This window comes from Miscanthus floridulus, chromosome 14 (genome assembly GCF_019320115.1).
Source record: "Miscanthus floridulus cultivar M001 chromosome 14, ASM1932011v1, whole genome shotgun sequence".
NCBI classification, from domain to species: Eukaryota; Viridiplantae; Streptophyta; class Magnoliopsida; order Poales; family Poaceae; genus Miscanthus; species Miscanthus floridulus.
In genome coordinates, this window is record NC_089593.1 from 84,949,579 (window position 1) to 85,021,667 (window position 72,089).

The following is a 72,089-nucleotide window of genomic DNA, read 5'->3' on the forward strand; positions in this document are numbered from 1 at the left end:
GTGAATAAGTGGTAGTGATCATCATTGGTATCAATAGCAACATGTGCATCTTAGACATTAGTGGCCTCAGTCATGTGAATGATGGACACAAAGTATTGATTTGCTTTCGATGCCTTCATCTTGTTTGGAACCTATAGGATACGTGGACGCCTAAGAGGGGGGTGAATTAGGCAACTTAAAAATCTAACTATAAACTATGGCCTCTTTTTCTACCTCTAGCAAAACCTATGCAAAAGATAATCTATCTAGATGTGCAACTACGGTTTTGCTAGTGTGTTGCTATCTCTACCGCAAAAAGGAGTAATGTAATCAATGTAAATGCGGAAGCTAAAGAGCAAGGTAGAGATATGCAAACTCCCATCGATGACTCCGGTATTTTTACCGAGATATCGAGAAGCGTGCAAGCTTCCCCCTAGTCCTCGTTGGAGCCCCTCGCAAGGAATCCCTCGCAAGGGCCAAGCTCCCGGTCGGGTAACTCCGTGGATAGCCTCGAGCCTTCCCCACGCGCAAGTGGGTCTCTGATGTGCCTTCCGGCAAGCCTCTCCCAGATGCTTCCCGCCGTCTTCACTATCAAGCTTTCGTCCGAAACGCCACGGGCCTTGTTCCCTTCGGTACACGGTGGCGGCCGCACCACAAACGCGGTTGATGCAATCTCGCGAGACTTCAAGCCCCTCCGATGTACAACTCTTGTGCTCGCAAGCACGGGGTGGCAAGAGGTATGCAAACCTCACTAAACACTAGGCATACACCTAGAGCAAGTGCATAAGCGCTGGTCTAATCAACCGAAGCACTTCACAAAGCACCTACGCTAATCACCTAATGAAACACTAAGCACTATGCAAGTGTAGATCACTAAAATGGTGTATCAACACCCTTGGTATGTTTCCTCAGCACCACACTCCTCAAATGGCCGGTTGGGGGTTGTATTTATAAGCCCCACTGAGAAAGTAGCCATTGGGGTCGAACTCCCGCAATTCTGCTACTGACCGGACGCTGAATCGTCCTGACCGGACACGTCCGGTCGTCCCGACCGTTGCAGCCGTGAACCACCGATCGGACGCTTCCAGCGTCTGGTCATCTGCCATCGGACGCGTCTGGTCGTAGTTTCGTGCGCCTGGAACCTCTCTGTACTCGATCGGACGCTGCGTTTCTGCGTCCGATCGGTTGCCGCCAGCGTCCGGTCCTTGCGTCCGGTCGCTTGTCTGCCGAGCCACCAGTCTAGTGTCCGCTCGCGCTTCCAGCATCCAGTCCAGCGTCCGGTCGCCTCTGCGAGCTTGTTTCTTCGCGATCTTGCATACGGCTTGGTTCATATCTTCATACTTGGACTTTGCTTGATGTCTTGGGTCTTTTCTTGTGCTCCAAAGGTCTTTCTTAAGGTGTTGATCATCGGATCATCACGTCGCCTTCGTCCAAGTGATGTCTTGCACCCTATTGAACTACAAAATAAATACTTGCAAATTCATCAGTCCAATTTGGTTGTGTTGGTCATCAAACACCAAAATCCAGAGTAAATAGGCCAAGGGTCCATTTTCCTTACAATCTCCCCCTTTTTGGTGATTGATGACAACACGACCAAAGCAAGCAAATAATTATAACTTGAAATTTAAAAATTATCTACTTGCTTGGTTGCAATGCAAAAGGGCAAGGTTATATGATACTAATTGACAGATACCAATTAAAACTTTACTTAAAAGCATGTCTTGCCCTTACAAATGTCCCCATGTGATATTATGGATTAAAGTCTATCTTTCTAAAAAAATTCTCCCATTACTTAGACTAATCCATAATTCACTTTCTTAAAACTTTACTTAAAAGCATGTCTTGCCCTTACAAATGTCCCCATGTGATATTATGGATTAAAGCCTATCTTTCTAAAAAAATTCTCCCATTACTTAGACTAATCCATAATTCACTTTCCTCCCTTTCTCGGACCATTACCACTTGTAGACATCAACTTGATGCTTGCCTTTGGTCCTTCAAATTCTCCCCCTTTGGCATCAAACACCGAAAAGGAAGACATTAGTAGCACAAGGGAGGGTCAAATTTCGTGATCCTTTGTATAAAGAGTGAAATGGATCACAAAATTTGACTCTCACATTATATAGACTAAGCTCCCCCTAAAAGTATGCATACATATGGTGGAAAACAAAGCATATGCATAATTAGCAATTTATTGCACAAGAGAGTTTAACCTATATAATGCATGGAGAAAGCATATAAAAAAGAAATGTAATCAACATGATGATGCCAATTGAAGAATGATGCTTAACTCCGGGGACTCCAATTTCCTTACAATGAGACTACTACACAAGTGATAGGTTTGAAAAATTAAAACCATTTGTACAAGTGTTAGTCTCAAAGCATCCAACTCGGAGAATAAGCTCTCCCTAAATTTGTGTACACAAGTGTTGAATACTTTTAACATTTGTGCACATTGATTTAAGTACCAAAAATACTACTTGAAAGATGATATTTGGGAGAGCTTATCTACAATTTGGACTTTGGCACATATTAGATAGATAATTGTAAAACAAGCTATGTGCCGTGCTTCTAAACAATTTTTAAACCATGTAGGTTTGCTCCAAGGGTTGATAATGAAACCGAGCAAGCCTACCATATGATATACCTAGTGTATGCATGACAAAAGATATAAGAATTCAAATGCAAACATAGGCATGAAGAGTAACTAGATGCTAAAAGATACCAATTGTAAGAGAATTTAAATCAAATACCAATTGAAATAAATTGAATCTAGTTACCTAACATAGGAAGGGGAATTTGGGTCCATAGTATTCACTAACCCACTTGGCAATAATTCTGTCCATCATGATGCACCCTATGAAATGCACCCAAACTTTGCCAAGTCTCCAAATTCCCCCATGTCCATTGGACTTCTCACTTCCCTCTCGGGATCCAAACCTTCTTGGTGCTTTTCATGTTGGAAATGATTTCCTTTGGCACCCAAAAATGTTTGACCCCATTGTTGGCTTGCTTGTTCACCTTGATGGCCACCACCTTGTCATTTTTCTTCTTCTTCAAGAGATAAGGTGTGGAGGCTTTCTTGTCCACCTTGTTGGTGTAGGTGTTGGAGAGCTTGCTTGTTTGCTTTTTCTCTTTCTTCTTTTCTCCTCCCCCATTCTTCACCTTGCACTCATAGGACTTGTGGCCTTCCTTGTGGCACACGTAGCAAACCACGGTTTGTCCTTCATCAAGCTTCTTCACTCCCTTGACGGTGTTATCTTGATGAAGTTGGGTTTGCTTCGCCTTGCCTTTCACTTGAGTCAAGTCCTTGGTGAGGCGAGCTACTTCTTGCTTGAGTTGCTCATTCTCCTTTGCAACCTCTTGTGTGCATATATCTACAATCACTTTCTCAACACAAGCTTGGTTGCACAAGGGTGAGTCTAAACATAAATCTTTGCAAGAAGTAGAGACATCCTTTTTAATAATCTCATTTCTTTTAGATGCCTTGGAGGAGGTTTTATTAACGGCCTCAAGATTAGCAACTTTATTGGTTAGCTCATCACAATGTTTGCACATGATTTCCATTTTAGCAAGCAAACTTTGATAATCATTTTGTGAGCTAGCTAACTTTTCTTTTAATTTTTCATTTTTCTTTGCAAGTTGCTTATCACTAATTGTGCATTCACTTGTTGTTGCACTAGCTTCAAGTTGCTCAATTTTAGTAGATAGTTCAACATTTAGATTTGCAAAGTTCTCATATTGTTCAAGCAAATTCTTGTATGCTTCTTGTGAACTACCTAGCTCTTCTTTTAAATTTTTGAGCTTCTTTTGTTGACTAGTGCAAACTTTAGCATATTTAAGATTTTGTTGCACAATTTCATGATAAGAAGGCATATCATCATCACTATCACTCTCACTAGAGGAAGAGTTTTCATTACCTCGTGCCATAAGGCACATACGTGAAGAGCTAGATGATGAGTGCTTGCGCCCTCGCCTCTTGTGATGGTCTTCTTCACTTGTAAAATCATCCAATGACCTTATTGATGTGAGGGCTTTGTTCTTGCACGCCTTCTTCTTTGTCTTGGGTGTGGGCTTGTTTGGGCAAACTTCCACAAAGTGCCCCACCTCGCCACATCCATAGCATCCTCTCTTTCTTTGCTCGTTTCTTTGATTGGTGAAAATGAGGTCTTGGATTTGGATGGGCACACCCTTGACATTGAGCTTTTGGATCATCTTTTCCAACTTGTTGATAAGTTTCATTGATTCTTCATCAAGGTCGGAGGTGGAGGAGGAAGATTGATCATCATTACTTGATTCTTCTTCTTCTTCATCATCATCCTCATCATCTTCTTCTTCACTTGAGGAGCTTGAGCTTGAGCTTGACTCAACTTTCTTGCCCTTCATCTTCTTCTTCTTGCTACAAGCGAGAGCTTTGCCTTTGCTTGATGAAGAAGCTTCTTCTTGACCCATCTTTCGTGACATTTCAAATGCCACTAACTTGCCGATGACTATGCCCGGGGTCATGGTGCTCAAGTCCTCCATATTGTGAAGGATGGTGATGATGCTTGCATATTTCTTTTGTGGTAGCACGGAGATGATCTTCCTCATGATGTCCGCATCATCTAGCTTTAATAATCCTATTGAATGGAGCTCATTGATAATTAGATTTAAACGAGAATACATATCACGAACAAGCTCATCATCATTCATGGCAAAGGAATCATAATTTTGCTTAGCTAGACAATGTTTTTGCTCACGGACATTACTTGTGCCGTCATGGAGCTCTTGGAGTTTTAACCAAATCTCATGTGCCGTATTTAAAGTAAATACTTGGTTAAAAACATCCATGCTAAAGGATTCAAACAAGCAATTTTTTGCTCTAGCATTAAAATGCAATTCTTTTTCATCACTCTTCATGGTTTTTTTGGGATTCTTAATGGGTTTCATCCCATCACGAGTGACTCTCCATACACCTAAATCAACCGCCTCAAGATGACAAGCCATTCTTGCTTAATCCATAATTCACTTTCCTCCCTTTCTCGGACCATTACCACTTGTAGACATCAACTTGATGCTTGCCTTTGGTCCTTCAAATTCTCCCCCTTTGGCATCAAACACCGAAAAGGAAGACATTAGTAGCACAAGGGAGGGTCAAATTTCGTGATCCTTTGTATAAAGAGGGAAGTTAGTGCTATCAAATTGCGGAGGCCTAGCGGTATCCATCCCAACCACTCTAAATAGCGTCGGCTCAATGGCGGTTAAGCCAAAGGTCCAAAATGAGCCAACCGGCTCCGATACCACTTGTAGGACACATGGACGCCTAAGAGGGGGGTGAATTAGGCAACTTAAAAATCTAACTATAAACTATGGCCTCTTTTTCTACCTCTAGCAAAACCTATGCAAAAGATAATCTATCTAGATGTGCAACTACGGTTTTGCTAGTGTGTTGCTATCTCTACCGCAAAAAGGAGTAATGTAATCAATGTAAATGCGGAAGCTAAAGAGCAAGGTAGAGATATGCAAACTCCCATCGACGACTCCGGTATTTTTACCGAGGTATCGAGAAGCGCGCAAGCTTTCCCCTAGTCCTCGTTGGAGCCCCTCGCAAGGAATCCCTCGCAAGGGCCAAGCTCCTGGTCGGATAACTCCGTGGATAGCCTCGGGCCTTCCCCACGCGCAAGTGGGTCTCTGATGTGCCTTTTGGCAAGCCTCTCCCAGATGCTTCCTGCCGTCTTCACTATTAAGCTTTTGGCCGAAACGCCGCGGGCCTTGTTCCCTTCGGTACACGGTGGCGGCCGCACCACAAACGCGGTTGATGTGATCTCGCAAGACTTCAAGCCCCTCCGATGTACAACTCTTGTGCTCGTAAGCACGGGGTGGCAAGAGATATGCAAACCTCACTAAACACTAGGCATACACCTAGAGCAAGCGCATAAGCGGTGGTCTAATCAACCTAAGCACTTCATAAAGCACCTACGCTAATCACCTAATGAAACACTAAGCACTATGCAAGTGGAGATCACTAAAATGGTGTATCAACACCCTTGGTATGTTTCCTCAGCACCACACTCCTCAAATGGCCGGTTGGGGGTTGTATTTATAAGCCCCACTGAGAAAGTAGCCGTTGGGGTCGAACTCCCGCAATTCTGCTACTGACCGGACGCTGAATCATCCTAACCGGACGCGTCCGGTTGTCCCGACCATTGCAGCCGCGAACCACCGATCGGACGCTTCCAGTGTCCGGTCACATGCCACCGGACGCGTCTGGTCACAGTTTCGCGCGCCTGGAACCTCTCTGTACTCGATCGGACGCTGCATTTCTGCGTCCGATCGGTTGCCGCCAGCGTCTGGTCCTTGCGTCCGGTCGCCTGTCTGCCGAGCCACCGGTCTAGTGTCCGGTCACACTTCCAGCGTCCGGTCCAGCGTCCGGTCGCCTCTGCGAGCTCGTTTCTTCGCGATCTTGCGTACGACTTGGTTCATATCTTCATGCTTGGACTTTGCTTGATGTCTTGGGTTTTTTCTTGTGCTCCTAAGGTCTTTCTTAAGGTGTTGATCATTGGATCATCACGTCGCCTTCATCCAAGTGATGTCTTGCACCCTATTGAACTACAAAATAAATACTTGCAAATTCATCAGTCCAATTTGGTTGTGTTGGTCATCAAACACCAAAATCCAGAGTAAATAGGCCAAGGGTCCATTTCCTTACAGAACCAAATGGATAACTTGGTTGTCAACAAGGAGAAGACACAGAAAGCAAACATATGAGCTTCATCCTAATACATCCAACAGCCATGTAGACATCATTGGCATAGAAATATGGCCTTAGATATGTTACAAGTTCAAAATACCATAAGGACTCACTGATGACACTAGAGCATATAAAATAGAAATGTAGAATCAAGCAAGCATAGGATAGAAAAAATAGTTTAAGACAGAAGCGAAGGGTCTGTTTGTTTGCCTAGACAGATCTGCAAGTGACACGCGCTGGCAGAAAACAAACCAGTGCCACCTCCTAGTTCTTTTCAACATCATTTGCCTAACCAGATCTAAAACGTTGAATGTTTCTTATATACCTCATGTTCAGGCAAGGACCAAAATAGTGAAGCTAACAGGAAAAGGCAAGAAAGGAGACCTACGGATCGGATCTGTCACCTCTACCGTGGCACACGACGGACACGGACGCCAATGCCACTGCGCTCCACCAAGAAGACCCGCCGCCCAGCCTCCAAAAGGACGCTTGAGCCACCACAGCACACTGGGGATCCTCTATTGGCGTTGCCGCCGCAAGTCCAACGGGCACAAATTTGTTTCCACTTGCAAGTGATATATCTAATATATAAGTCAACCTATCCACATAGAGAACATATACTACTCCAAAGACATGCCAAGACAACAAAGCGTCTAGCGCAATGGTGAAGATGAACTATTCCTTGCTCTGGGTCCTGGGTTCGACTCCCAGCTCTCATGGGTTTTTTTGAGTTTAAATTTATTAAACCCCGGCGGCAACAAGTGACACGCAAACCGTCGGGTCCCACAGGTCGGATGGAGATAGAGAAAGGTGCCATCGGATCCCACAAGTCGGACACATGACACGCAAGCCGTTGGGTCCCACAAGTCGGATGGAGATGGAGAAAGATGCCGTCGAGTCCCACAAGTCGGATAGAGAAGGGTCCACAAGCACAAGTGACACACAAGCTGTCGGGTCCCACAGGTCGGATGGAGATGGAGAAAGGCCCCATAGGTACACATGACACGTAAGCTATCAGGTCCCACAGGTCGGATGGAGAAGGGTCCCACAGGTACACATCGCATGGAGAAATGATCGAGCGGAGACTTTTATGACAAATTGTAAGTGGCACAGATGAGTAACTGCAGGTCGCACAGGTACACGTCGGATGGAGAAAGTACCGTATGGAGATCTATGATGAAGCACCGTCATTACAGATCGAATATTATTTGTCACAGATTAGTAATTAGTTCAATGACAAAGCCCTGTTCATCACAGTTCTGAATAAGATCGTCATAGATGAGTAGGAACAGTCACGTGAGTGATCTGTGATGAAATCCTGTGGTGTTATGTGACGTTTTTTTATAACGATACCCGATTTCATCATAGATAAAGGGGTTCGAGGATCGTCATCGATGATCTACGATGAAACTGAAATTTTTATCATAGAAAATGATTTTTATGATGGTTTTGGATTCGTTATTAAGATTTTCATCATAGAAGTGGATATTTTAGTAGTGTTGGCCACAAAGCAAGGTGGCCTACCACCAAGCCAAAAGGAGAGGGCGCCGGCCAAGGACGCTAGGCCGCCGGCCGCCAGCACGGTAGTACATGCCATCCGCCGGCCACCAGCCTAGGCCGAAAAAAGGTTAAAAAAAACTCCGTCGATTGCTCACTTCTCCCGGACGCCGCATATTCTCCTCCCACACACGCGCCGCGCCGCTCCATCGCTCGCCCATGCCGCCGCCGCTGCCGCTTTTCCTCTAGACGCGCACCGCATCTGCATTGCTCTGGTCTTCCCTCCTCACCCATGTCAGCTGCTCATTCCTCGGGGTCCTTTGGATCCGGTCGTCCTAGGGTTCCCGGCGGCGCCGCCAGCGCTGGCTTGCCTCCCTCCCTCTCAATCTACTCCTCACGAAGAAGGTCCGCTCCTCGGGGCCCTTTGGATCCGGTTGTCCTAGGTTCCTGACTCAATCTGATTATCGTTGATGTTTACTGTTTTTCTTGTCCATTCTAAGAACGGTGTTTGACTATCCGTGTTTTGATGACGTGGTTCTGTTGATCTCAGTACGCAGGGTAAAGTTTTTGAATATGTGCATTCCTGGATCAGTAACTGATGCTTTGGACCCAGATAATCATCATGTTATTCACAATGTTTGTCCCTGCTGAAACCAAGAGGTCCATTCAAGCTCTTCTGTTATCTGCCACTTTTAAATACTTGTCACTGGGCTTTGTTTCCCCTATGTTAGCTGTGAGAACATCGTATATGGGTGGCAGTTTCATTTCGAGATGCCCCAGCTGGAACACTACAGGAAACTGGAATTACCTTGAGTGCTAGGAATTTCCTTGAGGGCTAAAATCAAACCGCCAAGGAATATATAGTTTCCTTGGTGGTGCTACTGAACTCTCAAGGAAACATATATTCCTTGGAGGTTGAAGTAAACCGCCAAGGAATATGGGTGTTTCCTTGGTGGTTTCCAATCACCTCCAAGGAAATAATTCCTTGAGTGTAATTGTAAACAGTCAAGGAAACTACTATTTCTTTGAGTGTTGTTCTTAACCGCCAAGAAAAATACCTATTTCCTTGGGTATTATTCTAAACCGTCAAGTAAATTATCATTTTCTTGGGGGTTATTGAATTTTCTTGGAGGTTGGCGACCAAGGAAATGCTTATAAGTATTTTGGTGACTCTGACATAAAAATCAATAATATATTTATGGTGTCCAAAAATCCTAAAATTTGGCATGAGATCATATTGTACTATCTTGGCATAAAATTTTAAATCATATTAACAAAGTTAGACTATACATTATTCACAAATGGAGATATCTCTCACATAGTTATAATTATTTGAGAGATATATCCACTTGTGAACAATGTATAGTACCACTTTGTTTAAATCATTCAATTTTTTTATGTAAAGATTATACACCAAAGCCATGTTGTCATGCAAGTTTATAGAATTTTCTAACAAAGTTTAGATATTAGACAAAAACAATTAACTACATATAATTGACAATCTCACAATATTCAACCTATGTTTGTGTTACTCAGTTTATTTTCAGTTTTGGGTCATTTAGTGTCAGCATATGTTCTGTTATTGGTGCTTCACCTTCTATACTGGCTCCTATGTTTGTGTTACTCAGTTTATTTGGTAATGCTGCTGGAGCTATATTTGGTTCATGTGGCTTTTGGGATACAGATTATTATAAGCTCATCCATAATACAGATTACCATAATCCAATTGGGATCCAAACAGGCTATTACTTTAAAGTCTGTCATGTACAATTTTTCTTTATTTGTTGTATATACAAAACAATGATCAGAATACTGCTTTTTATGTGTTACAAAACTTTTGGAGTTTAATTTTCATTCCTAACTTCACTCTTTGATGTTATCAAGATCTCCTTAAGGGCATATTCTTTGAGGTAAAGATGTTTGAAACAGCTCTTGCTGTACTTAAAAAGGAAAAGATCATTGTTGATTCAGATGACCCAGCAGCAGTTTCTTGTTATGCCCAAGTCATGAAGACTGTAAGGGAAAAGTAAGACACTGTGTTTTTCATGCTACAATCTGCAACTAGTTTTTCATGCTACTACCCAGTACCTTGTTAGTAACATGTTTCCTATTGCCTTGTTAGTAACATGTTTCCTATTAGAGATCTTTTACAGTGGTTGGGGGTAGTTCTTGGTTCCTAAGCACGTTATTAGCTCTAATTAACTTTTTGCGTCGAAGGATAGTATGGTAATTGCGCCTCCCCTCCCCCCGGCATCCCTCGCATGTTCTAGTGTAAGCTCCATGTTTCAGTCACATGGTTTCACTCATTTCATTTTCCGCATGTGACAGGAATTGTAGTCTTTCAGTTCTTCTCCTTGTGATAATATTTTTTCTTCACATCTCTATTGTAGCATGAATATTTTTTTCTCTGAATTCCGGATATGCATTCTGATATGAGCACCTTGATGACAGAGGAATTTAGCTACACTCCTGTATTGGCACCTAGTAACAGACTACTGTCTTGTTTTACTGAATTTGATGAAGGTTCATGAAACCTTGTAGCCCAGCCCCATTCATCAACCTGCTTAGCCTTCCTCTTTACTTTCTCTGAGCCCAGTCCACTGTTTTAGCCATGTTGATGAGTAATTTTGGCTGGGTTTTGATCTGTTCCTGGTACTCCATTTGCTAATACTAGTAACTCTTAAAATCTCGCTCATGTGCTAATAGTAGTCCACAGCCTCGTCAATTATAATTCGTCAATTATAATTCTGTACTAATTGAATATATTGTTTAACTATTGTTTTTTTCTGAAGCTTATTTGATTGATCACGACACACTGATTGTATTGCAGATATCAGCTCGCTGGATTGCAGATATGTATCAAGCTATCTACCTAGAAGTGTATGAACACATGCTCCTTCATCCTGGATTACTGCAGAATGGTCAGTAAAGATTTTTCTTATATCGCCATTAGTTTAACCGCATCTCTGCTCTGTGCCCCTCATACAAGCAAGAATACTATATTTCTGTACTTATGGTCTCATGGCTCTCTTAATAAAATTGTATGCTGTGTGTGTTCAAATGCCAATGTGTATACCTTGCAAAAAAATGCCAATGTGTATTGTCCCGGTCTAATCTAAAGTACAAGTGATTGCAAGAAATATGTTATAATGAAATACTCCTAACACTCAGTTGTGTCCAAAGATGCAAACTTTCTCAACTCACCACAGCTTGTTTCTTCTGTCATGTTAAATGACTGTTGTTGCCTGTTATTATTTACTGAATTCTTGTAGTACTAATTAATCATTACATGTTAAGTAAAGCAGAGATGACATTACTCCCTCCATCCAGGAAAGAATGCAATTCTCGCTTTTCTGAGGAGTCAAACCGTTTAAAATTTGACTAAATTTATATTAAAACCTACTATCATTCATGATATAAAATAAGTATAGTTAGATTAGTTATTGAATATATTTTCATAATAAATTTTGTTTGGAGACAAATGCTAATATCATTTACTATAAACTCGGTCAAACTTGAGTCACTTTGACTGACACGGATCCCATAATTGCATTCTTTCCTGGATGGAGGGAGTACTTTGCTAGTATGCCGTTGTAATGCAATTCCTCTGCATTAACATAATAAAATGTAACCAGCAAAAAAACTGGAAGTAGTGACTAGAGACTCACTGAAAGTTCTCATTCAAGATCCATAGATCTTAGTAATTGATTCTTTGTTCTATTTTCTTATGTAGGTATGCAACCAGCAAAACTACAACTTAGACCAAAAGATTGTGTGGTGGAGGGCTTGATAAGGAGTTAGTAATACCCCTACCACCTTGACTATTAATGACTCATGTGTTATGATGTATGGACTTCATGTAAGGATGAATCGTAAATGCACTTGTAATATCCGCATGGATATTTTACGTCAATATAATGATTGTGGGCCAGAATAAATGTCTCTATGCATGTTATCATGTGTCAATTGAATATAGTGACTAGAATATATTGATTACTGTAATTATTTTTTTATTGCCGGTGTAGATTTCCTTGGGGGCCGGCCCTCAAGGAAATCAGAGCTAACTTGGCGGTTAATTTCCTTGGAGGTTGTAGCACCCGGTTTTAAGAACAAAACCAGATACACACCATATGTGAGCCCAGGAAGTCAAATCTCACATATAGCTACAAATAAGGGTAATATCAACAGACAATGCTCAATATATAACGTACTTAGTATAAAGAATATAACATCAGAGTATAGACCGTGAAAAGATAACTCCGATCTTGAGGCGAAGACTCCAATCCACAGGGACAACTGACTGGTTGATCACAAGCCTAATTCCTTCAAACTCTAGCAATCTGGTAATCGTCCGGGATTTTCATCCAAATATTTGAAAAGTAAAGCAAGCGTAAGTACATGTCGTACTCAACAAATATAACATGGGGTTCATGAGGCTCAAAAGGCTGACATTGGTTCACTGCGATTAGCTTTTAATGAGTCATTATTTTAGCAATTGAGTAGCAACAAGTTCACCTCAAGCCCATAAACACATGATCAGGTAAACATGAATAATGAATAGCATAAACAATTAACCATTAGTGAGCATCTTCATCATCCATGTCATTAGTGTTCATCATCTATTCCGTAAGGGTTCCAAGGCCGCTCATGACCGTGAGCACGGCTGATATACCAGTTTTACACTCTGCAGAGGTTGTACACTTTCACTGTGAGTCGTGATTTACCCTTTCGCCCGAGGCGGCCAACCTCTTGACCCACTACCAAGGAAGGTCGGCAAGGTTCACTATGAAGCCTTTCAAAGGTTCGTCTAACAAGTTAGGGCCGCTAGGTCTCTGTGGCCTGCGAATGTAGGGCTCCCCTTCCGGTAGGCACAATGACGTGCAGCCTATACACTGACGGACATAGGCCGCACTATATCCAACCCGGAACACACCCCTCTTGCGCCATAAAGGTAACCACTAACAAGCTAGAAAAGGTCCTCATACTGAGCTAAAGCCAGAGCCATATAACCCTCACAGCTGTACTGTAAGTCCCGGATGATCACTTATAGATAAGTCCTTAAGGAGAGCAATCTAGAGCACCATAAAATAGCCCAATGCTCTAGCCCCCTTGTTCCATGTTGCTAAAAAGCATCTTTTAAATGTTTATTGCATATACCATTAGTCAAGTTATAAGATCATGGTCTTTAATTGAGCACTAGCATCATACTACCCAATGCAATACCACATAGGTATCAAGGCACAAGATAACAAAGTACTAGGAAATCCTTAGTGGTAATCAAGGTAGACACATGTAGTATGAATTAAATGATTAAAGGTGTATAGGACAACAAGGAAGATCCCATGCTATACTTGCCTTAAACTTAGATCCTTCTAAGTCCAAAACTTTAAAGATCTGCTTCTTGATTCACCACATATAACTCACCGACTGGACAAGATCATAAAGCACCACACAAGCATCCATGCAATCATACACGAAGCAAATAATAGAACTAAATCAGAACAGTACACCAATCATAGAAAAATAAGTGAAAGAGTTTGAAATACGATTCTACGCATCGCTACGAACACACAGACGCGAGAGGCACGCTAACTGTAGTTACGATGAGAAAGAAACGATTACCAAAAGATTATTCTTAAAGGAGAAAAAGAAAACTGCAAGCTTCATTTATTTTAATTATATAAAAGTATGTATAGAATATTCTAGAGAAATATCATATTAAGTCAATTTGTATTTTGAATTAGAAAACCAAGGTAACTAATTATATTTTATTTATAAATCTCATTGCATAAACATTAATTATATTAATATTTAACTTATAGAATTCATAATATTTGCCATGTTAACCGTCGCTAAGATCGTAGGAACGCAAGAATCATGCAGAAAAGCATTGTACTATTTGAACAGAGATTTATTTGTAAAGAAAACTGAACTGCAGCCTAATTACTCATATTCTATTAAAGCACTGTGAACACCCGACATGATATTTGAAGAGCTTCAGAATTAGACCCAGAAACGACTTGATGAAATTTTATTTATACAAGATTAAATGTTGAATTACTATGCAAGGATGATATAGGCGTCACGTCAGCAAAGTATTTAGCCGATTAAAAATGTGGCATACCGTTATCATTGCTAGATGCATCTGACATGATCACGTGGTCCTGCATGAACTGCAGACGTCCTAGCATGCTCGACTTCAGCAGCAAGAGCAGGGAACAACGTAGCTGTTTGCTCGCGTGTGCTGGCAACGGCACGTTTTTAGAGCCGATTTCACGGAGGCGACGAGGCATGGAACTATGAGTAAGTCAAAGAGCAATTTCGTAGATCTGCTCACCATCAGTCCATCAGCCAGCGAAGAACAGCACGCTGACGTGCTTGATTTGGTCAAGATGATGGTGCTTCACGTAGAAGGATTCCTTCGCCCTCCTGGCCATGGATTGGTAACTGGTGTCCCCTCCTGTGCACCTGCTTGCGGAAGCAGCTGCCAGAATCTCGACGGCAGACAAGGAAGACGTCACGGCGGCAGGCAGGACGACAAGTGATGAAGAACTCGGTGGCGGCGTGAGCAACGCTGAGAATGAGAAAGAACAAGTGAAGCGGCTCTGAGCTCGATGGATGAACGACGGCTTCCTACAAGAGCTCGGCAATACCGTGTGTTGTGTGAGCTACAGGGCAAAAAGAGGAAGGAAGGGAAACGTCGACAGATTCATCACCTCGATTCAAACCTCGGCAACGGTGTGGCTAAAGATGGCAATGGGGACCCGCGACCCGATACCCGACGGGTATTTACTCCATTAGGGTCTAAATATGGACTAAACACACTACCCACGGGTACGTAAATGGACCAAACCCTTCACCCATCGGGTACGCGGGTATGGGTATGTTCCAGCAATCCCCGTACCCGTTTACTCATGGGTGAAAAATACCCGGCCCAAAACTAAATAAGCCCACCAGCCCATGTAAAATCCTAGGTTCACCCACCGGTCCCGCCTGGCAACTTGGCCGCTGGAGCCCTCGACCGCTCGAGGGAGGCTCGACGCTTGGCCTCCCGCCGCCGAAAAAAATAGGCGCGTGAGTAAAGCGCGTCGTTACCTCATCTCGGCGCTGGCAGCCTGGCACCGCAATCACCACTCGCCAAAAAAAATGCCGTCGCCGCCGAAAAAAAAACTACGCCACTCGCCCGCCCCTCGTGACCTCGTCTCGCGTATTCGCATCGCATCGAAGCGTCAGGAACTCACCACGCCATGCCGGCGATGGAGCAACTCGAGCAAGAACGGTGATATGCTATTATTTGTCTAATTTTATGTGCTCTGGTTAGTGGTGGTTGCTGTTGAATTGTTGATTTTCATGTGCGTGAATAAATTATTGGCGGGTACGGGTGACCCGCCGGGTATGATTTACCCGGCCGGGTATGGGTCTGGGGAAAATTCCCCACCCATGACGGGTATGGGTATTCTGGCGGTACCAAATTTTTATGGCGGGGATGGGTCTGGGGTGGCCATACCCGATGGGGATTTACCCATTGCCATCCTTAGGTGTGGCTAACGGCGGCGACGGCGGCGGCCACGGCGACGGCAACGGCGACGATGACGGCGAGAGAAAAAGGAGAAAAATATAATTTACTACACGAGGGATTTCTCAAACTAGGGGCTCCCCATACGGTAGTTTTGGTGTGCTTTGCCCAAGGGGTTGGTTGATATATATAGGAAGAAAAACTCCCCACATCCACGTCAACTAGCGATATGGTACTAATTGATGTTACCCCCTCCACATTTACTAATGGGCCTAAATAAACATTAAAGTCCATTAGTAAATAAATGCATGGACCTTTAGGATTTATTAGGATTATTGCACATGGGCTTTGAGCGTTGGGATAAATGAGAGATTTATTATTTTCGGAATTAATTAATTTCATGAATAAAATAATTCTAGAAAGGTCCAGAATTGATATTTAAGCCACATAAAATACTCCGAGACCTCCGAAAATTTGGGGAAAATTCCCGGAGACACTTTGGAACCTGATGAACCCAAATAAACTATTTGGAGCTCATAAAAAGATTGTTGGGAACTTGGAACATAAAGATTAAGGTGAAGGAGGCAGGAATTAAATTCCAGAAAGAAGCTGAAAAATTCCTAGAGATAGATATTCATCTCCTAAACGTATAAAAAAACACACATTTTGCACATAGAAACACGAGGTGCGACCGGCATGAATGCAACAAACACGTTTCTACCTTATGATAAATTCTAAATTAATGAAAATTTTTATTTTCCTATGTTTTCATGCACACAAAAATTCAAAATTAAATCTTTTTAACTCTATTTCCAAAGTTGCAAAATTTAGGGTGTTACAGAGGTGAAGAGCAGCCAAGGAAACAACAATTACCTTGTCGGTCTAGCGTGTTTCCTTGGAGGTTGTCGACCCTCAAGAAAATTAATTTACTTGACGGCTGTTGACCCCCAAGAAAACTTCTTTCCTTGGCGGTTGCAACATTTCCTTGACTCTTCGGCAAATTAAGTCTGGTTGTAGTTTCCTTGGCGGCCAGCCTCCAAGGAAATCATCCTTGAGTGTCAAAGCCATCAAGGAAACTAATTTCCCTTGTCTTCTATTCTTGAGTGCATTTGCTTGATAGTTTGTGGACAAGGATCATTTCCTTGGTGGTTAAGCCCTTTCCTTGGAGGCTTTTGACACTCAAGGCAATTCGGGATTGTGGTAGTGGAAGGGGCCATGAATCTTCATGCCCAGGGAGGTAAGTGACAATCACTGATTCATGTTTGGGCTGTTTGTTTCTTGATTTAGCATTTGCCTAAAAATGGTGTTTGTTTCTTGATGGAATCCATATCTACTTTTCAGATAAACTCGATAAATATGAGTTGAACATGACCCTACCATTTATTTTGTTTGTTGAAAAATCAATGAGACACATTCTGTGAAGTTCTCGACCACAATAGGGTGGATTTCTACTAATTTGAAAACTAGCTTAGATTATTGAGTCCTTACAGCTGCCATGAAAACCAGGAAGGCTGAGATGGTTAAGTTACTTCAATTGTGGGTTAATAACCAGGGAGGCATGCATTATGTTAAAAAGATGTTAGTTCTGCCTACCGGGTTTATGTGATTTATTTAAATAGTTATCTAGAACTTAAGGAATTTTGCTGCTATATTTCAAATGGATCCTCATGTGGCAAGCAGCTCACTGCATGGTGGGATTAAAGATGGGGAGGTTCTTTCTATTGGCACCACCTGATTTTATAATAAAATGGGATACACATGTTATTGTACTTGCACTGGTGTACTGCTTTTTCTCTTAGATGATGCTAAATGGTAGCCCTTTTTAGTTTTAGCACTGACAGGAACCAGAAGATTTCCCCTCATGATTTGAGTTGGCATATCGGTCTTCTCATGCTTGCTGCAGATAAGATCGCACTACTTGAAAGGATCTAAACAATGCCTAGAGGGAGGTGAATAGATGTATCTAAAAAATTCTACACAAACTCAAAGTCAAATGTCAGCGACTGTCGGAAGTCTCTGACAGTTTGAGCCGGAACTTCTGGCAGCCAAAAGTTTCGACGCAAACGGCCAGGAGTTCCGACTCCTACGTGATTTTTACTACAAGTGCTAAAATGAACTTTTAGTGTGAGATTTCTTACAACCCAACTTCCAAGTGGTTTCGTAGATACGTAGAGTCACTCCCTTGACGTTGAAATGCTTCAACTCCGTAGATCGAGTCCAGACCCTAAGAAGTGCTTGGAGAGAAGAGAAACAACCAAGAACAAATATGATAGCACAAATCACAACAACAACAAGCTCGCGGGACACAAGGATTTATCCCGAGGTTCGGTAACCCCACAAAGGAACTCCTATGTCCTTGTTATTGAGGTGACCACAAATGTTGGAGTCTCTTCCACCTCATTGCCTCTTAAAGCAACCACAAAGGTTACTTGAGCTTCCCACTAAGAAATCGAGGGTAATACAAACTTCCCAAGGCTCTTCCATAAGATGGAAGCTCTTGGGCGACGCCTAGCCGGCTAGGAGCAAAGCTCCAAGAGTAATAGACGCAAATCCAACAGGCTTGACAAAAAAAAATCAAGTGCTCAAGCTTGCCAAAGTGATTCTCTCATTGAATCTACTCTCCTTTCACTCAAATTCTTAGGGGAATCAAAGTTAGGAGCAAAGGGGAGAGGATAGGGGAGCTTTGAATGCTTGGAAGCTCTTTTGGACAGAGTTAGGTCACAATGAATGAGTGCATGATGGTTAGAAGAGAGGAGAGAGCTATCTATACTCATAGGCAAAATCCAACCCTTCAGATTTGCGTTGGAAGTTCCGACATAGATCGCCAGAACTTCCGACGGCTAAAGAAAATATTGTTCATACATGCAGACAGTTGGGCTAGCTCAGCTGGAGTTAGAACTCCCAGCGGCCGTCAGGACTTCCGATGGCTAGCCGAGCAAGGCGACTAAGTCCCAAGAACTTGGGACTTCCGGCGGGAGCCAGGACTTCCGACGGGCAAAGTCCCAAAAACTATATCTAAGTGTTTGTGAGGTGCTTGAGTGTCTCTATTTTGATTTTATTTTTATGCTTGAGCACTCTATCTTCCTCAGACCACCTAAACTTGCATCCCTCTTTTAAACCTAAACCCAAAACAAAAGATAAAAACTTTGAAGTCCATTTTGAGTTCATCCGCCTTTTATACTTCAAGAATTGAGGGACACAATTTCATAAAACAACTCTTTGATTCTTTCATGGGACTAAAGCTGCGATAAATCTTATTAAGATCTCATTAGTCCCTAATTTGGATGTCATCAATACACTAAAACCCACATAGGGGGCAAATGCACTTTTAATCCCCCCCCTTTTTGGTAATTGATGACAATCAACTTAGGCTTTTATAAGAATGAAAGAATTTAAAGCTTTTGAACCCCAAAATTTATGGAGGCCTGACACTTGCTCAATGATATGCATTATATAGGGAGCATAAGGGAAGTGCTTCACCACATCCTCACTAGCATGGAAGATCTTGTCCCAAAGCTAACACTCATGGAGAACTTGGTGAACTCATCGCTGAAGTAGTCAAGCACAACCTGTGAGTCATCATGTGGATGAGTAGAGTCACCACTTTTGGGATACAATATTTGACGAAGGATGTTGTTCAACACATAGTAGTATGGCTTCAACCAAACTATCTGACCATCAGCCCGATGACACTTCAAGTACATATACTGATACTCGTCCATAGCAAGAGCCGGAATCTCAGTAATGGTGGTAGACAGGTGATCCTTGTGGTCCAAACCAAGAAGGTGAGCAAAAGTAGGAAAATCAACCTTGTAGTGCTTCCCTTCAATGGTCCAATCAATGACCTAAGTGTCTCCGATAGTGTCCAGGTCATAGGGTGCATAGAACTAACAAATCCACTCATTGTTCCATGGCTTGCAAAACTCCATCAATGGCTCAAGCCCCATCCTCTTCAAGTCACAGACCATCTGCTTAAGCTCTAATTTAGGCAACTAACCAAGGCAATAAGTGTCAATGTACTTAATTTGAATCACTGGAGGCTCTCGCTTTCTGAGGTAACGAAGGTAGACCAAGTGATAATAGAAATCAAAGTGAAAGGGTTGCCAGAACCTATACTCGATCCTCAAATCCTTGGGCTCAATATTGAGAGATTGGGCACGCTGACAATGAATCTCAAACACCTTGTGATGATAGTCAACCATCAAGTGTGGAATGTAACCACCTGCTAGATTTGGTGTGCGCTGAAGGGGGCCTTGAAAGGGAACTAGACGGCTAACCCCAAAGTAACCTAGACCAGTAGGTGGGGTCATAGTACACACATCAAAAGCGATGGTCCTACCAGCTTGATTGAGGGCTTCTTCAGCAGGATCCACGACAGGCACATCTCCAAGTCTTGGTACAAACTGTTGAGCCATGGCACCAACACGCAGAGGAGGATCGGCTGGAGCTTGAGTGGAAGCTTGAGCGCCACGAGCACGAGCCCCCCTGCCATGACCATGAGCACTAGCGACATCATAAAGACAAGCTGCCTTGGTATGTCCTGATGGCTTGGAGGAGCCGATGGGGTCATTGTTCTTCTTCGACCTCTTCTCTTGACGGCGGGGAGGGCTGTCGTCACTACCAGAAGCCATGTCTGTGAGGAAAAAGGGAAGCGAAACTAAGAATCAAGGCAAAGCAGGTTGAACGAATGCCTAGAGATGGAGAGACGTGGATGGAGTAACAACCAAGGGGTCAAAAGTATCGGCTCGAGTTGAGACTTCCAGCGATCGGGAGTTCCGACGCAGAGCCGGTACTTCTAGCACACTTGGTGGCCAATCCATCCATGGGGCCCCAAATCCTTGCAATCATTCACACAAGGAAGGTAGAGGAGGAGAGAGAAGAAAGAGAATAGAAGCAAAAACCAAGGTACATTGGAAGTTAGGTATAGGGTTAGCCATGGAGATTGTACCTTGAGAGAGGGAGGGAGAGGAAGAAGACTGCGTAGTCCACGGCGAGCATGACTTCCATGAACGATTCCATGGCCTCCATGAATGGACCCACGAGCAGATGGACAAACTCCACACCACACCATGACCTTCAACCATCGATGGGGAGAGGATGAGGTCGACTTTGGGAAGATGGAGGAGGGGCAAAGCCAGAGCTCCCGGGAAAGCTAGAGCTCCCGGGAAAGCCAGGGCGGCGACAGCGGTGTGAGGGTGGTGTGGGGGCAATGCAGGGGCGAGCGAGGAGCTAGCGGGTGGGAGGGGAAAGAGTGGAGCAAGTTAAGTTACTGGTCCCGCCGTAGTCAAAAGGAATTTTAACCCTAAGTCAAGGCGACACAGACGGTCAAAACATGGCTAACCTAGATCTACGTTGGGAGTTCTAGCCTAAACCAGGACTTCTAGTAGTTGGGAGTTCTGACGCGGGGCTAGGAATTCTAGCTATCAGAACTTCTGGTGGACGCTTGTACTTCTGATGGTGCTTCATAGCGTAAGCAGAAAAGTCCGCAAGTGCATGGAAGTACCATTGTAGCACTTCACCCGGTAGTATTTAGGGTATCATATTTCCATGAGGAACAGATGTGTAAGAAGTCTCTTGGCTAGTCTACCCAGGAGAACAAAGGATCACTCGGGTAGTGAGGTTCTCCTAAAGATTAGAGAACCTAAGAAAAGGTAACTTTGCCACTACAGACTTGCTTTAGGCACCGGCTTACGCTTGGTCTACTAGGTGATATCGGCCTATGGCTCTACGCCGTATTCGAATGTGGGGGATTACAAAGGACAGACAGGGCTGTCATCACCTGCCGCCTACCCCTCAACCGAGGGATATGAGGCAAACAAAGGTGACTTCTAGCTTAGACACCGCATCTACGCAATCGGTCACTACTCTAGAATTGTCCTAGAACTTCCATATTTATAAGGAGTCCTCTACTAGAGTATTCATCTAGGGGACGAGCGATGAACCTGCAAGCTTGTAATGAACAAAGATAACTTTCTAAAGAAATCGATATCAAAAGATGAACATGAACTTCTTACTCCAAGTAGTAAGATGATCGTAGAGGTACAAGTGTAGTGGGGGTGACAAGTTTGGCACTACGTCCACCCGATGTACAAGGCTAGCCGAGTATGAGAAGTAGAGGGAGCCACTACTCCGCTATTCCTCTAACTCTTCCTCACTCACTCCCTACTCTAGTCTAGCTAGAAGCTAATGGAAAAAGTGGGTGCTCTTGCTCTTCTTCTCCAAGTGTATGATGATGTTGAATGTGAAGAGGGGGGCCTCCTTTTATAGTTTGAGGAGGTCGGTTTAGTGAGGTATTTTAGGAAAGCACCCATGCAACCGACCTCCCTGTGCATTGAATCCACCACCTAAGGAAGGTGGGGCTAGGCTGAGCTAGGGGCCGTGCGGGCGCACCATGGGTGCAAGCCATACCCGACCAGCCCACTCGCCACCGCCTTGCTCTGGTGGGTTGCTGGCTAGGCCTGGATGGCTCCCACGCCGGTGCTTGGTCCAAATTCAGAGATTGGATGGGCTTTGCTTGTGTTTTGCTTGAATGCGCCTTCTTGGTTGCGCATTTTAGTGTGTTTTCACATGTTGCCCTACAAAACATCTTTGTACCAAAACTCGTGGAGAATGTTAGTTAAAAACCCTATTTCTAAGTTTTGGTTTCTCATATTTGTTAATTTTGTTTAACTGTTGGTGGTATAAATTTTGTTTAATTTTGTTAATTTTGCTCATCCTCGAGTAAAGTTTTTAAGGACTAAGCGGGTTCATCTCCTTGATCTAAAAATCTGCATACAAATTATTCCTAGATTCACCTTAACTTGTGAACTTCCAAGTGTCTACCAAAATATCTTGGGTAGTTGAAAAATGGAATAGCTTGGATTCAAATCTTCTCACTCTATTCCTGCTCAGAAAACTTGGGTTTTTGTATGGTTTTGAAAACAATAAGATAACTTTTGTTCCTTGAATGATTCTCTCAAATCACTCAATTTTGTAAGTAGTTCCTCACCGAGGCATATTTTGAAAATTTTCCTTCTCTTTGATCGTCCTACTCCTAAAGCTTATGTGCAGCTTTTGGGTAGGGATGAAAATTTTGAGGCACACTTACCTTGCATATGTTGTAAAGTCAAATCCTGGACCTCACCAGAGGGAAGCGTCATACTCTTAGATCAAAACTATGCAAGTGTGTGGAATTTGGTGGAAATATACTCCTTGATTTGATTTGATCTCTAGCCTTTTCGAGACATGGCAAGCTTATTTTTTTCTTATGAGCCTTCATGTGCTCATTTATTTTTTTTCAATGCTTCTAGGACCTTCATGTGTCCCTATTTTTTCTATACTTTGGGACCTTCATGTGTCCTACTCTTTTTAATACTTTTTGCATAACCTTTTTGTCTCTTAATATGCTAGGGAGATCATAATTTTAGAGCATGGAGTATTTATTTGCTAGTGATGGAGAACATGTTTCAACGTATTCCTAGTGTAGGAATAGTTGTTTGTTTGTGGCGTGTACGTGAGTTTTGATCTTGGGAGCATGAAACATCTCTCAATAGGGGTCACAAAACTTGATCAAACTCAATACAAAGTAAGAGTCATATGTGGAAGGTTTCGTCATGTATGATCATATATGGCCTTGGTAGGTATGTGAATGTCATTCAAGGAACATGCTATTTTGGATTTTTGTTTTGTAAAAATAAATCCCAAGTACTTTGCAAGAATGAGCAAGAGTCATATCATCCTACTATATCTCATTCGTCAATTACTTAGATAAAATGGGTTCCTTATGATAAGTGTTCACAAGTTTTTTAGGAATATTAGCAAGGAATAAAAGGTATGCGAACTTTCTTAATCAAAGGTAGATATGGAGATGGAGCATTTCTTTTTAGTTTATTTTAAAATGTATTTAGTCTTAAAGCTTATATTAAATATGGAGTGAGAGAGTGAGTTGCACAGACCGAGTTCTGAATTTGGCCATCATTTGTGCAACTGAGTCAGAGGTGAGTGTGTGCCTCCCCCACACTTGTTTTCCTGCCTGTTTTATTTTGACAAAACAAAGAAAACAAGTGCGAAAAATATTTCTAATAATAATATCTTTATTCAATTATCAAAATGATAGGCGCATTACAAGATTGATACTAAAAAATGGTTGGAATGAAAAACTTGAAAGATAAATATGTGCCTAATTATTTTGGCGGGAGTGGCCTAGAAAAGCTGATTTAGAGCATGCTCTACTCCCACCGCCTTTGCCACCCTAGCAACCTTTTCTCCAAAGCCGTGGCGAAGCTCATTGATCTCATCACCGAGGTCTTTGATTTTCATAAGACTCGGCGAGATGATCATTGGCCTTTCTAATGCTTTCGCGCAAGCTTTTGTTGCAAGTGTAGGACCTTTGGGTGGCTGCTCATCATCACTATTGCTAAAAAATCCAGTGGGCTACCCTCTAATACGAGGTTTTACCATCCTTTTGAACCTAAGAGGTGCACCCGAAGATTCCGCTGACTCTTTTCCTGATGGAGCCAGCTTGCGCACCGGTTCCTTAGCGAGCTTACACATGAGCGCCTTTCCATACCCTCCATCGGGTTTGTGCATGCCTACAATAGTGTTACAAAAGAGTGCTTACGCATGAGGACTAGGTCTAGCGGTGGGTAGGGATGAGCTAGCGTGAGAGACCGATTTGCCTAAAGGTGTTACAAAAGAGTGTTTGCTTTGTCTGCTAGCTTCGGGCGCCTTCCTCTTGAGGCCGATGGAGCTGGTGGTTGGCCTTGTCAGGGGCTCCTTCTTCTCCTTGGCACATCCAAAGAATGCCTTGGAATGCGCCATGGTCTTGAAGCTAGTGCCACCACTCATAGCATAGCTTGTTGGTGGCATGATAGCAAGGGGTGCCTCCAAGATCATCCTCGCTTCTTCCCTCATAAAAGTGCTCTCAGGTACTAAGTCTATAGAAGTCGGCATTCCTTCAAGGTTGTAGGTGGAACTGGAGGCCATGTACAAGGCGAGAGCTGGCTAGCCACACTAAGCTTAGAGTGCTTCCGGGGCGGAAGAGAAGTTATTGCTTGGTGTGAAGAGAGGGAGAGGTTTGGGGTGGTTTATATAGGAGCTTGGGCCTCTACCGCGAAGGAAACAATCAGAGCACCACCGTAGCCATGATACATAGAAGATCAGTGAGATGTACATGAAGATTGGGGGCCAATGGAGCAGAGGGTGGTGTGGCCACACCATCGGTGCGCCCACACCCCTACTCCTCCCCCTGGACTGAGTTTGCCTCCAGATGCACATGCATGCATGTGGATTCGAGGGATGCTGGTGCACATATTTGATTTACTAGGATTAGAGAGTAATAGAGCAAGATGCACATGATCAAGTTGTATTAAGGGAATATTCAAGTTGCAAGTTTCACATGATTTTGTAATTAAGAGTGAATATTCATGTTATCAGCAAAAATCAAGCAAGAATAAGCAAGAATCATGGTTTGTCTAGTGAGGGCAAAAAGGTCATTTAGTCATGATAGCTTGGTTAGAAAGAAAAGCAAAGTTTTTTACTTTTTAAGTAAATGAAAGAACTGTTAGCATTATTATTTTTAAAATTTCATAAGTTTTGAATGAATTTATCAAAAGAAATTAAATCTATCCTATCTATTTCTAAGTTAGTGTTATAAGAAGGCTCTAGGAAAACTTTTAAACATTGACCTTTAACTTTGAAAATGTTACCATCATCGTCTTGGATAGTGATCGTGCCATGTGGCGAAGTGTTGATGACGGTGTACGGTCCTTGCCATTTGCTTCTTAGTTTTCCTTCACCGAAGAGCTTGACTCGGGAGTTGAATAGTAGAACTTTGTCTCCCTCCTTGAACTCTTTCTATTGCATTCGGTGATCGTGCCATCTCTTAGTTCTCTCTTTGTAGAGCTTGGCGCTGTGGTATGCCTTCTCTCACCACTCTTCTAGCTTGGCTATTTGTTTCTATCTATTTTTACCAGCTAGCTTGAAATCCATGTTCTAGCTTTTTATGACCAGTGAGCTCGGCGTTCAAGCTCAACTGGTAAATGGCAACTTTTTCCATACACTAGCTAGAACAACGACATGCCAATGGGAGTTTTGTAAGCTATCTTGTAGGCCTAGAGTGCACCAGGTAGCTTATCTTTCCATCCCTTTCCCATTGCATTGACCGTCTTCTATAGGATATTTTTTATTTGTTTATTTGAAGTTTCTGCCTGACCGCTGGTTTGAGGATGGTGCAGGGTGTCAATGTTGTGCTTGGCCCCAAGCTCTTTCAGGAAGGCTCTAAAGGTCTTTTCAATGAAGTGGGATCCCCCATCGCTTATCACCATTCTTGGTGTTCCGAAGTGAGGGAGGATCACTTCATGGAACATCTTCCTTGTGTGCTTGGTGTCGGCAGCTCTGCATGGTAATGCTTCCACCCATTTTGATATGTAGTCCATGGCGATAAGGATGCACTCGCTGTCATGGGACTTTTGAAATGGTCCCATGAAGTCAATGCCCTAGGCATCAAAGATCTCCACTTGTAGGTTGTAGTGGAGGGGCATTGCATTGCGAGCCATGATGCGACCTTGTAGCTAGCATTTCTAACACCTTCGCATGAATTCTTTGGTGTCTTTGTACATCATCGGCCAGAAGAATCCACACTATCAGATTTTGGCTTGTGTGCTGAATACTCCATAGTGGCCTTCGTACGGTGCTGCATGGCATTTCTCAATGATTTGCAACCCTTCCGCCGTTGGTACACATCTCCTCAACAGGCCATCAGAGCATACCCTATACAGGTATGAGTCATCCCAAAGGTGACGTTTGCTTTTGGCTTGCAACTTTCTTTTGTTTTCTCCCGGTGGTACGTATCCTGAAACCATGAAGTTCACGATGTTTGCATACCATGAGTTTGAATCTATCACCTTTAGTAGCATGTCATCATGTAGGAAGTCATTTATTAGAGTTCCTGCATGTTAGTGACATGCATATGCGATAAATGATCTGCAACAGTGTTCTCTATTCCCTTTTTATCTTTTATTTCAAGGTCAAATTCTTGGAGTAAGAGAACCCATCTTATTAATCTAGGTTTAGCATCTTTGTTAGTGAGCAAGTATTTAAGTGTAGCATGATCAGTATAAACGATAACTTTTGCACCCACTAAGTAAGACCTAAATTTGTCGATAGCAAAAACAACTGCTAAGAGCTCTTTTTCTGTGGTAGCGTAGTTAAGTTGAGCTCCTATCAGCGTTTTGCTAGCATATGCGATTGCATGATGCTTCTTATCTTTGATTTGGCCAAGGACCGCACCAACAACATAGTCACTAGCATCACACATGATCTCAATCGGCAGCGACCAATCAGGTGGTTGGATGATTGGTGCTGAGATGAGTGCTTTCTTGAGAGTGTGGGAAGCATCTAAGCACTCGTCTGTGAACTCAAAAGGTGCATCCTTAGCTAACATGTTCATGAGGGGTCTTGCGATTTGTGAAAAATCTTTGATAAACCGCCTATAGAACCCTACACGACCAAGGAAGCTGCGAATTCCTTTCACGTTCATGGGGGGTGGTAGTTGCTCGATAACCTCAATTTTTGCCTTGTCTACCTCAATCCCCCTCTCGTACACAAGGTGCCCGAGAATGATGCCCTCACAGACCATGAAGTGGCACTTTTCATGGTTAAGTACTAGGTCCTTCTCTTGGAATCATTGCAAGACCTTGTCTAGATTCTCCAGACAGTGGTCAAAGGTTTTGCCATAGACTAAAAAGTCATCCATGAACACCTCCATGATTTCTTCTATCATGTCTGAGAAAATGGACATCATGCACCATTGGAATGAAGCGGGTGCATTACACAACCCGAACGACATTTTGCGATAAGCGTATGTTCCATACGGGCATGTGAAAGTTGTCTTGCTTCGATCATCGAGGTGGATGGGAATCTGATGGTACCCAAATACCCATCGAGGAAACAGAAGAAACAATGCTTCGCCAATCACTCTAACATTTCATCAATGAAGGGTAGTGGGAAGTGGTCTTTCTTTGTTGACACATTGAGTTTCCAGTAATCAATACACATTCTCCACCCTGTGACCGTCATTCCTCCTTTCTTTGGAACCACTTCGACGGGGCTAACCCAGTCGCTATGTGGTATGGGATAGATTATCTCGGTGTGAAGAAGTTTGAGGACTTCCTTCTTCATGACTTCCCACATCGCATTATTGAGCCTACGTTGAGGCTCTCGAGATGACGCACTCGAAGGATCAATCAGAATGCGATGGGTACAAAGAGTTGGGCTAGTCCCCTTGAGATCTTGTAGGGAATACCCGAAAACTGACCTATGTTTCTCTAAAATGGCAATGAGTTTAGATGTCTCCTCATCAGATAGCTTGTCGCTAATGATAATAGGAGTTTCTTTATCGCCATTCAAGAAAGCATAACGTAGGCCAGCAGGTAGGGGTTTTAGCTCAACCGGAGATCATGCCGGTGCTTCCTCTTGGGGAAGGTCAATGGTTTATCCAAAGTCATCCTCTTCTTCTATGAAGAGTTTCATATCCTTTTCTAAGGACAATTCAGGAGAATCAAAGGGCAAGACCGACATGACTTCCTTGGGTGGTTTTGGATCAAGGAGAGATTCTGCCATCGAGTTTTTAGCTCAAGTGATAGGAATGGAAAAAGTGTCTCTCCCCAACTTTACACTCAGATCCCCTGATGATGGTGGTTCTATAAAGAGCTATTCTAGGGGATGCCCTATCATGATGTCAAAATCCTAAATGTTAAAGACATGGAAGTTGAGAGCCATTACAGTATCATCGTGATGAATTGTGGTATTGTGCAGAATTCCATGTCCTTTCAGGATAGACCATGGGTTATCTCTAAAAGTTTTGTTTGTTAGACCAAGGGGTTCATTGCCAAAATAGGCAGATGTAAAAGATGCAGACATCAAATTTGCTCTTACAGTGGGTGAGTAAAGCACATCCACCATTGTTCCAAGAACCTTGCATTGGATGGTTGAAGGAGGGACGTGAATCTAAATTTCTTCAAAAGAATGCTCTACCTCTTCCACCCATTCACTGCTCATGATAGCAGTCAACTCCTTGATTGATTCTCTAAGGGATTCTTCATCTAAAGGTTCATGAGGAGTGACAAGAACTGGTGGCTTCTTTTTACATGAGTATTTCGAGGTGTTTCCAAAATCATCAAAAAAGTCACCCTCGAAGTACGAAAGGTTTGATGGTTGGAAACCTTCCTTCGAATCTTTTGATTCGGGCAAGGGTTTCTCTAAAGGTGCGGGTTTAGCCTCAACCGAAGAGACTTCCTCGTGAAATTGCTCGGTTCTATTCGGAGGGGTTCTAGCAAGGGAGTGTTCTCTATAATGCGGTCTAGGAGAGCTCCTGCCGTGGTTTTGTGGGTGAAAGAACCTCCGACAGCTATATCAAGCTATAGGGCAGACTCCTTGCTAAGACCTAGCCAAAAATATTGTAATAGCACATGGCTTGGTATAGACAAGTCTGGGCTGGACCTTGTTAGGATTGAAAAATGGTCCCAAGCTACACCTATGGTTTCCTTCTCTTTTTGTTGGAAGTTGAGGATCTCTTGTCATAGGACAGCGATTCAGGATATAGGGAAGAACGCAAGACAGAATCTATTCCTTAGTTCTTCCCAATCGCCAGTTACCTTCCCTAAGTTATGAGCGTACCATTGTTTCGCCCTCTCATCAAGTGAGAAAGAAAACAACTTCCACCAAAGAGTTTCTTATGACATGCCCAAGATGGTCAGGCAAGCATAGAGCTGCTCAAACTCCATTAGGTGATGGTAGGGGTTTTCATAATCTAACCCCAAGAAGGTCTATTCCTGAAACCATGGCTATGAATCTAGGGCGGAGTTCATAACTAGAAGCTATGATTGGCTTTGATGGTTGTGGTGGTTCAACAAACTCACCCTTGGGAGCAGAAAGGTTTTGAATGGTAGGTTGTTCCATTGGAAAAGAGTAAAAAGAAAAGAAAGGTAAAAATAAAGGATACACATGCAAACTAGGTTCAGAGACTAAAACAACAACCGTTCCCTAGCAACGGCGCCAGAAATGCTTGTTGGTGCTTCTTAGCGTAAGTAGAAAAATCTACAAGCGCATGAAAAGTACCATTGTAGCAGTTCACCTGGTGGCATTCAGGGTATCGTATTTCCACGAGGAATGGAGGTGTAAGAAGTCTCTTGGCCAGTCTACCTAGGAGAACAAGAGGAAGGATCACTCAGGTAGTGAGGTTCTTCTAAAGATTAGAGAACCTAAGAAAAGGTAACTTTGCCACTATAGACTTGCTTCGAGCACCAGCTTACGCTTGGTCTGCCATGTGATAGTGGCCTATGGCTCTATGGTGTATCCAAACGTGGGGGATTACGAAGGATGGACAGGGCTATCACCACCTGCCACCTACCCCTCACCGGGGGATACAAGGCAAACGAAGGTTACTTGTAGCTTAGACACAACGTCTATGCTATCGGTCTCTAGCGTTGGCCAGGAACTTCCATATTTATCTGGAGTCCTCTACTAGGGTATTCATCTAGGGAACGAATGACGAACCTGCAAGCTTGTAATGAACAAAGATAACTTTCTTAAGAACTTGATATCAAAAGATGAACTCGAACTTCTTACTTCAAGTAGTAAGATGATCATAGAGGTACAAGTGTAGAGGGGGCTGATAAGTCTGGCACTTCATCCACCCGATTGACAAGGCTTGCCGAGTACGAGAAGTAGACGGAGCTGCTACTCTGCTATTCCTCTAACTCTTCCTCACTCACTCCCTACTCTAGTCTAGATAGATACTAATGGAAAAAGTAGGTGCTCTTGCTCTTCTTCTCCAAGTGTATGATGATGTTGAATGTGAAGAGGGGGGCCTCCTTTTATAGCTTGAGGAGGTCAGTTTAGTGAGGCATTTTAGGAAACCACCCATGCAACTAACCTCCCCATGCATTGAATGCACCGCCTGAGGAAGGTAGGGCCAGGCTAAGCTAGGGGTGGTACAGGCGCACCATGGGTGCGGCTACACCCTAGGCCTACCCACTCGACACTGTCTTGCTCTGGTGGGTTGCTGGCTGGGTCTAGATGTCTCCCACACCGGTGCTTGGCCCAAATTCAGAGATTGGATGGGCTTTGCTTGTGTTTTGCTTGAATGCGCCTTCTTGGTTGTGCATTTTAGTGTGTTTTCACGTGTTGCCCTGCAAAACATCTTTGTACCGAAACTCATGGAGAATGTTAGTTGAAAACCCTATTTCTAAGTTTTGGTTCTCATATTTGTTTATTTCGTTTAACTATTGGTGGTATAAATATGAGTTAAGCATCACCAACAACTTCTAACGCAGGAAAGTTAGAAACTCCCTAGCTCAAACTCACCATGACAAGTGGGGCAAAAATATGATGGACACTAACATTTTTACATGTGACTAGATTTCAATCAAGCATTACAAGACAATAGCCACATATGAAAACAAGAGAGTAGATTTTGAAAGTAACACACAACATTTTCACAAGTGTTTTCTCCTATCTAGATCAAACAAAGTATGTGCAAGACATCAAGCAACGTTACGAGAATCAATGATATTTAGCTCACTCCTCAAAGCACAAAATCTTGACTCATCTAGGGGCTTTGTGAAGATATCAGCTAGTTGCTTTTCGGTGCTCACATGATGAATTGCGATATCTCCTTTGGCTTCATGGTCTCTCAAAAAGTGATGCCGAATGTCTATGTGCTTTGTTCAAGAGTGGTTTACAGGATTGTTTACCAACTTAATGGCACTCTCATTGTCATGCAAAAGGGGAATCTTGGTTAGCTCATAACCAAAGTCTTTGAGAGTTTGCTTTATCCAGAGTAGTTGGGCACAGCATGCACCGACTGCCACATACTTGGCTTCAGTGGTGGACAAAGCAATGGAGTTTTGCTTCTTAGAGCTCCAAGACACCAAAGACCTACCAATAAATTGGCAAGTCCCGGTAGTACTCTTTTGATTTACTTTGCAACTGGCATAATCCAAATCAGAATAGCCAAGTAACTCAAAAGTGGAGCCCTTAGGATACTACAAGCCAAGATTAGGAGTGTGCACTAAATACCAAAAAATTCTCTTAACAGCCACAAGGTGACATTCTTTTGGATTAGCTTGAAATCTTGCACACATGCACACACTAAGCATAATATCAGTCCTAGATGCATAAAGGTAAAGGAGGGATCCAATCATGGAGCGATATACCTTTTGATTGACATCCTTTCCACTTTGATCAAGATCAAGATGTCCATTGGTTGGCATAGGTGTCTTGATGGGCTTGGCTTTGTCCATGTTAAACTTCCTCAACATGTCATTGGTGTACTTGGTTTGACTTATGAACGTGCCATCCTTGAGTTGCTTGATTTGAAATCAAAGAAAGAACTTCAACTCTCCAATCATGGACATATTGAACCTATTCATCATAATCCTACTAAATTCCTCACAAAAAGCCACAGTAGTACAACCAAATATTATGTCATCGACATATATTTGGCAAACAAAGATATCTTTATTGACTTTGCGAAATAAAGTAGCATCAACCCTTCCTATCTTAAATCCTTGTTTGAGTAGGAAATCCTTCAAGCAATCATACCAAGCTCTAGGGGCTTGTTTGAGCCCATAGAGCACCTTGTCGAGCTTGTAGACATGGTTGGGATACTTGGGGTCTTCAAAGCCCGGTGGTCGCTCCATATACTCCAACTTGGATAGGGGCCATTGAGAAATGCACTTTTCACATCCATTTGATATAGCTTGAAATCATGATGAGCGACATAGGCAAGTAGAATGTGAATTGATTCTAGCCTTGCCACCGGTGCATAGGTCTTCCCAAAATCCAAGGCTTCAATTTGAGTGAACCCTTGAGCCACCAACCGTGCCTTGTTCCTTATCACCACGCCATGCTCATCTTGCTTGTTGCGGAAGACCCACTTGGTTCCAATCACATTTTGCTTGGGTCTTTCCACCAAGGACCAGACTTTATTCCAAGTGAAGTTGTTCAACTCCTCTTGTATGGCTATCATCCAATCTAGATCATCAAGTGCATCTTCCACTCTATGAGGTTCCAAAGGAGAGACAAACGAGTAATGTTCACAAAAACTTGCTAAACAAGAATGTGTGGTTACCCCTCGTCGAATGCTCCCCAATATGTTATCAACAGGATGGTCCCGTTGAATGGAATGATCAACTCTCAGATGTGGCACTTGAGTTGATCTTTGGATGGGGCCATCATCTTCATCATTATGGTCTTGATCAATTGGAGGATCAAAACCATTGTCTTGTGGAGGATTGTCTTCACTTCTTTCTTGATTGTTGAGTTGAGGTCAAACTTGCTCATCACCATTGATAGCACCATCTTCATGTGAATGACCTTGTGCATCATTTGATTTTCCATCATGATTGTTTCTTGTCGCAGAAGCTTCACCATGATCATTTGATGATACATAAGGAATGGTTGGATCATGATCAACATGCACAATGGTGTCTTCATTGTCATCTTGTACTTTGATGGGCTTCACTTCACCAATAGCAAGCTTCTTGATAGCTTTATGTGGAGCTTCTTCATTACCTACAATCTCAACATTGACTTGCTCCTTTTGAGAGCTGTTGGTTTCATCAAAAGTCACATCTACCGCGATTTCAATCAAACCGGTGGTTTTATTAAAAACACGATATCCATGTTCATTAGTACCATAACCAAGCAAGAAACCTTCATCCACCTTTGGTGCAAACTTTGAGCTTTTGGATTTCTTATTAAGTATAAAACACTTAGATCCAAAAACTCTAAAGTAATGCACCTTAGGATTTTTACCGGTTAGAAGTTCGTAGGTGGTTTTTCTCTTTTCTTGTGAAGATATAAGCGGTTGATAGCATGACATGTCGTGTTGACCACTTCTGCCCAATAGTTGGTTGGAGTCTTGTACTCATCCAACATTGCTCATGTGGCTTCTATGAGAGTTGGGTCCTTCCTCTCCAAAACTCCATTTTGTTGTGGAGTGTAGGGAACCAAAAACTCATGCTTGATTCCTTCTTCATCAAGGAACTCCTCAATGTTGGTGTTCTTGAACTTTGTTCTATTGTCACTTCTAACTTTCTTGATCTTGACATCAAACTCATTTTGGGCTCTTCTTGCAAACTTCTTGAAGATGCCTTTTACTTCACTCTTGTCACGCAAAAAGAATACCCAAGTGAAACGAGAAAAATCATCAACAATTATAAAACCATATTTGTTACCACCAATGCTTATATAAGCGACAGGTCTAAATATGTCCAAATGAAGCGATTCCAATGGCCTTTCAGTTGTCACAACATTCTTGACGGGATGTTTAGCTCCAACTTGCTTTCCCGCTTGGCATGCACTGCAAATTCTATCTTTCTCAAAAGAAACATTTTTTAGTCCAAGGATGTGTTCACCTTTTTGAAGTTTGGCCAAGTTTCTCATCCCAACATGGGCAAGACGGTGATACCTTAGCCAACCCATGCTAGATTTTGCCATTAAACAAGTCTCGAGATTTACTCTATTTGATGTGAAATTAACTCGATAGATTTTTCCCTTTAAATAACCCATAAATGCAATAGAGGAATCATCCTTTCTATAAACTTCCAAACCCTTATTCATAAAGAGACAATTGTAACCCATCTCACAAAGTTGTGAAACAGACAACAAATTGTATCTCAACGAATTTACAAGTAAAACATTGGAAATAGAGTTATCATTTGAGATAGCAATTTTACCCAAACCGAGCACTTATCCTTTTCCATTGTCACCAAATACAATGTTTCCACTTTGATCATGACTAGGTTGGAATGATGTGAACATGTCCTTCTCTCCGGTCATATGATTGGTGCATCCACTATCCAACACCCACCTTGTTCCACCAAAGGAATATTCCTACAAAGACAAATCAAGCTTTTGTTTTAGGTACCCAAAAAGATTTGGGTCCTAGGGGGTTAGTCACATAAAACTTGGGCACCTAAATACTCCTCATAACCTCCTTCCTCTTATGGGCACCAACATACTTCACCACGATCTTGCCATCCTTGCCCCAAGAACACATGTAGTCACTAGCATAGCATCGTGGGATTGGTGCTTGAGGCTTAGGGGCCTCCGCTTGCTTCATCTTATTTGTCTTGTCACTTGTAGGTGCAACCTTGGGAATGTAGACCTTGTTGTTTGCCTTGCATATGAGCTCATCAAGAGCAACACCCTTGTTGAACTTCACATAAGGCACACCATTGATCATGTTCCTTCCATTTGCCTTTCCATCATACCTACTGTAGCCAATGTCTTCCTTGATTCATGGGTGCCTTGATGACTTGTATACCGTCTTGTTGGATTGCTCTTGACACTTGCACCCATTCTTCAAGATCATCTTCAACCTATGAATCTCCTTGTCTTTCTTCTCTATCTCAACAAGGTTGGTTGCATATGCATTTACATCAATTTTATAGCATCTTTTACAACCATTACTAGTGGAGACATTAGAGTCTTTGGTTGCCTTAGAAGAAGTTGAAGTGCTAGCCCAAAGAGTGTTGTAGTTTAGCACAAGATTTTGGTATTTTTCTTCCAAGCTTGTGAGGCTTTCTTGAGCTATACTTTTCTCATTCTTGAGGCTAGCTATTGTGTCATTAACCAAGGAATGTTTTTTAGTCAATTTCCCAATAGTGTCATTGGCTAAAGACAATTCTACGGTTAACTTCTCAACCTTCATTCTTTCATCGGTGATAGATGGTTCAAGTGCAAGGTTTTTGTCTCTCTTGAGTGATTATTTCTCCATGCAACTCCAAGCATCTATCCTTCTTCTCTAATTTCTTCATTAGCATTTTTATTTTAGTGTAGGCCTTTTTACCAAATTTCCTTATCATGCTTTCTTCAATTTCTTCCATGTTCTCATCACAACTATTATACTCATCACTACAAGAAGTGGGTGAGATATGTACCTTTCCCCCTTAGCCATGAGGCAAGTTGGAGTGTAGTAGTCATTGTCGATGAGGTTAGAGAAGAGCCTTGGTGATGAAACTAGGTCGGGGAAGAGTTTTGGTGGTGAAGCCGAGTCAGGGAAGATCATGGTTGGTGATGAAGAGTGATGGATGGCAATGTTGATGACTCCTTTCTTCTTCTCATCATCACTTGAGTCACTATCATTTGACTCTGATTCTTCACCAAGATGAGCTTCACCTCTCTTCTTGCCTTTGTTCTTCTTGTCTTCATCCTTATTGTACTTATTCTTCTTCTTCTCTTTAGGACAATCGGCTATGAAGTGACCAGTCTCACCATACCCATAGCAAAACCCCTTCTTGTACCTCTTCTTTCCATCACCATAAGTCTTGAAGTTGCTCTTCTTCTTCATAAATTTTCTAAGGTTTCTAATTACAAATGCAACCTCTTCATCGGACTCTTCTTCACTTGAGGAGTCATCCTTCACTTTCTTCTTCTTCTCTTGACTTGAACTTTTGCCTTCATGAGCTTGAGTTGCCTTTAGGGCTACATTCTTGTTGTATCCCATTGCACTAGGATTTTGATTATGAGAATTGATTGCATCTTCATCTAGACACTCATGATGCTTGAGCTTTGAAAGAACTTCTTGTGGTGTCATCTCATCATAACCGGGTCTTTCCATGATCACAGATGCAAGCATGTTGTTCTTGGATCTATAAGTTCTCAATATCTTTCTAGCTCTCTTGTTGTCATCCCATTCATTGCTACCAAGAGCTCTTATGAGGTTGACCAATGCCATGAGCCTATCAAACATAGCTTGAGTTGTCTCACCTTGCATGAACACGAACCTTTCCAATTCACCATGAAGTAGCTCAATGTTGCCTTTCCTCACACTCTTATCTCCTTCGAAGGATACTCTCAAAGCCTCCCAAACTTGCTTAGCACTTTCCATTCCATTCACTTTGTTGAGCTCATCCAGACTCAAACTTGAGACAAGCAAAGATACGGCTTGTGCATTTTGGTGGAGGTTGAAAGCTTCTTCCGGAGTTATCTCTCTATCTTCATCGATGGAAATGATCACACCAACTTCCACAACTTCCCAAAGTCCTGCGGCAATGAGGTGCATCTTCATCTTGTAGGCCCAATCAGTGTATCTTGTTCCATCAAAGTGAGGTGGCTTGCCATGGTTGACGGTAGGGAAATGCATGGGTGGACCTTTGATGAGTTACCCATAGTCAAAACCGGTGTTGGAGTAGATTCCTCTACCATGACTATTTTCTTTATCACCTCCAATGTCACTTGCGTTGTCTTTGGTTGCATCATTCTTGCCACTTATAGCATCTTCACCTTCTTGCTCAACTCTTCCTTCATCTTGCATCTTGTTCATTTCATTTTGGAAAAACTTTGCTTGCTCAGCCATCAACTCTTTTGCAATTTGCTTGGCCATCTTGGTGGCATCGGCTTTCATCTTTTCAGTGTCCGACATTGTTTCTTCTCACGCGGTTAAGCGCTAAAAGAAGACCTTGCCCCAAAACCAATTGAAAGGATATAAACAATGCCTAGAGGGGGGGTGAATAGGCATATCTAAAAATTTCTACACAAACTCAAAGTCAAATGTTAGCAACTGTCAGAAGTCCCGACAGCTTGAGCTGGAACTTTCGGTAGCTGGAAGTTTCGACGCAAGCAGCCGGGAGTTCTGACTCCTACATGAATTTTACTACAAGTGCTAAAATGAACTTTGAGTGTGAAATTTCTTACAACCCCACTTCCAAGTGGTTACGTAGAGTCACTCCCTTGATGCCAAAATGCTTCCACTCCATAGATCAAGTCCAAACCCTAAGAAGTGCTTCGAGAGATGAGAAACAACCAAGAACAAATATGATAGCACAAATCACAACAACAACAAGCACGTGGGATACAAGGATTTATCCCAAGGTTCAACAACCCCACAAAGGAGCTCCTACGTCCTTGTTGTTGAGGTGACCACAAAGGTCATAGTCTCTTCCACCTCCTTGCCTCTCTCAAAGCAACCACAAAGGTCACTTGAGCTTTCCACTAAGAAATCGAGGGTAATACAAACTTCCCAAGGCACTTCCATAAGATGAAAGCTCTTGGGCGACACCTAGCCGGCTAGGAGCAAAGCTCCAAGAGTAATATACACAAATCCAACTGGCTTGATGAAGAAATCAAGTGCTCAAGCTTGCCAAAGTGATTCTCTCACTCAATCCACTCTCCTTTCACTCAAATATTTAGGGGAATCGAAGTTAGGAGCAAAGGAAAGAGGAGAGGGGAGCCTTGAATGCTTGTAAGCTCTTTTGGATAGAGTTAGGGAACAATGAATGAGTGCATGATGGTTAGAAGAGAGGAGAGAGCTATTTATACTCATAGGCAAAATCTAACCGTTCAGATCGCTAGAACTTTCGGTGTCTAAAGAAAATACTACTCATAAGCGCAGATAGCTGGGCCAGCTCGGCTGGAGTCAGAACTCTCGGTGACTACCAGGACTTTCGGCTCCTGTTGGGACTTCCGACGGCCAACCGAGCAGGTCAACTAAGTCCCAAGAACTCGAGACTTCTAGTGGGAGCCGGGACTTCCGACAGTCGGGACTTTTGACTCCCGTCGAGACTTTCGATGGCCAAAGTCCCAAAACCTATATCTAAGTGTTCGTGAGGTGCTTGAGTGTCTCTCTTTTGATTTTATTTTTATGCTTGAGCACTCTATCTTCCTCAGACCACCTAAACTTGCATCCCTCTTTATAGTACGGCAAACCTAAACCCAAAACAAAAGATAAAAACTTTGAAGTCCTTTTTGAGTTCGTTCGCCTTTTATACTTCAAGAATTGAGGTACACCATTTCATCTAAAACAACTCTTTGATTCTTTCATGGGACTAAAGCTACAATAAATCTCATTAGTCCCTAATTTATATGTCATCAATACACCAAAACCCACATAGGGGGCAAATGCACTTTCACTACTATAGATTGATATACCACTGTCGCCACTTTCACTGCCGTAGTGATAGAAGCGATGGTGTGATACTTCCACCGTTGGTTGGACTGATTGTGAGGCCTCCTGAGGAAGGAAACCAGTAGTTGAAACTTCTACCACCGATGGGCTTTGTCGTATGAAAAACCGAGCTGACTGGGATATGTGTTATGGCCGCCAGTCCTACACGACTATTTGGTGTACCGGTGGTAAAATCAGTGTGAGTTATTTCCCAACTACCCACAACATAGTTGCATCACCATTACTTGCACTTCTCCATCTTTGGTTGGCCTATTTAACCCGGGTCTGGATGCACCTCTTGGGCTAATCCACACACTCTTGAATCCACGCACTCGTGAGCCAATCATCTTTCTTCATCGCCTAGAGGTGCTTTGCCTTCCTCCTTGTACCTCTCACGGCCAGGAGGTCATTAGAGGTACAAGATGGAGATAAAGCACCTCACAGGGATGCTAGTGTTTGGAGAAGCCCTTCAAGATTGGGTGCTTTAGCTTCCATAATCTTGGTACCTCAGAGGATTGAGATGCAGATCTGCATCACTCGACCCTCAGAGGTAGCAAGATTATGGAATATAAAGCAGCTCACTGAGATGTCGGTGCAAGTTTTGTGAGGTGCTCCTTGCTGCTGCTATCCAGCTGCTATCTTCATTACGGTTGTGAATACGAAGCCCAATAAGAAGCAGCCCATTTAGGCCTATCTAGCTACTATCTTCATTATGGTTGTGAATACGAAGCGTCTGAGCCTTCTGTTTCCTCGCGTAGACGACCGCTGGTTGTATATTGTTCTAGTCTGTTCGGCTTCTCTTGCCAGTTCGCCGAAAGCCGGTACTACCGGATTGGGAGGCTGGATGTAAGATGCCACACCACGCCACCTCCGGCGTCCCAAATTGACACCATCGGTTCTTGTACAAATTATCTATAGGCCACTAGAAGTAGCAAGTAATCCCTAAGCACGATTTGTGTAAGGTGAATATTCTAGCCAATTTGGACTACTGATTAAATGATTAGATAAGAGAATACAACAAAATGATTAGGGATTACCTGCTGCTGCTAGTGGCCTATAGACAATTTGGACGAGAACCGATAGTGTCAACTTGGGACGCCGGTGGTGGTGCGGCGTGGCTTCTTATATCCAGCCTCCCAGTCCGACAGTACCGGCTTTTGGCGAACTAGCAAGAGAAGATGAACAGACTAGAACAATATACAGCTAGCGGCCATCTACGCGAGGAAAAGGAAGGCTTGGAGGCTTCGTATTCACAACCGTAATGAAGATAACAGCTGGATAGGCTAAAATGGGCTGCTTCTTATTGGGCCTCTAGGACACTTCATGTTTGTGCTGAAGGGGCTAAATAGCTAGTATTACATACATGTATACTAACTATATACTACTACGAGATCTCAAAAAAACTATATACTACTACATATATACTAAGGGATTAGTAGCACGTTAGGGGGTGCCGGTGTGGCAGAACCGACCAATTTATAAGAGCACAAGTACAATGGCAACCACCGAAGCGATAGCACTATCATACTTGAGCCCATATAAACCCGGTAGTCCATCGAGTATCATGAAGGATCTCGAATAATCCAACATACAACCAAGATCGTACATGATTCAACATACAAGCCACATATGACATAAAGTTCACAAATACATCACCATACATCGGAGTACAATTAAAGTTATTACAAACCAAGTTCAAATAAAGTAGTAGCGGAAGCAAAAAAAAGTTTTTAAACTAACATCTCACACCATTGTTCAAATACTTGCTAGTTCGTGATCAAATCCAACAAAAGCAGTATAGATCAGATAACTTAGAAGAGCCTTGCCCATGGCCTTACTCCTCGTCCACGGCTGAAGAGAAGCAATTCTTACAATACCCATGATAGACTGTGCCATCTGCAACAAGTGGGAACTAAACCCTGAGTACGAGAAGGTACTCAGCTAGACTTACTCGTCATAAACTGAAAATAAAATGACACCAAGGATCATGCAAGGCTTTATAAGTGGAGTAGGCTTGACAACATTTTGCGTAAAAGCAGAAGTAATATATATTTTGATCTGTCCAGTTATTCTAGCAACAAGTTATACCTATTAAAATTAAGCATGTCTAGGTTGGCACCTGTACTAGATCAATCACTTGATTTAAGATGAAGCACACAATAGTAACCATATCCGGTATAATATTTGCACGTTCCTCATAACCATCACATTCCATCAAGTTACTATGGTGAAGGGGCTCCGTCAAGTTTCTCACTATCTAGGAGAGATGGCGATTCGAATCGATTGCAACCAGCTGGGCAGTTATTACTAACACAAACCCAGACATACCTATGCCAAGGTAGTCTTAGGTCACCTTTGGTATAACTTAGGTACACATTTCGCGGGTTCCATCAGCGCCGCTCAATCAGAGACTCTATCGGTTGCCAGGACAATTAGGACTACCCTGCCCTTGGGCTCATGTCCGGCTCCCCGCACATCCTTACTACCTCTATTGTGCGCACTCTAACAGAATGAGGCCCGGCCTGAGTTGAGCTACTCGGATCGCGGTTGGAACGAGTTATCCAACCAGCTAAGTGAGAGGCATGTGTTCAAAATGACAAGAGGGCCTCCAACGATGCGGTCCTTAATTGGCACAGACGAAATCACATGAGTCAACCTGCACATAGACTCCGCCTGGCCTCCAGTTACATTATCCCATGGTTCTTTTCCACGATAGCAAATATAGCCAACCATTCTCCGGTATCCACCTATATCTCGTAGGTGACAGGAAATCACCTAACTTCTAATGGACTAAGCATTGCTAAGCATATGTTCAATCCCGGATCTACACAGGGTTTAAGGTATATTTCTGGACAAGGAAATTATATGCATCATGTGTTTCCAATCAACTTCTATAACCTAATGCATCAAACATAAAAGGACTCAAGTTGATATTTGTAAAACATAGGAGGCTTAGAATGCTCCGGGGCTTGCCTTTCAGGAAAGAGGTAGGCTTGTGATCAGGGCACTCTGGTAGTTCTTCTGGAGCCTGCTCCTCACTTTTAGGAGCTACTTGCTGTGGTGCCCCTGATTCTCCTCCTCTTCGGCCTCGTATTCCAAGAGGGTGATTCCTTCGGGCGATCCTGGATGCATAGGTAATGACATGGATGATATGATGAAATGCATAATCATAAATGTCTTTAACAGCAAGGCATTAGGGTGATAAAAAGATTAACTTTCTTTTACTGAGTAGGTGCATATCTGCTCTCTAGTAATTAAACAAACTTCTATTAAAGCATTTTTTGGGCTGCAAGACAGTAGTCACTTGTTTTGACGATAACTAGAGTTTTACCCAACCAAACAATATGATTGTGGACATTCCGGAAAGCTTATGAAATTGTCTACAACTTTATTATAATCATAGTAAGTAATTCAATAGTTAGCCAGGTCAAAAAATTTAATCTTTCAGTTCTGTCCAGAGAATAAGCAAATCTGATAGCAGACTTCTAGAAGCTATAACTCTCAAACCATTAGGACTAGGACCATGAAATTTTAGTACAAGCCAGATGAGTAAGTTATATACAACTTTGTTATTGACAAGTTTCATAGAAAAGATCATTCTCATCACGAGATTGTCACCACAACAGAAAATACACATGCAGCCATCCAGTTGAATTATAAAGCAATAATTAAATAGCTGCCTATAACCAATTAATTTTGAGCACAACTACTCATATCAACAGATCATATGCATCACAAGCACCACATAAAACATCATGGTTAAGCCCAAATAATTTACTTATATGTATTTATTAATTTCCTTGTATAATAGGGTGATTTAATGGATAAACATTTATGGTGCACAATAAATCCTGAGAAAATGACAATAGCCTACATATAACCCCCATAGTCTACTGTACAAATTTCATGCCATTTGGATAAGTATAGCAACCCCTACAAAAATGGCAAGTTGCATACGCTTATAATAGCAAAAATAGTTTAACCTAGTGAAAAGTGTCAAACAACAGCAAGAAAGTAAGAAATAAGCCTATGCAAGAAAAATATGAAATCCATTGTTTGACACTTTTCACTAGGCTAGACTATTTTTGCTAAAATAAGCCTATGCAAATTGTTATTTTTGTAGAGGTGACTATACTTATCAAAATAAAATGAAATTTGTACAATAGACTATTGGGGTCATGTGTAGGCTACTGTAATTTCCTCAGAATTTATTGAGCACCGGAAATATTTACCCTTTAAATCATCTTACTATATAAGGAAATTAAGAAATGCATGTAAATAAGTTATTGGGCTTAACCATGATGTTTTCTATAGTGCATGTAATGCATATGGTCTGTTGGTATTGGTAGTTATGCTCAAAGTTAATTGGTTATAGGCAGCTAGTTAATTATTGCTCTATAATTCAACTAGATGGCTGCATGTGTAGTTTCTGTTGTGGTGACAATTTCGTAGTGATAATGATCTCTTCTGTGAAACTTGTTCATAACAAAGTTGTAGACAATTTTATAAGCTTTCTGAAAAGTCCTAGATCAGGTTAATTTGATATGTAAAACTCTAGTTATGGTCCAAACAAATGACTGTTGTTACAGTCCAGTAAATACCTAAGTGAGTGTTTGATTAAGTACTAGAGAAGAGATACGCACCTACTCAGTAAAAGAAAGTTAATCTTGATATCACCCTAATGCCTTGCGGTTAATGATATTTATGATTATGCATTTCATCATATCATATCATCCATGTCATTACCTATACATCCATAGTATCTTATTTCATGCTCATGCATATAGGATCACCCGAAGGAATTACCCACTTGGAGTTCGAGGCCGAAGAGGAGGAGAATCAGGAGGCACCACTGTAGGTATCTCCTAAAAGTGAGGAGCAGGCTCCAGAAGAACTACCAGAGTGCCCTGATCATAGGCCTACATCTTTTCTAAAAGGCAAGCCCAGAGCATTTTAAGCCTCCTATGTTTTATAAAATATCACTTGAGTCCTTTATGTTTGATGCATTAGGTTATAAGAGTTGAATGGAAACACTTGATGCATATAATTTCCTTGTCTAGAAATATACCTTAAACCCTGTGTAGGTCCAGGATCGAACATATGCTTAGCAATGCTTAGTCCAGTAGAAGTCGGGTGATTTTCTGTCACCTACGAGATATAGGTGGATATCGGAGCACGGTTGGCTATATTTGCTATCATGGGAAAGAACCATGGGATAATGTAACAGGAGGCCGGGTGGAGTTTATGTGCAGGTTGATTCATGTGATTCCGTCTGTACCGATTAAGGACCGTACCATTGCTGGCACTTCTGCCGAGATTGAACACATGACTCTCACTTAGCTGGCTGAATAACTCGTTCCGACCGCAAAGCCGAGTAGCTCAACTTAGGTCAGGCCTCGTTCTATTGGAGTGCACACACTGGAGATAGTAAGGATGGCGGGGAGCCGGTGTGAGGCCAAGGGTAGGTTAGAGTCCTGATCGACCTGTCATCCGGTAGTGTCCCTAAGGGTGCGGCGCTGATCGAACCCACGAAATGTGTACCTAAGTTGTACAATAGGTGACCTAAGACTACGTTAGCGTAGGTATGTCTAGGTTTGTGTTAGGAATAACTGCCTAGCTGTCTCCTGGATAGTGAGAAACTCAACTAACTCCAGCATCGTAGTAATGGAACTATGGAATGTGATGGTTATGATGAACATGGAAATGATACACCAGCTATGGTTATTATTGTTATGCTACCTAATCATACATCACATGTTTGGCATAGGTTAGATGCTAATCTAGAAATGAATAGCTATAATTAACTTGGAACCGAATTATAAAATGTGTAGCTCAACTAGTGCCTTTTTGCAAAAATGTTGTCAAGCTAGCTCCACTTATAAAGCCTTGCATGATCCTTGGAGTCACTTTATTTTTGGTTTAAGACGGGTAAGTCTAGCTGAGTACCTTCTTGTACTCAGGGTTTATTTCTCACTTGTTGTAGATAACACCGTCTATCACGAATATTGTAAGCACTACTTCTGTCCTACCATGGATGAGGAGTAGGCCATGGGCAATGCGCTTCTATATATCTAATCTATGATGCTTTTGGGCGATGTGATCAGAAACTGGCAAGTATTTGAACAATGGTGTGAGATGTTAGTTTAAAAACTATGTTTGCTTCCCTACTACTATATTCGAACTTGGTATTGTAATAACTCTTTTCGTTCTCTGATGTATGTTGAACTACGATGAACTTATGTAATATGTGGCTTGTATGTTGAATCATGTACGATCTTGGTTATGTGATTCGATTATTTGAGATCCTTCACGATACTCGACGGACTACCAGGTTTACATGGGCTCAAGTATGACAATGCGATCGTTGTTGGATGGTTACCATTGTACTTATGCTCCTATAAATTGGTCGGTTCTACCACAGCTGGTATCAGAGCAAGATTTGACATTACTGGCCACATGTGTACTTAAAACAATGGTTTTGTTTTCCAAAACTAGTTTTTAGCAACTTATAGCTACATATATAGGCGTTCAAATCTGAAATTAAATCTAAAGTGTGCCAGTGGTCACTTCCTTTATGCCCAGTTAAGGATCTCAGGTGTCTAAATAAGTACTAACATGGGGGGTTCAATTTTCGTCGTCCATACAACGTGCTATTGTATGGATGACATTCACTTGAGTGGTAATGTATAGATCAAATACCTTTACGCCCAGGTAAGATGATGAGTGGCATGACCACAAGATGTGAGCGTGTGGTCTAAAGGGGAGAGGTAGCTTTGATACTGGAGTATATGTATGTTTCATACATATACGGAGGTATTTAATTATGGGTTAGCTTTGATACAGCTATATATGCATATTTCTATGTATATAAAGGACATATTTACTTGCGGGTATCTTTGATACGGAAGTATATATATCAATGTTTTCCTAAACGGTAAACGGTCTTTACATGGTCGCTCTTCATTTAGCGTTTAGGCTATTTACATGGTGTTTAAACAAAGTCAAACGGTCTAAACAGTTTTGTACTTTTAAAAAAAATACATATAATTATATATGTGCATGTAAAAAATCAAGTATTCTGGCATTTATACATATTTATCCGAGTAAAAATCAATTATTTTGGTATGTATATATATTTATGCATGTGAAAAGAACCAAATATAGATATTTATGCATGTAACATATCAAATGTACACATTTATAAATATAATAAACTTAAGTATACAAATTTATCCATACAAAACTGAACTAGATTCACCTCGTGTTTGCCTAAACAGTTGTTTAGCACATTTAATGTTGTTTATCTCCATTCCATTTAGGCCGTTTAGACTATTTTTCCTGTTTTTTGACTGTTTAAACGGTCAACCATTTAATTTCCGTTTACCCCCTAAACAAAATAGTTTACCACCATTTACCGTTTACTGGCCGTTTAATCCGTTTAGGCAAACACTGATATATATAATGGGTATATATATATATATGGAAGTATTTAGCTTGCAACTTAGAGACCAGATTTTCATTTTTGCATATATAAATGTGGGGTTGTGTTGAAATGAAATTCTTGTATAGGTACACTAATAGCGAAACGTGTAGCCCGACTAGTTACGCTTATATTATGAGAGAACGTATGTATGCCACCGTGGATGTCACTAAAAGTTTCCATTTTTCCTAAGTTTGAGAGGACATATGGAACATGCATGCATCATGATAATTCATTCATTTGCATACTTGCATGGTTCCTCCCCTTATAAGTTTCTTATTCTGTTAAGTAACTCTTTCCTGATGTAAGGTTATTCTCACAAAAGTTGCACCATATTTTGTTGGTACAAATAGCAGCAATGATAGGGAATGACACTTTCTTGGACGTGTTCGGTACCCTTGCCCTACTCTAGAGGGTCTTGCACTTTGTGGGGTACACGAAACCGCCCCACTATTTCTAGACTAAGGAGTACCTAGAAGGGCAACCATGGTTTAATGTACAGCTGACTATCCCTTCTCGTACACAAGCACCCCCATGGCAGGAGTGGAAAGCAGAATCCAAGGGAAGAACTCCTTGGGAAGGTGCCCAAGTGGTTGCTTTCGAGGTGCTGAGCAAGATTTGTTAGCAGCACGGGGATGAGCTTACCGACAGTGCCACTGGTACTTTTCCTTGGGTGGATCCATCTATAGTGGTTTGGACACAGCGCAACCGCAATGCGTTAATCTGAGACCACGATGAGCAGACAGAGAGTTCTAGTCCCGCTATGAGTGCTTGTTTGCCATGATGAAGATGTTTTATGCTCGTCAGGACACCCAGGACTTCTAGCAGGAGTCCTACACCACTTGCATGGATAGGCTTATAAGGACCAAGGCTACGCAACGTTAGCTCAGAAAGCATGCCCGTAGGCATAGGAAGGCGGCTAGAGCAGCTACTAAAGATAGGGATGTAGCCCAGGCAGCAAGGGCTGATGATTAGGCTGTGCTGACAGGACTATGGGAGCAGCTAGATGCTGCTCGTGCCAAGGCATTTACTGCTACGCACCAACGAATCCTAGCTAACAACTGCGCAACTTTGGTAGAAGCAGCACGAGACAGAGCTGAGGTTGAAGCAGCGCAGCAAGCATGAGTTGAGTGGGATTTGCGTCATCTGCTTGCTCATGCCCAAAACATGGTGGTTGATCTTTAGCATGAGGTCCATTATCTAAACAACCAACTACATCCGATCCTTGAAGAAGAAGAAGAGGATCCAAAAATGTTCATTGAAGATGATGGTTGGGAAGAGGAAGAACAAGTGGTTCCTATGGATGAGGACGATGCTATATCCAACATCGATAGCGAGCACGCTGACAAGTAGAGCAGCTTAGTGACTAGTTCAATGCGCTAGATGTATCCCCTACTATCCTTTGAAATGGACTTGTAGTTTAAGTGTCGGTATTCGAGTTGTAACTTCGATGTAATATTGGAACCTTGCATGTTGGTCCAAGATGGTTTGAACTCTAATGAAATTCTAGTTTCATTGTACTGGTAAAAATGTGATGTGCATGCGAACGTATTATGAGTATAATGAGTAATGTGATTGGTGATGTATGTTGTGAAAATGAATTGTTATGCCTCTGTGTTATTGCATGAATTTTTAAATTCTCTCTAGTAAATTCAGTTGGGCATGATTATGCAATTCCTCCAAAATTTCTTAGCATCACCCAATAATTACTTATTGTTGCAATTTGCAGATGACTCACACTTGCACTGGGGCTGGTACCAGTCAAGGTGGTAATGGGGATGACCTACCACCATCGTCGCCACCCTCAGCAAATGAGTTCTTCACGTAATTTCTAGGAAACCAACGAGCCATGGAGGAAACCCTGCGCCTCATTGCGCAGAACACAGCCCGTGCCCACCAGCAGAATCAGGGTCCGTAGCCAAATCAATACAGCACGTTCAAGGACTTCTTAGACACCAAACCTCCTATCTTCAAAGAGGTATGGGAGCCTCTTCAGGCTGATGAATGGCTAAACACCATTGAATAGAAATTCCATCTATTAAGGGTCACCAAGCAGATGAAGGCCGAGTACGCTTCCCATCAATTACAAGGACCTGCAGGTATTTGGTGGACTCACTATCTGTCTACCCTACCTGCTAGCGCCAATGTTACTTGGGAGTAGTTCAAGACTGCCTTTAGGGGACACCATATACCCCCAGGGCTGATGAGGATGAAAGCAGTTGAGTTTATGAAGCTCACCCAAGGGACAAAGACTCTGAGTGAGTATATGCATGCATTCAACAACTTGTCAAGGTATGTGCCAAAATTTGTGAACACTGAGGAGAAAAAGATAGAGAGCTTCAAGCGTGGGCTTGGCACCAAATTGATGAAGACCATGGCAAATTCTAGATGTGCAACCTATAATGAATTTGTTAGTGATGCTCTAACCCAAGAAAATCAAAACAATTTGCACGCTGCAGCAAAGGGCCGCAAGCGAGTTGCTGAAGCAGGTGCGTCAGGTTCATCTCAGTCAAAAGCTCCAATGATAGTGAGACCCCAATTTTGTCCCCCAGCACCTAAGTTTAGACCTCCCTAGAATAAAATGTAGTCTAGCCGACCTCAGAAGGTGTATCACAAGGCTTTCACCATTGCCCTACCCAAGGGGAACCCCGGGCAAGGAAGCTCCATAGGACCAAAAATAAACCAACCATGCTTTAATTGTAACTAGACCGGCCACTGGTCTAGGGAATGCCCTTACCCCAAGAAGGGTGGAAATCAAAATTAGGGCAATAAAAAATAGTCCAATGCTAAGGCACGCCCTGGGTATGTGCACTATACAGTCGTGGAGGAAATTCCCGCAGGAGAAGTTGTTACCGCTGGTATGTTTCTTATCAACAAACACCCCACGATTGTTTTATTTGATTCTGGAGCTTCACATTCATTTATGAGTCACAAATTTGCATCTAAGCATAATCAGAAGATAGTGAAAGTAGACAGGGGTAGCTATAGTATAAGTTCAGTTAGGGCTACTATCTCTACAAACCAAATAGTTGGAGATGTGCTTATCTCCATACAAGAGAGGAAGTATACTATGGATCTCATATTATTGCTAGGATTAGCCATAGATGTGATATTAGGCATGAGTTGGATGAGTGGTCATGGAGTTCTCATTAACACTACCACTAGAATAATCATGTTGAGGGAACCTAAGGGGAGTAGTGCTTTTTTGGTGCCACTTTCTAGGAGTTTTGATCTTCAAAACTTGTAATGTGCCATCCAAACCACTACTCTATGTGATATTCCAGTAGTTTGTGAGTTCCCTGATGTATTCCCGGATGAATTGCCTAGTTTACCGCCGGATAGGGATGTGGAATTTAGAATTGAGTTAGTGCTAGGTACAGCACCTATCTCAAGAAGACCCTATAGGATGCCACCAAATGAGTTAGCCAAACTTAAAATTCAGTTACAAGAACTATTGGACAAGGGTCTCATCCAACCTAGTTCATCTCCATGGGGTTGTCCAGCCTTGTTTGTGAAGAAAAAGGACAAATCATTATGGATGTGTGTGGACTATAGGCCACTCAATGTTGTAACCATAAAGAACAAGTATCCTTTGCCTCGTATTGATATTTTGTTTGATCAATTGGCTAGAGCAAGGGTATTTTTTAAGATTGACTTGAGATCAGGCTATCACCAAATCAAGATCAGCCTGAAGATGTACCTAAGATAGCTTTCTCCACTAGGTACAGCTTGTACGAGTATTTGGTCATGTCTTTTGGACTAACGAATGCTCCTGCCTATTTCATGTACTTGATGAATTCGGTATTCATGCCCGAGCTTAACAAGTTTGTGGTCATGTTTATCGATGATATCCTGATCTACTCTGAGAATGAGATAGATCATGCAAAGCATCTGAGGATTGTCTTGTCTAGGTTGAGAGAGCATAAGTTGTATGCAAAATTTAGCAAGTGTGAATTATGGTTGAGGAAAGTACCTTTCCTAGGTCATATATTATCTAAAAATGGAATCTCTGTAGACCCGCCTAAAGTGCAAGAGGTCATGGATTGGAAGGCCCCAACTTCGGTTCATGAAGTTTGGAGTTTTCTAGGTCTAGCAGGCTATTATCGTCGTTCCATTCCTGATTTTCCAAGATAGCTAAGCCCATGACCAGATTACTTCAGAAAGATGAAAAGTTTAATTGGACTCTAGAGTGTGAGGCTACTTTTCACACGCTACGGACCTTACTGACTATAGCTCCTATTTTGGTACAACCCAATATAGTGAAACCTTTTGATATGTTTTGTGATGCATCAAGTACAGGTTTAGGGTGTGTGCTAATGCAAGAGGGCCAAGTTATTGCATATGCTTCTCGGTAGCTAAGAAAGCATGAAGTCAACTATCCTACCCATTATTTAGAGCTTGCAGCAGTTGTTCATGCATTGAAGATATGGAGACATTACTTGTTGGAAAATGTATGTCACATATACATTGACCACAAAAGTCTCAAGTATATCTTCACTCAACCTGAACTGAATATGAGATAGTGTAGATGGTTAGAGCTGATTAAGGATTATAATTTAGATGTGCACTACCATCCAGGAAAAGCCATTGTTGTGGCAGATGCACTTAATCAGAAACCGCATTGCAATATTATAGAACCACAACTGGAAGATGGTTTCAACTTATTGCATCCTATGGTGTTGCATAATATTATGGTCAGTTGTTCTCTGGAGAGCCAAATTATAGAGGGTCAGAAAACAAATAAAGGGATCTTCTATCTCAAGCAAAAAATGCAGAATCAAGACATCAAGCACTTCAGGATAGATGTAAGGGGAATACTGTGGTTTAAGGATCGACTAGTAGTACCGAAGGATCGTGAACATAGAAATCAAATCCTAGAAGAAGTTCACTCTTCCAAGTTATCTATCCACCCTGGTAGTAGCAAAATGTATCAAGACTTGAAAACCCGTTTTTGGTTGGACAAAGATGAAGAAAGAAATCGTAGCCTACATTGCTAGTTGTGATACCTGTAGTAGGGTTAAGGTAGATCACCTGAAACCTGTTAGACCGCTACAACCATTGTCCATCCTAGGCTAGAAATAGGAGGAAATAAGTATGGACTTTATTACAGGCCTCCCACACACAGCAAGGTCATGATTCTATATGGGTAATTGTGGATCGCCTCACCAAATCAGCACATTTTGTACCAGTTAGCACAAAGTATCATGCTGGGCAGTACGTAGAGCTGTAGGTTGCTCAGATTGTGAGGTTACATGGGGTAACAAGGACCATAATCTTAGATTGAGGGCCACAGTTTGTAGCCTGCTTTTGGGAACACTTGCATAAGGCTTTGGGAACTAAACTAATCAGAGGCTTAGCATATCACCCTCAGACCTCTGGATAGACTGAACGAGTAAATTAAATCTTAAAAGATATGTTGAGAGCATGTGTGATCTCTTCCAAGGGTTCATGGGAAAAATGGCTACCTTTAGCCGAGTTTTCCTACAACAACAGTTATCAAGAGAGCATCAGAATGACTCCTTTTGAGGCCTTGTATGGTCAAAAATGTAGAACTCCTTTGAATTGGGTTGAGCCCGGAGAGAGGAGATACTATGGTATTGATTTTGTCAAAGAAGATAAAGAGCAAGTGCGTATTATCCAACAACATATTGAAGCCGCTCAGTCTAGGCAAAAGCGTTATGCTAATAAACGAAGAAGGCCACTAACCTTTGAAGTGGGAGATTATGTGTACTTAAAAGTTTCGCCCATGAAAGGTGTGCAGAGGTTTGGAGTAAAGAGGAAGCTTGCACCCAGGTATGTAGGACCATATCAGATTATTGAATGGAAGGGAAATGTAGCCTATAAGTTACGACATCCCCTAGAGATGAATGTGATTTTCGATGTCTTCCATGTTTCTCAGCTAAGAAAATGTCTTTGCGTACCTGATGAAGCCATTGAACCCACCAATATTAAGCTCCAATCTGACTTGACTTATGAGGAGAAACCAATACGAGTTTTGGAAGAAATGGACAGAGTAACTTGAAGCAAGGTGATTAAGTTCTACAAAGTGGTGTGGAATGACCACAGTGAATAAGATGCTACATGGGAACGATAGGATTACCTACGTGAAGTTTACCCCGCCTTTTATAAGGAATGGTAGGTCATTCAAATCTCAGGACGAGATTTCTATAACGGGGAGGGGCTATAACACCCTAGTGTTAAGCATTGCATTTGGCACCTATATTTCATGAGCACAAGCATCATCCAAGCATTCATGAGCATGAGCATATGAAGTTTCATTTCATTCACATTATCTTTATCACATGTGATGTTGATTATATGCATGCATATGCTTGTTATCATGTGTGACCAATGCAATAGATGGTTGTGAGGTCACAAAAACACCTTAGACACATCTAGGATGGAAAATGGAACAATGTTTGTATTCATGACATGGGCCAATTCATGACATGGGCCAATTATGCCCGGGAGCTCCGAAGGATGCTGGCGCCGCCCCCTCTCACATCCAAATTCTTGGGGATGGCGAGCTACGCTCCTGCCTCTTTTCATGACCTCATGGATGATGATGTTGACAGTGATGACTCCAGCATTGGTGATGTCATGGCACCCAGCCACCCTCTATCCCGCAAGTGCACTATGGAGGACGCTCTGAGACAGCCACCGGTGGTGGCAAAGTCTCTATAGACCCACACCCCTTTGGACCCTCACCTGGATGCCCTCGCATGTGCCCGGAAGCATGGCAAGGAGCTACAACAAAGGCAGCAGAACCAGCCGCCACCAGCTCGACACACCACGATGCGCCCCATGTGCATAACCCAACGAGCGGTGCCCTAAGGTCACGCCCGCTAGGTTCAGCGCAACATCATCGATGCGGGGAAAGATCCCCCACAGTTCGCTTGGGCCAGCCAGAACATCGCCATGGCAGCGATGCTTCTGCGTGGCCTTCCTAAGCCAGACAACCCCCAGGAACAGGTGATCCACTAGAACCTCCAGGCACTGGTGGAAACCGCCACTGTTCAACAGGAAAAGGGCTCTGCATCACGCCACCGACTCGCAGCCTCTCTCCCCACCACGGGAGTGGGGACGCACCAGACAAATCGCTCCATTCGCTCGCCACTGCAGCCATCAGGTGCAGAACAGGAGGCCGTAGCTACACCATGGCCTGACCTAGCGCTCGCTCCACACCGGCTGCCTGTGCACGAACACCTCGGGCTAAACCGAGACGCTCGCAGCGTCATCAGCAACCGGCGTCGGGTCCGACATGATGATGACGTCCATCGGGCAGCAGTAAGGGCAGGCGACACGCACCCCAGCTAGACCATCGAGGAGAGTGGTGAAACGCAACCCCAGGCATGGTCGCCGGCCAGACGACCGGAGTCCCAGCCCGGATGGCCCGGGACCATGGGCCTTTGGCCGATGCATCCAGAGAGCACCGTTCCCACAGCACTCCCGACCGCCAACCAACATTGCCAAATATACCGGCGAGAGAAATCCTGGTATGTGGCTCGAAGACTTCTTGCTCGCCTACCGAGCCAAAGGAGTGGATGATGATCACTTCATTATTCAATACCTCCCCATCTGCATGGGGGAACATGTTCGAGCATGGCTCGAATTCCTCCAATGTGATAGCATCCGCGACTAGGTGGACCTCAAGAGAACCTTCATCAGGAATTTCTAGGGAATGTATGTTCACCCTGAGAACTCTTGGGACCTCAAGAGCTGCCAGTAGGAGCCTAGTGAGTCCCTATGAATTACATTCATAGGTTCTCAAAGCGGTGCAACTCCCTTCCTGATGTCGTCGATGCAGACATCATCAGCGCATTCCTCTCCAGGACAACCTGCGAGTCCCTGATCCACAAGCTTGGCTGCCTGAAGCCCCGTACCACCCATGACAGGCTCGACATCGCCACGAACCATGCCTTTGGTGAGGAGGTAGTCAGAGTGGTCTTCAACGGAGGCTTGGACAAGGGCAAGGCCAAGCGCGAGGACCAAGATGAGGGCCCCTCCACACAGAGGGTCAAGAAGAATAAGAAGGATTGGTGCTGATAGGCCAACTCCGCGTTGGTCATCATAGCTGATCGCGTGGCCAAGCAGCCCTAGCAAGGCTTGCCTAACCACTTCAACAAGCTCATGGATAGCCCATGCACCAACCATGCTTACCCTATCAAGCACCTCTACAAGGACTGTGAGCTCCTCAAGCATTTCCTATGATAGGCTGGCGGGCCAAAAGAAGGAAAGGGCAAGGAGGTAGCAGCCAAGAAAGGAGGCACTACGGGTAAGGATGGGGACGGCTTCCCTAACCCCGAGAAATGCATCATGATCTTTGGGGGATCTGATGCTGCCTACTCCAAGCGCCAGCACAAAGTGCGCTATCAAGAGGCGTGCATCGCCGAAACGGCCATCCCCTCCTTCCTTCACTGGTTAGAATCTCCGATCACTTTTGATCAGAGGGACCATCCATCCCATGTCGCTAGACCGGGATGCTACCCACTCATCGTCGACCCCATTATTCACAAGAAGCGCCTCACCAAGGTGCTAATGGACGGAGGCAGCGGCCTCAACATCCTCTACGTCGACACCCTCGACACCATGCACATCCCCTGGTCGAAGCTCCGACCCGTGAGCTCTCCCTTCCATGGCATGATCCTAGGAGTGCAGGCATACCCACTCGGGCAGATCGACCCGCCCATCATGTTTGGCGACTAAACCAACTTCCACTCGGAGGTGCTCACCTTCGAGGTGGTGGACTTCCTAGGGTCTTACCATGACATCTTGGGGTGCCCATGCTACGCCAAGTTCATGGCGGTTCCCAACTACACCAACCTAAAGCTGAAGATGCCGAGACCAAACGACATCATCACTATGGGTAGCACCTTCTCGCATGCATTCACATGCGACCACGAGCATTACGAGCTCGCCACTACCGTCATCAACACTTCTGAGCCCCCACGGCTCAGGGAGTCATCGACCCCAGCAGTCCTAGACTGCAACAAACCAACCCCCTCAACGGCCTTCCGCCCACTAGAGGAAACTAAGACGGTGGGGATCGACCCCACTGATCCAACCAAGACAGTGTGGATCAGGACCTAGCTCCCAGCCAAATAGGAATACGAGCTCATCGACTTCCTGCATGCCAATCGCCATGTCTCTGCATGGAAACCATCAGACATGATGGGCATACTATAGGACGTCACCAAGCACGCACTGCGCCTCATCCTAGGCTCAAAGCCCACCAAGCAACGCCTGTGCCACTTTGACGATGAGAGGCGTAGGGCTATAGACGAGGAGGTCGCCAAACTCCTAGCAGCCGGATTCATCAGAGAGGTATTCCACTCCGACTAGCTTGCCAATCCCGTTCTTATTAAAAAGAAGACCGGAAAATTTAGAATGTGCATTGATTATACTGGCCTCAACAAAGCGTGTCCAAAGGATCACTTTCCTTTGCCACGCATAGAAAGCCAAGCGGTCGAAACCATATCGCAATGAAAGAGACTGATCAGCTCGCAACTTCATTCATCACCCCGTATGGTTCGTACTGTTACATAACCATGCCCTTTGGTCTGAAGAACACTGGTGCCACCTACCAAAGGTGCATGCAGCATGCTTCACCGATCAAATCGACCCGCTCGATCAGCCTGATCAAGCCGAGCGGCTGAAACCAACAATCATCGTCTATGTTGATGACATAGTGGTCAAAACAGCTCAAGTTTGTGACCTAATCGTGAACTTGGCCGCGACATTCATGAACCTCCAAAGGTTCAACATCAAATTGAATCCCAAAAAATGTGTTTTTAGGGTTTCAAAGGGCAAGTTGCTTGGATACATTGTGTCCGAACGCGGTATCGAGGCCAACCCCAAAAAATCACGGCCATCTCCAACATGGGCCCTATACACAACGTTAAGGGCGTACAAAGGCTCATCAGTTGTCTGGCCGCCCTGAGCCAGTTCATCTCCTAGCTCGATGAGCGAGGGATGCCTCTCTACAAGCTACTCAAAAGGACAAACACATTTGTCTGGACTGAGGAAGCATAGTAGGCTTTGGAGAGCCTCAAAGTGTCACTGACATTGGCCCCAATCCTCATCGCTCTTGAACGGGGAGAACCCCTCCTCCTCTACGTTGTGGCAAGCAACCACGTGATAAGCGTTGCCCTAGTCGTCGAAAGGGAGGAGCCGGGACACCACCTTAAGGTCCAACGACCCATATACTTCATCGAAGAGGTACTCACCGACCCCAAGGTCTGGTACCCCTAGGTGCAAAAACTCCTATATGCCGTGCTGATGGTGACCCAGAAGCTCCTGCACTACTTCACCGACCACGAAGTGGCGATCATCACTTCATACCCGCTCGGAGACATCGTCCACAACCGCGACGCCGCTGACAGATCTCCAAGTGGGCACTCGAACTCATGGGCCTTGACATCAGGTATATACCCTGTACCGCTATTAAGTCTTAGGCTCTCGTGGATTTTGTCACCGAATGGATGGAGGTCCAGCTACCGACCCCAGACGTCACCCATGGTACTAGACGATGTACTTCGATGGGTCCGTAATGGTGCCCAGCTCGGGGGCTGGGGTGGTTCTGATCTCCCTAGATGGGAGTAGGCTCTGCTATGCCATTCGCCTCCATTTTTTGGCCTCAAACAATGCCACAGAATACGAGGCCCTCATCAATGGATTGTGCATCACCATCGAGCTTGGCGCTACGTGACTCTACATTCGTGGTGACTTGGAGTTAGTCGTTGACTAGGTCATGAAGGAGTCCTCCTGCAAAAGCCCCCTCATGGCAGCATACTACCAATAGGTGTGAAAGCTCAAGGACAAATTCTAGGGGATCGAGCTACATCACGTCCCTCGAAAGGACAATGATGCCGCCGATTTTCTCGCAAAATTGGCCACCAGGCGGGATCCGTCTCCGAGCGGGGTCTTCATCAATGACCTCCATGAGCCATCCGCTCGCATCCTAGAAGGTCTGATCCAGACACACCCCATTGCCAACCTAGCGCTCGGGGGCTCTGACCCCAGTGCCTCCATGACGACGTCGCCCATCGATGTCACCGTGTTGGCACTCGATCAAACCTCCTGGCAAGCGCCGCTACTCGCCTACCTCCTCAAGGAGGTTCTCCCACCTAAAAGGATTGAAGCTTGATGGATCGCTCGATGCACCAAGACATTCATCACCATCAGTGATGAACTCCACAAGTGAAGTCCATCGGGGGTACTCATGAAGTGCATCCCTACCAACTAAGGGAAACAGCTCCTCCTCGAGGTCCATACCAGAATCTGCGGACATCATGTGGCCCCATGGTCGCTGGTCAGAAAAGCCTTTCGCCAAGGTTTTTATTGGCCCACTGCACTATGAGATGTAGAGGAGGTTGTCCGCAGGTGCGAGGGATGCCAGTTCTATGCTCGGCAAACTCATTTGTCGACACAGGAGCTCCAAACCATCCCCATCACCTGGTCATTCATGATCTGGGGCCTTGACTTGGTAGGACCCCTCAAAAAGAGCCCGAGCAGCTTCACTCACCTACTTGTAGCAGTGGACAAATTCACCAAGTGGATAGAGGAGAAGCCCATCACCAACATCCACTCGGAAGAGGCGGTCGAATTCTTCCTCGACGTCATCTACCGGTTTGGTGTTCCTAACTGTATCATCACTGACCACAGAACTAACTTCACCAGGAAGAAGTTACTGGACTTCAGTGATTGATAAAGCATCAGGATCGACTGGGCCTTGGTCGGACATCCACGTACTAACGGTTAGGTCAAGCGTGCCAATGGCATGGTCCTCTAAGGACTTAAGCCATGAATCTTTGACCAACTCAACAAGTACGCCGGGCGATGGGTTGCAAAGGTCCTAACAATCCTCTAGAGCCTGAGAACGACCCTGAACCGATCCACAGGGTTCACAACCTTCTTCCTAGCCTACGGAGCTGAAGCAGTGCTGCCCTCTGACATCGACCACGGCGGCCCAAGAGTGAAGGCCTTGGATCACAACCAAGCCACAGAGGCTCAACAAGACGCAATCGACCTACTCGAGGAGGCCCACGAGACGACCATCATCCACTCCGCTCGCTACCAACAGACTCTCTGTAGGTACCACGAGAGGAAAATCAGAGGAAGGATCCTCAAGGTCGGAGACCTTGTGCTTCGAAGGACCCAATCGACCAAGGAGAAGCATAAACCCTCTCCACCATGGGAAGGACCCTATACGGTGACCGAAGTGATTCGACCGGGCGCCTATCGACTGAAGGACGACAACGGCGATGTTCTCACCAACACTTGGAACATCGAACAGTTATGTCATTTCTTCCCCTAAAATTCGGTCTTTACCGTTTTCTTTCATTCAACGTTCGCTCCTGCAAAGCACCTCGGCCCAAACACTTTTGGCCTGGGTCGCTTGGGGGCTCCACGAGGGTGCGATACCACCTCTTTTTTACTATCATATGGTAAATACATTTTTTACCCGAACGAAAGGGTAGTCAGTTCCTTTAATTATCTTACATAACTTTGCTTCAACATTCCAACCGATCGCACCCCGCCTCTACCTACGGTTATGAGCAACTAGGCCTCATAGGCCACGCCCAGGCTCTTAAGGTTGCAGCCTACGGGATGAACGGGCAGGTGTGAAAACGAAAGAATAAAAATAAAGCTATGCTAAGGTAAAAATAAGGAACGGATGGGACAAGCTTCCCCGAATGAAGTAATTCATCACAAAACAAAAATTGATGTATTTGTCAATACAACTGTTCACACGAGGGCTCCCCCACAAACTTAAACTATTACATCTGCTGGCTACTTCTACTGTGGCCACCCGGCGACATCGGCTGACGACATGACCGGCAAAGATAAAGGCTGCTCGGCCACCGACGGGGCAACGCTCAGCTCAGACCAGGCTTCCAACCCGACCTCCACTCCATCCGTAGGTTGGGTGACATCTTCTTGATGCATGCCTTCGGCCACGCTCACACGGTGAGCCTCCATCACCCACTACGTGGAGACTTGCTTGGCCACCAAACTATGAGTGTGGCAGCAAGCTTTCCCGAGCGCATAGATGGCGTCCGCGCTTCAGTCGTCGGCGTACCCTTTGTAGATAGCAGCAAAGTCTAGGTCTAGGTGTCTTCCGGAGGCAGGCACCAAGTACCGCAACAAGTTCATAAGTTCATGGTCATCATCCAAGAGCGTTTACTACCACCAGACAAAACCACCACCGCAAGGGCCCCACCCGGTTCTGCTCCCTCGACTTTGGCGAGCGCAACGGGTACCTCAAGGGCATCACACCCATAGATGCTCAGCAGAAGAGCATGGAGCTCTAGACTTTCCCATACAAATGGAGAAGCTCCTGGACAGGGATGCTACCTGCCGAAGTATGTCCGCCATAGCTAGAGGATGTCTCTAACATCTCATCAAACTTTATGAACTGGCCGACCTGAGCAGCTGCAGGGGCGAAACCGCCCACCGACGTGGTCCCGAGCGGCTTCCCCTCCGACAAAGCTCGCTTGATGAAGATCCATCAGAAAAAAATCCATGTGTGGATCCATCCCGAGGAAGGCCTCGCAGATGCTGACGAAGCCGGTGACGTGCAGCACCCCAGTTAGATTGAGGTGCTGCAGCTCTAGGCCCCACTCATTGAGGAGCCCACGTAGGAACCAGTGTGCGGGGTATCCTAGCCCATGCTCATGGAAGGCGAGGAAGGAGACGACCTCGCTGACCCAAGGATGCGGAAAAACCTCCCTCATAGGAGCCCTCTAGTGTGCCACCTCCTTAGGCGGCGGCACCCCCTTCTTGGCGAAGGCGGCCAGCACCAACTCGCTCACAATAGATGACCTCTAGCCAGACATTGTGCTCTAGATTCATGAATGGATCTATGAGTTTTCTCCTCTCCCTTGCTCTCCCCTTTTTCTCCTAGGAACCGCTGTGGCACACAAACGCTCTTGGCGAGAAGAAGGAGGAGGGGCGGCAGTTGGGGAATAGGTGAGGGAATGGGACGGAAGCCCTCTCCCTTCCCCTATTTAAGGAGGAGGCACAACAGTTGTGGAAAGGTGAAAGATTGGGGCGAGAAACCCTCTCCCTTCCCCCATTCAATGCGGATGGGATACGACGGGACGTGCCCTGACCGATAGGACGCACCCTACCTGAGGAGACGGTGCCTGGTCAGACGGGACATGGCCTAGGCATGGCCCACCACTACAGCACACTGGGCATGGGAAACAAGATGCAACCGCCCCTAGGCGGCCCTCAGCCTTCCTAGGCGGGACTTGGAAAGGCCCAACTATGGGATCTCCGCCTAGGAGAGACCAACAGGCTTCCTGAGTCGATCGGACAGCTCAAGCGAACGTCGAGAGACAAGTAAGGAGCAAAGGGACGCCCCATGTGGGCCATGCCAACTCTATCACGAACGACGAATGTGGATCCCAATCAGACATATCCGATAGGAGCTCCTCAAACCCCATCACTTGAGTCGTCGAGGTAACTCTACCAATCCCCCTTACTTTGTTTTATTTTCTAAATACATAAACATTCATCCATCCATTCTCATACATGAATTCACACATTCATCCATGCACGCATTCATTCATTCCATACATCCAAAGCATCGCATATGCAGTTAAATGCATCACAACGCTCCATGTTACGTCACGAAGCAGCAGTTGCCTCATTCAACATGAGCAACGAACGACCGGGGTTTGAAGGCCGGCCCACGAAGGGCTTGAGGCCACCCCACGAAGGGCTCAAAGAGCTAGGGGAGAAAACGCAGATGAGCCCTAGCGGCCCTCACCCAGTCTGCTCTGAAGCAGAGAGGGTCATCTCAACCTTCTTGTTTGATCCTAACCTCGAGCCATGCCCATAGAATCTACATCAAGGGGAGGCCAGCGGGACACCCGGGTCGATCTCCAGAATGACCTACGCATCTACTGGGATGCGGGTTAAGGAGTAGTGGAATGCCATATGAGGGCTATGCTGACCCCATCATGAACGACAAACTTGGATTTCAGTCGAACATGCCTGTTAGCGAGCTCACCGAGCGCGTCACTCGAGCCATTGAGGCAAGCGACGTTAGCTCAGCCCCTTCGGTTGTGAAAACCACAGATGGGGTAACGCACGAAACTCAAACCGAGCCCAACGGGGCTCGGGGGCTTAGGACACCCAAACACCTAGGAATGACCTCGGTTGCGCCTAGCGCCTAGATCCATGACTCCGACTCTCCAGATCACTCATTGCGCCTAGTGCCTGGATCCATGACTCCGACTCGCCCGATCCCTCATTGCGCCCAGCGCCTAGATCCGTGACTCTGACTCACCTGATCCCTCGGCCCATCCGACGCCTAGATCTGTGACTCTGACTCGCCTGATCCCTCATTGCGCCCAGCATCTAGATCCGCAACTCTGACTCACCCGATCCCTCATTGCGCCTAGCGCCTAGATCTATGACTCTAACTTGCCGGATCCCTCAGCCCGTCCGAGGCCTAGATCTGTGACTCTGACTCGCACGATCCCTTGTTGCGTCCAGCACTTGGATCCGCAACTCCGACTCACCTGATCCCTCGGCCCGTCTGGCACCTAGATCCACGACTCTGACTCACCCGATCACTCATTACGCCAAGCGCCTGGATCCGTGACTCTGACTCGCTGGATCCCTCGGCCTATCCGATGCCTAGATCCATGACTCCAACTCGCCTGATCCCTAGTTGCACCTAGCACCTAGATTCGTGACTCCAACTCGCCAGATTCCTCAGCCCGTCCGACACCTGGATTCACGACTCCGACTCACCTGATCCCTCATTACACCCAGTGCCTATATCTGTGACTCTGACTTGCACGATCCCTCATTGAGCCCAGCTCCAGGATCCGTGACTCCAACTCGCCTGATCCCTCGGCCCATCCGATGCCTGGATCAGGGACTCTGACTCGCATAATCCCTCATTGCGCCTAGCGCCTAGATCCGCGACTCCAACTCGCCTGATCCCTTGGCCCGGCCAACACCTTGGTCCATGAGTCTGTCTCGCTTGATCCCTCGGCTCTCCCTTGGCTGCGCCCGATGCCTTGGTCCGTGAGTCTGTCTTGCCCGATCCCTCGGCTACCCTTGGCCCACCCTATGCCCTGGTTGATGACTCCGTCTCACCTAGTCCCTCGGCCGCTACCAAATGCCTGGGACCACGCTCCAAGAAACGATGGGTCAAAAACTAGAAAGAGGAGGCTACGCCCACCATGGTGCACACACTCACACCCGCTGATAAAACCTCTAGGCGATTCTGCCCGAATCGCCCGAGGGCTCGGGGGCTACACCCATGGGTGCGCTCGCGCACACCCACTGACGAAACAAAAAATTCCCATGCTGGCAACACGAAAACCCCCCTAGACGATTCTACCCAAATCGCCTAGGGGCTCAGGGGCTACACCCGTGGGTGCGCTCGCGCGCACCCGCTGTCAAGACAAAGATCCCCCAGATGATTCTACCCGAATCGCCCAGGGGCTCGGGGGCACCTGTCGGGTTCATAAACCTAGGGTCCCTCATGGACTGGCTTCCTAGCAAAAGCTCAACCCAGCAGACGACATTGCGAACGACGCGCAACTCCTGGGCTGGCCCAAATACCTAACAACAGGCCAGAAGGGCGATCCAATCTCCGACCAGAAGGCCTGGCCAAGGAGGAACGGCACTCGCTTCTGACTCTGGCCCGCCTCTCTGATCAGAAGGCCTGGCCCAGGAGGAACAACGCTCGCTTCCGACTCCGGCCCGCCTCTTCGACCGGAAGGCCTGGCCGAGGAGGAACAGCGCTCGCTTTCGACTCCGTCCCGCCTCTCCGACCAGAAGGCCTAGCGGAGGAGGAACAACGCTCGCTTTCAACTCCGACCTGCTTCTCCTACCAGAAGGCTTGGCTGAGGAGGAACAACGCTCGCTTCCGACTCCAACCCGCTTCTCTGACCAAAAGGCTTGGTCAACACCGCTTCTGACTGACCCACGTCTCTGACCGGGGATACATCAAACCTCTACTTATAGCTCTTCTCCGCCTAGCGTAGTCAGAGCCGATTGGGACCAACTGACCGAGGATGCCTGCTCGGTGAGGACCTAGGAAGCAAACGGAGCAAGTAAGGTTGGGCGCTCAAGTCAACCACAAAACCAAGGACCATACCCTATACACCTACAGGACAGTACTGATAGGACATGTCAGAAGGGTGCCCTACAACCTTCCAGGCATATCAGAACCCAAGCAGTGTTGTGGGCGCCGATGTTTTTCCCTACAATGTTATGGGTGCCATCAATTCCCATACCAGGCAAACATGGTAAAACCCCCCACATGCCTCTAGGCATCAACCATGTTATGGGCACCATCATTTGCCATACATGGTGAATGCGGTAAAACCTCCCACATGCGTCTGACATAAACAGTATTGTGGGCGCCTATAATCATCTTGTACCCGACGACATGGGCAACAAGACTTAGCATACGTAACACTCTCCCTCTCTCACTTGTAAGGCCATCCCCTTCATCTATAAAAGGGGATGCACTCTCCCGACAAGGAGGATCCCATTCACGATAAAAACACAACTCTAGGAACTCTCCGACAATCCGAACATCCAACGACCGATTCATCCTCTGCTAGCTTTAGACACTCTAAAGCTACATAGAGTGCACGCTCGAATACTTAGTGCACGCAGGAGCTCCCGTGACTCTCAGCCTTTCAGTCCAGAGTCCGACTGAACCTCTTGCACCCCCATCTTTCTCCCTGTCGTTTGTAACCCCATAGCAAACTTCGAGCACCTAGGCTCAGGAATAAAGTCATCGATCGACTCAGACTGGACGTAGGGCATGTTGCCTAAACTAGTATAAACCCTATGTTATTGAGTGCTAGGCCACATCCGATCACAACATATGGAAAAACTATAAATATTTATGTGTTGGTCACTTTCTGCACCAATAGTACCATTAGGTGCGCGAGAGGGTGGGGAACACGACGGTGGTGACCTCGTTGCCGGTGACCTCATCGTCGGCGAGCTCTCCACAGTCAAAGTCACGCCGTGCCTCTATGCTGATGACATGTGGGGCCCGTTGACTACGGGGCCCAACAGCCAGTCGCAACGGGTGTAGTGAGCCGGGTGCACATAGCAATTTCAGTTCTAAATATTTTTCTTTATTCTTTTTTAGAAATTGATTCAAACTTCAAAAAAGCATATCTAGAGCTAGGAATGTCCAAATTGAGTGAACCAAATTTTGTTAGATTCATCATGAAGTGTACTATTTCATAAAAATATGAAACCTACTGTTTTGAGTTCTGGGGAAATTAAATTAAGCTAGATAAGTTCTTTTAAATTAGTTTCTATCCTGTAAAATGCATAACTTGAGCTAGAGAACTACTAAAAATGTGATTCCAATTTTGTTGGTCTTGTGTTGAAATGCTCCAGGTACAAAAAATACTAAACCTACAGTAGGCATACTTGGAATATGATTTTACTATTTAACGTTGATTTATTGCTAGTTTCTGGTGAAATTAACTGGGGTAAAAATACAAAACTTATGATCATGAAATTTTTTACACAATATTCTTATGCCAGAATGAAAGTAAGAAAAATATGAAATATGTTGTTTGACACTTTTCGCTAGGCTAGACTATTTTTGCTAAAATAAGCCTATGCAAATTGTTATTTTTGTAGAGGTGACTATACTTATCCAAATGAAATGAAATTTATACAGTAGACTATTGGGTTCATGTGTATTCTACTGTATTTTTCTTAGAATTTATTGAGCACTAGAAATATTTACCCTTTAAATCACCTTATTATATAAGAAAATTAATAAATGCATGTAAATAAGTTATTGGGCTCAACCATGATGTTTCCTATAGTGCATGTAAAGCATATGGTATGTTGGTATTTGTAGTTATGCTCAAAGTTAATTGGTTATAGGCAGCTAGTTAGCTCTATAATTCAACTAGATGGCAGCATGTGTAGTTTTTGTTGTGGTGACAATTTCATAGTGATAATGATCTCTTCTGTGAAACTTGTTAATAACAAAGTTGTAAACAATTTTATAATCTTTTTGGAAAGTCCTAGATTAGGTTAATTGGATATGTAAAATTCTAGTTATGGTCAAAACAAGTGACTGTTGTTGCAGTCCAGTAAATACCTAAGTGAGTGTTTGATTAAGTACTATAGAAGAGAGACGCACCTACTTAGTAAAAGAAAGTTAATCTTGATATCACACTAGTGCCTTGCAGTTAAAGATATTTATGATTATGCATTTTATCATATCATATCATCCATGCCATTACCTATACATCCATAGTATCTTATTTCATGCTCATGCATATAGGATTGTCCGAAGAAATCACCCTCTTGGAGTTCGAGGCCGAAGAGGAGGAGAATCAGGAGGCACCACCACAGATAGCTCCTAAAAGTGAGGAGCAGGCTCTAGAAGAACTACCAGAGTGCCCTGATCATAGGCCTACATCTTTTCTGAAAGGCAAGCCCCAGAGCATTTTAAGCCTCCTATGTTTTATAAAATATCACTTGAGTCCTTTATATTTGATACATTAGGTTATAAGAGTTGAATGGAAACACTTGATGCATATAACTTCCTTGTCTAGAAATATACCTTGAACCTGTGTAGGTCTAGGATCGAATATATGCTTAGCCATGCTTAGACCAGTAGAAGTCGAGTGATTTCCTATCACCTGCGAGATATAGGTGGATACCGGAGCACGGTTGGCTATATTTGCTATCGTGGAAAAAACCCATGGGATAATATAACTGAAGGCCAGGCAGAGTCTATGTGTAAGTTGACTCATGTGATTCCATCTGTGTTGATTAAGGACCGTACCATTGCTGGCACTTCTGCCAAGATTGAATGTATGCCTCTCACTTAGCTGGCCAGATAACTCGTTCTGACCATGAAGCCGGGTAGCTCAACTTAGGCTAGGCCTCATTCTATTAGAGTGCACACACTGGAGGTAGTAAGGATGTGCGGGGAGCCAGTGTGAGGCCAAGGGCAAGTTAGAGTCCTGATCGACCTGGCATCTGGTAGTGTCCCAGAGGGTGTGGCGCTAATCGAACCCGCGAAATGTGTACCTAAGTTGTATCAAAGGTGACCTAAGACTACCGTGGCACAGGTATGTTTGGGTTTGTGTTAGGAATAACTGCCTAGCTCGTTGCAATCAATTCGAATCACTGTCTCTCTCAGATAATGAGAAACTCGACTAGCTCCAGCATTGTAGTAATGGAACTATGGAATGTGATGGTTATGATGAACATGGAAATGATACACCGGTTGTGGTTATTATTGTTATGCTACCTAATCATACACCACATGTTTGGCACAGGTTAGATGCTAATCTAGAAATGAATAGCTATAATTAACTTGGAACCGAATTATAAAATGTGTAGCTCAACTAGTGCCTTTTTGTGAAAATGTTGTCAAGCTAGCTCCACTTATAAAGCCTTACATGATCCTTGGAGTCAGTTTATTTTTGGTTTAAGACAAGTAAGTCTAGCTGAGTACCTTCTTGTACTCAGGGTTTATTTCCCACTTGTTGCAGATAACACCATCTATCACGGATATTGTAAGACTGCTTCTATCCTACCGTGGATGAGGAGTAGGCCATAGTCAAGGCGCTTCTATATATCTAATCTATGATGATTTCGGGGGATGTGATCAGAAACTGGCAAGTATTTGAACAATGGTGTGAGATGTTAGTTTAAAAACTATCTTTGCTTCCGCTACTACTGTATTCGAACTTGGTATTGTAATAACTCTTTTCATACTTTGATATATGTTGAACTATGATGAACTTATGTAATATGTGGCTTGTATGTTGAATCATGTACGATCTTGGTTGTGTGATTGGATTATTCGAGATCCTTCGCGATACTCGATGGACTATCGGGTTTATATGGGTTCAAGTATGACAGTGCGATCGTTGTTGGGTGGTTGCCATTGTACTTGTGCTCCTATAAATTGGTTGGTTCTACCACAGCTGATGATGAGGTCACCGGTGATGAGGGCACCACCATCGTGTTCCCCACCCTCTCACGCATCTAAGGGTACCCTCGGTTGGCTCAGTGGATCACCAGAGCTACCTCATCGGCGGCCATGGCGGCTCGGCAGCGGATTCACCATCTCTGGCGACGACATGGCCCGATGAGCATGGCTATAGCATCAGGGGGTCCTAGCAGAGCTCTAGGGTGCGGGTTAGGGTTAGTAGCGGCGTCGGAGGGGTCACCATTCCACCGAGACGGCTGCCGGTGGTGAGTCTCTGTCTTCAGGGAAGGTGCTAAGGGTCACGGTGGTGTGGAAACAAACACTAGTAGGAGTAAAGGGAGGTCAGTTAGGGCTAGCCATGGCGAGCTCGTGCTCACGGCCATGGCGGACGCGCACGGCACAGTCACGCGCTCCCACACTATTGCGGCGATAGAGGTAAAATAGGTTGCGGTGTTAGCTTCTAGACCCTACGATGACAATGGACTAGGGTAGAGGGAGGTCGGAGGAGCACGGGTTGCGGCTGGCCATGGCGAGCTCAAGCTCTACGGCGCACCGTGGCCATGGCACGGCGGTGACGCGCAATGTGGCCTTACCCTTGCACGAACGGTGGTGTTAGCGGCTCGGGAAGGTGGAGCAAGTCACGGCGGAGCTATGCGTGTGATGGATTGGGCGGTGGTGCGGCGTGGACTGTGTGTGAGCGTGGCGGAGGTGCGCGGCGATGGCGACGGCGGCGTGGCTCGGCTACGAGAGAGCGAGAGCGAGGCGAGGCAGAGAAGAGTGAGCGCGAGTGAGAGTGGAGGAGCACGACGCGGAGTCTTTGCTGTCCACCCTGCCCTGACGTGCGGGCCCGACGCTGGCATACGGCCACTAGGTGGCGGCCGCGGCCTGCGCGTGGTCGGCGATGATGGCGCGCACGGCGCCCAGTTCAGGCCGGCATCAGCCGACTGACAGAGCGAGTTCAAGCAATTGGTACTCCCAATCCATGGCGAGTTAGTGAAAATTCCATTACTAAGAGTTGTAGAGCTACATGTGATCTACAAATTTGCTTTAAGAAGTTTGGTCTAATTCGCCATGGTTTTCAAGTTGCAATGCTCCAAAGTAGGTCACTTGAAACTGTAAACAGCTTTTTGACTTAGTAAAATTTTCAAGTCTTGATAATAGCATTTAATTGATTCTTGTGGGCTCTATTTGACCATGTTAAGCACTGAATTAGCTCATGACCCTTAAATAAAGTTTGTTACCCATGTCAAGAACTACAACTTTCATTAAGGGTGCATTGCCATGCAAATACTCTATGCTATAGTTCAACTCTAGTCAAACTATGAAATTTTGAGTAAACTAGGACTTAGAAGCAAATTTGGCCCATGTCATTAATACAAACATTGTTCCATTTCCCATCCTAGATGTGTCTAAGGTGTTTTTTGACCTCACAACCATCTCTTGCATTGGTCACACATGATCACAAGCATATGCATGTATATAATCAACATCACATGTGATAAAGATAAGGTGAATGAAATAAAACTTCATATGCTCATGCTCATGAATGCTTGGATGATGTTTGTGCTCATGAAATGCAAGTGCCAAATACAATGATTAACACTAGGGTGTTACAGCCAGGCCCCCGTGCCCCCCCCCCCCCCCCCCCCCTCTCCCTCTGCCACTGCCGTATATTACTCACAATATAGGTATAGCTCCACCACGTGAAATTTTTTACCCACTCTCAGTGTTGTTGGTTCAAATGCCATCACAAAATTTAAGGAATGAAACTAGCAGTTTTTTTAGATTAGTCTATTTAGGCCATCTAACTATTTTCATATTTCTTTTAGCCGTACAACTCTAAAAAAAAAATTGACCACAGGACTATCAAACAGCAAACAAATTTGGCCATCTAGCTATATGATTTCAAAGGTGGTTTTATATTTTTCTACTAGTTATTTTTTAAAAATTCATTCGTTTTAATAATAGAAAACATGAAATAAATACTAGCTTCTTTTCTAGAAATACAATCCATCTGTTGGTGCTCTATTTGGAGTCATTGGTATTTTATTTGCTCCTCGCCCTGTTCGTTTGGGTTTGTTTGGCTTATAAGCCATACTTTTTCAGCCAACGAATAATATTTTTCTCTCACACCAAATCAACCAACAGTACTTTCAACCATAGCTTATCAGCCAAACAAGCCCAAACGAACAGGGTGCCTATTCGCTCTATTTGGAGTCATTGATACCCCTCTGTTCTAAACTATAAGTCGCTTTGACTTGTTAGGTTCATCCATTTTGCTATGTATCTGGGCATATTATTATATCACGCATTGCAAAATGGATATACTAAAAAAAAAAGTCAAAGCGACTTGTAATTTGAAACAGAGTAAGTATTTTATTTGTTCCTATTCATAGTGTTTCATTGCTCTAACATGCTCATTACTTAGCTAAATCATCATTTTGCACTATAGTACTCGTAAGATTAGCCAAGAGAACCAATAACAGACCAAGAGTAAATAAAGCCTTGTTTGGATGAGTATCCAGGCCGCGTGGTGCGGGGTCCAAAACCACAAGTTTAAAAAATAAAGGTAGAAGTAACATCACATTTGCGCCATAGGAGTGGAAATATCAAATTCCCTCTGCGTTGGAGCGAGCGAACACCGCGCGGCGCGGTCGATCAACAAGAATTAGATTATAATTATATCCAAAGAGGCCCAAAGATCTGGAAGACGACACAACATCCAGGTGCCATATTCCATGTTATAATTAAATTTAGCCATCGTAACTAATATGGCATCCCTAGCCCTAAAAAAAATTGGTGACTATGAACTCCACATTTGGCACTCTATTTTGATTATAGATTATCTTGGTTGATCGCTAGGTTTAGTATAGCATAAAATGACGATTTAAATAAATAATGGCCATTACAATGAACAATAAAAGATTAGAAACTACTAAAAATAAGATCCAAATAACTCTATAGCACCAATAGACACATTAGGATTAGTTTCATATTTTATGTAAAATAAATTAGATATGAATTTCTAAAAATAAATCATTTATATTTTTAAATACAATACAAAACTACCTTTGGGACCAGTTAGACACCCAAATTTGCCCGATATTTATAGTTCCACAATCAAAGATTTATGGTTTTAAAAGTGCGTGGCCAAAAACAAATCCAAACAAATATTGGATAGTCAAAAACAAAGTTCTTTCTTTTTTATCCTCAAACAAGGTTCAACCATCTAGAACTTTTTGGCCGGAATTCCAACTCAAACAAAAAAAAAAGCTATGGAACTGGAGCTGAGCAGATCTAGTTTGCTTGCTTGAACTATTTTCTATCTGTTCTAGTAGAAATGTATAAAAAATTATAGATTTCAGTATACAAATTTCAGAACTAAGGTGAACTACCAAACAGGGTCTTAATCTTGAAGCTAAGTTTTCATTTATACAGGCTAACGTTGAAACTTTTTTTTTTTTTTGATAACTCGTTGAAACTTAGATGGATAGCAACTGGAACAGTTGAGCAAGCCACCTCCGATTGAATTGCAAGTGTTGAAAGTAGATGGAATCAACAATGATTTGGGAACAACTATTGCTTTTATTGATCTCTTAGATATATATACAAGTGAAGGGTCGCGTTGTACGGACGTCGTTCGGACGTCGTACGGACATGACTGTTCACTGGAACAGTCTACTACCGAAGGGACGTGCCCCTTCGTAGTGTAAACTGCTATACTAACTAACTGCTAGTTCTATTCATTTGTTGATGAGATCACTGGTGTCTGTTAGGAACAGACACCGTTTTGTAACACTCCCCCTTAATCGAATCTTCTTTGAGATCAATGTAGCTGTATGCTTGAATTCCTCAAAAAATCCTGTGGAAAAAATCTAAGGAATATGTATGTATAGATATGCTATAAAAACTCATTTAAACCTTATAGAAAAATAAGGAGAAAATATCATATACGAGTGTGATTTAAATAAATTATTATGTCATTGGTATCCCATTAAAAACCCCAATGGGGAAAAAATATAGGAGATAAGACATATAGATTACTCCCCCAAAAACTATTTCATGAAAAATATGAGGAGCAATATAAAGTGATATGTCGCTAAAAACTCCTATAAAAACCCAGTGGAAAAATTAGGAGAAAATATGACGACATATTATTGATATTGCCTCTTGGATAACTCGCATGAAAAACCTTTTCAGGGAAAAACCATGTATGAGTTGTGAGGGCAATATGTGTCTTTGATATTTCCCACAAAAACCCCGGTGGAAAAAATTAGAAATATGACACATACTTATGTTAATATTACCTCATTAAAAACTTTAACAAGAAACCTTGTAAGTAAAACTTGTGAAAGAAAAGAGTATAATATGATGCTGGTACAGGTCAACATTTAGGAGATGTCTCCTCCTGATTCTGGCAAATCTCGAAGTCGCCGCATACTAATTCCGTGTACCAATTTTTGAAACATAGAAGTTGTTAAGGACTTAGTAAATAGGTCAGCGAGATTATCACATGACTTGATTTGCAAGATGTTTATTTCCCTGTTTTCTTGTAATTCATGGGGATAAAAACAGTTTAGAAACAATATGCTTAGTGATACTGCTCTTTATGTAACCTGATTGCATCTGTGTAACACAAGCGGAATTATCTTCATAGATAATTGTAGGTGATTCAATTGAACCAATACCACATGACTATTGTATGTGGTTAATCATTCTGTGAAGCCATACATATTCTCGTGATGCCTCGTATAGAGCAATAATTTTAGAATGATTAGTAGAGGTCGCCGTCAGAGTCTGCTTAGAAGACTTCCATAAAATAGTTGTACCTCCATGTAGGAATACAAATCCTGTTTGGGATTTTCCGTTATGAGGATCAAATAAGTAACTTGCATCAGTATAACCAATCATACTGGAATCATGATTTTTCTTGAAGAATAAACCAAGATCCTTTGTGCCATTAAGATATCTGAGGATACACTT

The 72,089-nt window shown here is 43.9% G+C and overlaps 1 protein-coding gene and 1 long non-coding RNA gene across 3 annotated transcripts; one reads left to right on the forward strand and one right to left on the reverse strand.

Moving 5' to 3' along the window:
* Positions 1 to 8,267: 8,267 nt before the first annotated feature.
* Positions 8,268 to 12,139, forward strand: LOC136506025 (uncharacterized). Of its 2 annotated transcripts, XR_010771389.1 has the most exons (5): positions 8,268 to 8,611; positions 8,757 to 8,866; positions 10,091 to 10,232; positions 11,037 to 11,127; positions 11,940 to 12,139. It is a non-coding gene; the product is annotated as an uncharacterized lncRNA (long non-coding RNA). The 2 variants fall into 2 exon arrangements; XR_010771388.1 differs by having other exon boundaries at positions 8,268 to 8,866.
* A 20,894-nt stretch (positions 12,140 to 33,033) lies between these two features.
* On the reverse strand, positions 33,034 to 36,855 carry LOC136503898 (uncharacterized). Its single transcript, XM_066498822.1, has 2 exons — positions 35,985 to 36,855; positions 33,034 to 33,278 (listed from the first exon to the last, which is right to left on the reverse strand). The coding sequence occupies exons 1-2, from the start codon at positions 36,853 to 36,855 to the stop codon at positions 33,034 to 33,036; spliced, it is 1,116 nt and encodes a 371-aa protein (XP_066354919.1).
* Between the last annotated feature and the right edge of the window lie 35,234 nt (positions 36,856 to 72,089).

What these genes read in the sequence shown, in the direction of transcription:
- LOC136503898 (XM_066498822.1), bottom strand. Translation starts at nt 36,855, where the DNA reads ATGCATTTCCCTACCGTCAACCATGGCAAGCCACCTCACTTTGATGGA. An exon ending in GGGGTTTTGCTATGGGTATG is followed by an intron (nt 33,279 to 35,984) that starts GTGAGACTGGTC and finishes TTGAGATTGTAG; the next exon opens with GTAATGAAGAAGCTCCACAT.